Source organism: Spea bombifrons, chromosome 12 (genome assembly GCF_027358695.1).
Source record: "Spea bombifrons isolate aSpeBom1 chromosome 12, aSpeBom1.2.pri, whole genome shotgun sequence".
NCBI classification, from domain to species: domain Eukaryota; kingdom Metazoa; phylum Chordata; class Amphibia; order Anura; family Pelobatidae; genus Spea; species Spea bombifrons.
The window spans coordinates 33,037,112-33,108,905 of NC_071098.1; the positions used below are offsets into that span (position 1 = coordinate 33,037,112).

The 71,794-nt window shown below is 47.6% G+C and overlaps 3 protein-coding genes across 4 annotated transcripts; 1 reads left to right on the forward strand and 2 right to left on the reverse strand.

The window, feature by feature from the left end:
* Positions 1-6,476: 6,476 nt before the first annotated feature.
* On the reverse strand, positions 6,477-32,671 carry ARHGEF10L (Rho guanine nucleotide exchange factor 10 like). 2 transcript variants are annotated; one of them, XM_053451898.1, is made up of 25 exons: positions 32,625-32,671; positions 30,105-30,190; positions 29,880-29,963; positions 29,525-29,685; positions 27,207-27,323; positions 26,469-26,577; positions 25,805-25,917; positions 25,648-25,725; positions 25,354-25,533; positions 23,761-23,877; positions 23,516-23,608; positions 23,262-23,435; positions 22,965-23,110; positions 22,610-22,785; positions 22,388-22,503; positions 22,117-22,250; positions 20,430-20,530; positions 18,646-18,767; positions 16,729-16,815; positions 16,417-16,625; positions 16,091-16,245; positions 15,719-15,861; positions 12,728-12,896; positions 8,010-8,132; positions 6,477-7,713 (listed from the first exon to the last, which is right to left on the reverse strand). In XM_053451898.1, exons 6-25 carry the CDS (start codon positions 26,575-26,577, stop codon positions 7,178-7,180), a joined length of 3,081 nt encoding a protein of 1,026 aa, XP_053307873.1. In that variant the 5' UTR covers positions 27,207-27,323; positions 29,525-29,685; positions 29,880-29,963; positions 30,105-30,190; positions 32,625-32,671; the 3' UTR covers positions 6,477-7,177. The 2 variants fall into 2 exon arrangements, with proteins under 2 accessions (XP_053307873.1, XP_053307874.1); XM_053451899.1 differs by lacking the exons at positions 27,207-27,323; positions 32,625-32,671 and having other exon boundaries at positions 30,105-30,261.
* A 9,248-nt stretch (positions 32,672-41,919) lies between these two features.
* RCC2 (regulator of chromosome condensation 2) lies at positions 41,920-47,129 on the forward strand. The gene is made up of 13 exons (XM_053452015.1): positions 41,920-42,246; positions 42,735-42,964; positions 43,875-43,968; positions 44,070-44,213; positions 44,639-44,770; positions 44,851-44,939; positions 45,013-45,127; positions 45,306-45,472; positions 45,794-45,974; positions 46,047-46,152; positions 46,293-46,365; positions 46,630-46,707; positions 46,791-47,129. Exons 2-13 carry the CDS (start codon positions 42,737-42,739, stop codon positions 46,893-46,895), a joined length of 1,512 nt encoding a protein of 503 aa, XP_053307990.1. The 5' UTR covers positions 41,920-42,246; positions 42,735-42,736; the 3' UTR covers positions 46,896-47,129.
* A 1,937-nt stretch (positions 47,130-49,066) lies between these two features.
* Positions 49,067-59,350, reverse strand: LOC128470025 (protein-arginine deiminase type-1-like). Its single transcript, XM_053451855.1, has 16 exons — positions 59,153-59,350; positions 55,972-56,152; positions 55,754-55,826; positions 55,563-55,624; positions 55,236-55,353; positions 54,853-54,978; positions 54,300-54,463; positions 54,122-54,213; positions 53,438-53,549; positions 53,199-53,306; positions 52,621-52,775; positions 51,488-51,629; positions 51,190-51,298; positions 51,014-51,078; positions 50,694-50,819; positions 49,067-49,750 (listed from the first exon to the last, which is right to left on the reverse strand). The coding sequence occupies exons 1-16, from the start codon at positions 59,233-59,235 to the stop codon at positions 49,517-49,519; spliced, it is 1,950 nt and encodes a 649-aa protein (XP_053307830.1). The 5' UTR covers positions 59,236-59,350; the 3' UTR covers positions 49,067-49,516.
* Positions 59,351-71,794: the final 12,444 nt, after the last annotated feature.

The following is a 71,794-nucleotide window of genomic DNA, read 5'->3' on the forward strand; positions in this document are numbered from 1 at the left end:
TGAGATTAGCAGCGCGTCGGAGCGGGGTCTGCCGCGTCGGCACTTTCTGTACGCCGCTACCGATAAACGATTATTAATTACGCTCCGGGCCGCGAGCGAGTGAGAGCAGCGCATCCCGCCGAAGGTTCAGGCAAAGCGGGCGCTGCGTTTAGGAGATCTGCCCCAGCTACCCACAGCAGGGACTTGTAGTCACATTTACCGTCGGACACGGGGCGAGACTCCGCTCCTCGTTAGAAGACGCAGGCGACCCCCTCTAATAATCCTATTTTATTCCTTTTTACTCTCATCGGATATTATTTTTTTTTAACTCTTTAGCTGCCGGCCGTAAAGCATTATCTCCCCCTTGTGCAGCATTATCCTGGCGTGCGCCGTGCTGCATTGTGGGTATTCCGCGCATCCCATCATTATAAGGGGTGATGGACCTCGTGCCTCGTCCTCCCCGCTCTCTGACGTCACATTGATCTTACCCCCCGATCGTTAGTCTGACGGGGACCCCAAGGAGATCTGTTTATAAGGACGCGCCCCCCCTGTGAGAATACAATGTAGCGAACGGCCGTCCTTCCCCACACCAGACAAGCGGTTACTTATATATAGTTACAGTTTATTTTTTTTATATATACTTTTATATGTTTTATATGTTTCTAAATTATTCAGATATTTTTATTAGTTTCAGCTTTTTGCTCGAGAAATGTTTTTTTATACATTCTGGAAAGTAGTCTTATCACCATAGCAACCAATAGAATGTTTTTGCTGATTGGAACAGTCCGCTGGTTGCTATGGGGATAGGATCGCGTTATCACGGGCCCGTATCCCTCCGCCCGTGGCACAGGGGCCCGTGTGTCGCGTCTCTGAGTCCTGTGCGCTGCGTGAGCTCAGAATTTACCGGACGAGGCTGGCGTAGAAACCACACGGGCTTTTTTTGTTGCTGGAAATTAATAGTGCGAATAATTGTGTAATTATGTGATATAAAAGCCAATGGTTTGTGAGAGCAGGTGTGCGAGGTCTGCGGAAGATCCTTTAATGCTCGGCCACACGCGGTCAGCGGATACAGAGCGGCCCTCCCCGAGCGATTCAAGAGCTTAAACCCAGCAATTACATGGTTAATAACTAATTACAATGAGGAATATTTTCTTTTAACTAAAAACCATCCTCCCTGCGACGGGCAGAGCTGGTGCAGTGCTGGGGATGTCGGTGTGGGGGGGGGTTTAATGCCAGAGGAAGGTGCGGCTGGTTATTCCACCTGTGCTAAAGTCAAGTAGCTGATGTTGGGCGTCACAACATAATTTGTCAAGGGTTAAAACTTTTACAGTATTCAGAGTTGAGACCAGGGTTAGTGGCCCTGAGAGTAGTATTTCTATGGCCCCTGTAACTAACACACACACACACACGTTCTAACACTAACTCACTCATACACCTACACATACACACACTATCCCTCTCCCTCACACCACGGCAGTAACATGCGCACACACACACGCTAACAGCATATAATCACACGTGCACACTATACCACTACACAGTAATACGCATGCCAACACCATATGCTCACACACACGCACACACGCACGCACATTCTTACACCATACAGCACCACACTTACTCTGTCACTATACAAATACACATACGCTCCAGCACACGCACCATCCACACATTCATACTTACACTCTCTCTCATCAACAGTGCTTTTTAAACATAAATTATTAGATTTTTTAAGGAAAAGGTGAATGTGATGCTGGGAACCGATGCTTGTTGAAATATACGTTTTATTTCTCTTTAGATACAGTTTCTATACATGTTACCATTTGTTACAAAAGCTTTGTCTGCTTACCGCAGAAATCACTGCATTTTATTATTTATGGGGTTATAAAGATCTATAGGTTCCTTTTGGGCCGGGTTCCGGGGGGGGGGCTCCAAATTCTGAAAGAAGTGACAACGTGTCGATAGAGCGCAGGGAAGGGATAGCGAGGGTTGGCGCCCTCTCCTGGATAAACTGTAAATGGTCGGGTGAAAAACTATGTGAAGACTGCAGCAAACAGGTGCAGATTTTCCATCTCCCGGCGCGATTAGGAACCCGCGCTGCAGGGGCGTACCTAGAGTATTTGGCACCCGGGGCGGATCCTGTAAGTGGCACCCCCCCCAAATGTAAAGACATCTACAAAATTATGTTGGCAAGAATATTTATTGCACCAATTTGTAAACTGTATGTCAACTGTAAACAACAAGAAATCTGAAAAAATAAATTAATAACTTGTAAGTAAAATAAATATGTTTAAATAACATTTACTGAACATATAATAGTGCTTTCTTTAATAACCCCCCCCCAAAAAAAAACAACAAACACAACAAGTTTCTAAGAAGCCCTAACAAATGAGTGACAAACATTACAAATTAAGTACTGGCTAAGCAGCTAAAGACACTATAAACTAAAAAAAAATTCTGATATTATAATCAGGAGTCACCATAACATTGTTCTCTTTTTATTTAAGCATTTGCATATATAGTGGTGTTGCCATGTCGACTCATGATTATATATACCATATGAACCAGACACTGACTGTGGTATAGCATGACACCTATCACTATATACTGAGCCAGGCAGTGACGGTGGTACAGCATAATGCCTATCACTCTATACTGAGACAGACATTGACGGTGGTGCAGCTTAAGTAATTTCATTATATATTGAGGCAAACATTACAGTGAAACAGCATAACCCCTATCACTATACACTGAGCCAGATACTACAGTGGAACAGCATAACACCTATCACTATAACTGAGCCAGATATTGATGGTGGTACAGCATAACCGCTATCTTTATATACTGAGCTAGACACTTATAGTAGTACAACATAACTATCATTATACACTGAGGCAGACATTGACAGTTGTGCAGCACAACTGCTATCATTATATACTGAGACACGCGCTGACAGTAGTACAACATAACTGTTTCCATTATATACTGAGGCACGCGCTGACGGTGGTACAACATAACTGTTAATATATACTGAGGCCCACATTGCCGGTGATACAGGATAACAACTATCACTTTATACTGAGCACACATTGACGGTGGGGCAGCGTAATCCATATCACTATACATTGAGCCTGACATTTACAATAATGCAGCATAACCCATATCACTATATACAAAGCCATCGATGTGGTGTAGGCCTACCACTTCAGTGTCTGGCTTAGTATATAGTGGTAGGGGTTATGCTGCATTATTGTAAATGTCTAGATCGATGTATAGTGATAGGGATTATGTTGTACTGCCCTCAACTGCAGATCAGGGGAAGACTGTGAGAGTCAGTACAGCCTTCCCTTTTTCTGACTGCACAGTGACATTGGGAGGTCCTCTCCCCGTAATCATCCCCAAAGTCCATTTGTCCCCTACGTCACTAAACCACAACTCCCTTTTAATTACTCCCTGTAGTTCAGGTATAGATCAAATAAACAACACATGGAAACAGCACGTGCAACTGAATAAGACATAAATATCCTGTATTTACAGGTATACATAAATAATGTATGGAAACATAGCATTGCAGGTATAAATCAACAGAACACACAAACCCAGCATTGCAGGTATAGATCAACTGGAAATCACTCAGCACTGAAGGTATAGATCAAATAAACAACACATGGAAACAGCACCCCAGGTATTGATCAACTGAATAAGACATACAAATCCTGTATTTGCTGGTAAACATAAATAATGTATAGAAACATAGCATAGCAGATATAGACCAACACATTAACACACAAACCCAGCTTTTCAGGTATTGATCAATTGGAATTCACATAAAAACTCAGCATTAAAGTTATAGATAAAACACCCTAAATTACAGGCATTGATCACAGATTGCACACCCCAAAGCCAGCGTCCACATTGCCCACATAGAACCTGACCAGCACCCTGCGGTGGGGGTGCAAGGCCTCTGTCTCCCAGCTCTGCCACTGTACGGAACAGTATAGAGTGATGGGAGTTATGATGTACTTTAGAGCATAATTATAATGAAAAAGACATTGGAAATGGTACAGCATAACACCCATCACTCTCACACATTTACCAATCAACACTTACAATCCACAGATTCCACACATACCACACATACCAATCCACAGATTCCACACATACCAGTCCACAGATTCCACACATATACCAATCCACTCTCACTCAGTCTTAATGAATGATTTCCTACCTTCTTTTCTACTTCTTTTCTTCTTACAGCAGTCTTTTCTTTTTACAGCAGTCTTCCTCTTCGCTCCTCTTCTTCTGTCTTCTTCCGGGTCAGAGGGCACTGTGGGCGCGGCTTCAGTGCCGCCGGGGTTTGTTGTCAGATCCCGGCGGCACTGAAGCCGCGCCCACAGTGCCCTCTGCACAGCAGCAGTTGACGCGCGGATCGCAAGGGAGCAGTATCGGAGGTCTTTAACAGACCTCCGACTCCCTTGATTGATTTTAAGCCGGTTCAAGGGAACCGGCTTAAAATCACTCAAGGGAGCCGGAGGTCTGTTAAAGACCTCCGATACCGCTCTCTTGCGAGCCTGCTCCTCCAGCGGCGGACATTACTGTCCGTCTCTGGAGGGGTGCCGGGTGCCGGCAAGTTGGCACCCCCTGATGAGCGGCACCCGGTGCGGACCGCCCCCGCTAGGTACGCTACTGCCGCGCTGCCTCCTTTTATAGAAGGAGTTGGGTGGAGAGGGGGACGGAGGGAAGCGCCCGGCTTTGATCAATAAGCCAGTGCTGTAGAAAATTGTTAAACGCTCTACGGGCCGGAGGGACCCGCGGGTATCATTCATATCATTTTATTCCTTTTGATCGCTGCTCTGTACCCCAAACCGTTTTCTGTCGATTCCTAGTAACCTGGGCCCGGCTTGCGCATGGCGACCGGATGCATGTAGGACGCCATTCATTCCTGCGGACGTTGCTTGCAATGCTTGGCTCTGATTGGCTTAGTTGGGCACGCTGCAGCTCTGGAGTTGTTGAATGCAAATACCATCATCCTCAGGCTGCTGGGGGATAATGTGATTTTTGGTGCAAAGGGCATCTCGGACTTCCCGGTCTTGGATTTAAATCTTTTGTTGTTGCCGCAGGGAAAAAAGCTTTTATTAGCAAAAAACATCTCAAAATTGTTCTGGGAAAAAGTGTTGCATTTAGTACTGGAGACTGTTGGTACACGCGGTCTGTACATATTTACACGCACATATGTACAGCATGGAGGAACAGCTGCTGCGCGGTTGCACATCTGCAGCCAAGCTGCTAATTACGTTTCCCTGCGTTTCCAGCCTCGCTCGGTCCCGCGTTAACAGCGATGTCCTCTTTAGGATCGTAAAACCCCAATCAAGGGCCATCAGACAGCCCGGTCCTGGAGCAGGGGTGCTGCTCATCACCATGGGGACGCCCCCCGCACACAGCGCCATTAAGGAGACCGGCGCCGCTGCTACATTTATTATTCAATTCATTCCGTACCCAACGGAATCAGCCCAGTCTGGGGATCACAGAACTTTCTTGGATAAAGTACATTTTAAACAAAAAGTGAATTCCAAATGTGCCAATTATTTCGTAGCTTGACAGTCTAAAAAGATGGTTTATTTCAAAGAGACGCGTTTGTGACGTTGTGCTGGCGCGTGAGGTCACGTGATGTCAGATGGTCCGCGGTCTTACATTGGCTGAGAGATTCTGAAAAGTATTTAATGAATGGAAGAAAAACAAACGAGTGATTATACTGTATGTCTGATCCAACCGGCTTTTACCTTTCTGCACAATATTTATTATATTTTTTTTTTACTATTTTAGGGTGGATCGTCTGATTGGAGAGTGGAAGAGTCTGAAGACAGATCCCTCCTGAACGAGCTGAACTTGTTTGAGTTAACTGACGGTACGTCTAGATTAACACTCCTGCCCCCACGAGCTGCCAAACCACAGCTGTCCCCGGCGCGGGTTCCCAACGGCCCCTGCTCCGTTCTCCGCGTGGACAGCCACTTAGCAGATCTGCGTCTTAATGAATTAAACCCACGTGTTGGTTTATTGAAAACATGCTTTATCTTTTAATAGTTACGTTTTAATTTAGCTACGACCCCCAGGTGTCTTATTAAATAAATAAAGCATTTTAACATCGTGGTGATCTTCACATTATGCTTAATATCTCAGATTTAATTGAGATAAGACTTTAATAAACACAATGAAGAGTTTGCGAAATCCCTGAATATTAAACTCTAGAACATTTTATAACGCAGTCTGTTTAACGCTACCGTTATACCATTAACCATTACAACCCGCGCCCCAAATCCTGCTCCACCAAGACCGTAGAGCTAACAATCACTTGGGCCCCTGGAAGTCAGTAGGAAGCTCGTAGGGGAGACAACGCCAGGTCCCTTTTATCCCTCTTTATAGCCTTAATCCATCCCAAAAATACACCATTTTAAATCAAAGCCCAGAGTAACGGCGTCTGAGTTCAGATGGAACCACTCTTTCAAAAATATAGATTTTTTTTAATTGTGTTGAATAGACGTCAAAGCGTTCGCTAGAATTACTTTTAGTGTCCTGATCGATAAATCTCTCACCAGTCCTACTTAGTCCCCGACAGCAAGTAACATCATCAATAAACCTTAATGTGGTCAGTAGGTTAGAAGAGAGTCCAGCGACGTATTTATGTGAAATTGGCATAACGGGGCCACTTTTATTACATAATATACCAAATAGACCGTACCTACATACCTTTACATATCTGATGTGTTGGCCTGGGGCCCCTGTAAACTTATTTTGCAGCATTTAACGCTTCCCACTCCTGTACATTTATACAAAAACTTTGCAAATCAGCATTGCACCCATTTTAAATGTCCCTTTAAACTGTTCGAAAGCACTTTAAATTAATCCTATTGGGTTTTCTCTTAGGACTTGGATCTACCATGTTTCTCGTGGACCTTTAGAGCTTATGAGTTATTTAAAATATATATTTTTTTTTATTTCAGGGTTCCTATTGATCCTGGCCACGGAGATCAGGTTATTATCGGATCCTGTAATGCCACGCATGTCCAGGAAGCCTTACCGAGTAAATGCCCTATGTAAAGTTTCCTGAGTACCTAAGGAATCGTCCCGTAATACGTGGTCAATGTAACAGCGTTTAGTTCGTACCCGACGTCCCAGCATAGCTTAGTAAAAATAGCCAGCGCTATAGAATAAGAGGCAGCTGCCACATGAGTAACGTGCTGTCGGTGTCTCCTCCAGGCTGCGAGGTGTTAGACGAGGGATGGAAGAGCCGGTACCCTGGGCCTCCTGACACTACAACCACCGAGGTGATCTCCTTGCGGTGAACGTCCCTAATGTAAGGCCTGCTCCTGAACCACACATCAGGGTCGTCTGCCATTTCGTAGATTGAGCCGTCCTCCTCGCTGGTTTCGGGGGTGGCGGTGTCCATCCTGGAGCCCTCTTTGGCGGACAAGTGGTGGCCCGGCAGATGCGAGGTGCCGCGCAGGCGGTACTGAAGAAGGATTCCCTTGAGCCGAGATGGTGCGTGGTTATCTGTGGAGGCCTCTTGGGCCAGGCTCTCGCCGGTATCGTCTTTGGCGTCCACCTGTCCATCGCTTTCCTGCGTATCTCCTTCAGATCCCTGCTCGGTCCGCAGACATTCAGGGGCCATCGTAGTGGAAGCTACGGTGAGAAACTGCACCGGCCCACAGTGCCCATTCAGAGAAACCATTCCTTTTCCTAGCAGTAAAGTAAAAAAGCAAAATGTCAAAATAAAAAAATCATAAAAATACAACCTGTGTGTGTAATGATGACCTCATCGTAGTGCGTATGACCTAAGAGGGGTGGCTAGTCCTAAATATCGATACTGTGACATGGGGCAGCTTAACACCCTCCATACAATAAATGTTGTTGTTATGTGCATTACTCTGCTCTCTTTGGTACTCGCGGAGAGACAGGAATAACGTGGCCGTGGTCCATGTCGGTCTACAGTTCCTGAGGTCCATTTAAGGCGTACAAAATCAAGTAGGACCCACCTGTGATTTTGGGGATCCCCTCTAGTTTTGGCACGGGTAATGTAATCAGTATGCCGAGGTCCGTTCCCACCCAGAGCAAGCCCTGGCACACCAGCAGGGCCGTGACCTTCACATTCTTCTGGCCTGAAAAGACATGGACCGAGGAGAAGACATGAGACAAGAGCTTCGATGACATCACTCACACTTCACTTTTGCGTCATTACAGGATATTCCTGGTCAGACTATAAAGCATCCATACACCATCGGGGTAAAAGGTATTAATGGGGACATTACTCTACAGACAGTATTAATGACAGGGAGTAATAATGGGGACATTACAGACAATATTAATTACAGGGAGTATTAATGACAGGGAGTATTAATGGGGACATTACTCTACAGACAGTATCAAGGACAGACAGTATTAATGACGGAGTATTAATGTGGACATTACAGACAGTATTAATGACAGGGAGTATTAATGGGGACATTACAGACAGTATTAAAGACGGAGTATTAATGGGGACATTACAGACAATATTAATGACGGAGTATTAATGGGGACATTACAGACAGTATTAAGGACAGACAGTATTAAGGAGGACATAACAGACAGTATTAATGACGGAGTATTAATGGGGACATTACGGTACATACAGTATTAATGACGGAGTATTAATGGGGACGGTACATACAGTATTAATGACGGAGTATTAATGGGGACATTACAGACAGTATTAATGACGGAGTATTAATGGGGACATTACAGACAGTATTAATGACGGAGTATTAATGGGGACATTACGGTACATACAGTATTAATGACGGAGTATTAATGGGGACATTACAGACAGTATTAATGACGGAGTATTAATGGGGACATTACGGTACATACAGTATTAATGACGGAGTATTAATGGGGACATTACAGACAGTATTAATGACAGGGAGTATTAATGTATGAATGGGGACATTACTCTACAGACAGTATTAATGGGGACATGACAGACAATATTAATGACAGACAGTATTAATGGGGACATGACAGACAGTATTAATGGGGACATGACAGACAATATGAATGACGGAGTATTAATGGGGACATTACTGTACAGACAGTATTAATGACGGAGTATTAATGGGGACATCACAGACAATATTAATGACAGAGTATTAATGGGGGCATTACAGTACATACAGTATTAATGGGGACATTACAGGCAGTATTAATGACAAGGAGTATTCATGTGGACATTAGACAGTATTAATGACGGAGTATTAATGGGGACATTACAGACAATATTAATGACAGGGAGTATTAATGGGGACATTACAGACACTATTAATGACAGGGAGTATTAATGGGGGCATTACTCTACAGACAGTATTAATGACAGGGAGTATTGATGGGGACATTGCAGTACATACAGTATTAATGGGGACATTACAGGGAGTATTAATGACGGTATTAAAGACGGATTATTAAAGGGGACATTGCAGTACATACAGTATTAATGACGGAGCATTAATGGGGACATTACAGGGAGTATTAATGACAGTATTAAAGACGGATTATTAAAGGGGACATTGCAGTACATACAGTATTAATGACGGAGCATTAATGGGGACATTACAGACAGTATTAATGACAGGGAGTATTAATGGGGACATTACAGACAGTATTAAATACGGAGTATTAATGGGGACATTGCAGTACATGCCATATTAATGGGGACATTACAGACAGTATTAATGACAGGGAGTATTAACGGGGACATTAACGACAGTATTAAAGAGGGAGTATTAATGGGGACATTGCAGACATTATTAATTACAGGGAGTATTAATGGGGGCATTACTCTACAGTTAGTATTAATGACAGGGAGTATTAATGGGGACATTACTGTACAGACAGTATTAATGACGGAGTATTAATGGGGACATTACAGACAATATTAATGACAGGGAGTATTAATGGGGGCATTACAGTACATACAGTATTAATGGGGACATTACAGGCAGTATTTATGACAAGGAGTATTCATGTGGACATTAGACAGTATTAATGACAGGGAGTATTAATGGGGGAATTACTCTACAGACAGTATTAATGACAGGGAGTATTGATGGGGACATTGCAGTATATACAGTATTAATGGGGAAATTACAGGGAGTATTAATGACAGGGAGTATTAATGACAGTATTAAAGACGGATTATTAATGGGGACATTGCAGTACATACAGTATTAATGACGGAGTATTAATGGGGACATTACAGACAGTATTAATGACAGGGAGTATTAATGGGGACATTACAGACAGTATTAAAGACGGAGTATTAATGGGGACATTGCAGTACATGCCGTATTAATGGGGACATTACAGACAGCATTAATGACAGGGAGTATTAACGGGGACATTAACGACAGTATTAAAGACGGAGTATTAATGGGGACATTGCAGACAGTATTAATTACAGGGAGTATTAATGGGGGCATTACTCTACAGTTAGTATTAATGACAGGGAGTATTAATGGGGACATTACTGTACAGACAGTATTAATGACAGGAAGCATTGATGTATTAATTGGGACATTACAGACAATATTAATGACGGAGTATTAATGGGGACATTACTCTACAGACAGTATTAAAGACAGGGAGTATTAATGGGGACATTACAGTACAGACAGTATTAATGATAAGGAGTATTAATGGGGACATTACATACAGTATTAATGAGGGAGTATTAATGGGGACATTACAGACAATATTAATGACAGGGAGTATTAATGGGGACATTGCAGTACATACAGTATTAATGGGGACATTACAGACAGTATTAATGACAGGGAGTATTAATGGGGACATTACATACAGTATTAATGACGGAGTATTAATGGGGACATTGCAGTACATACAGTATTAATGACGGAGTATTAATGGGGACATTACAGTACATACAGTATTAATGACGGAGTATTAATGGGGACATTACAGTACATACAGTATTAATGACGGAGTATTAATGGGGACATTACAGACACTATTAATGACAGGGAGTATTAATGGGGGAATTACTCTACAGACAGTATTAATGACAGGGAGTATTGATGGGGACATTGCAGTACATACAGTATTAATGGGGAAATTACAGGGAGTATTAATGACAGGGAGTATTAATGACAGTATTAAAGACGGATTATTAATGGGGACATTGCAGTACATACAGTATTAATGACGGAGTATTAATGGGGACATTACAGACAATATTAATGACAGGGAGTATTAATGGGGACATTACAGACAGTATTAAAGACGGAGTATTAATGGGGACATTGCAGTACATGCCGTATTAATGGGGACATTACAGACAGCATTAATGACAGGGAGTATTAACGGGGACATTAACGACAGTATTAAAGACGGAGTATTAATGGGGACATTGCAGACAGTATTAATTACAGGGAGTATTAATGGGGGCATTACTCTACAGTTAGTATTAATGACAGGGAGTATTAATGGGGACATTACTGTACAGACAGTATTAATGACAGGAAGCATTGATGTATTAATGGGGACATTACAGACAATATTAATGACGGAGTATTAATGGGGACATTACAGTACAGACAGTATTAATGACAGGGAGTATTAATGGGGACATTACATACAGTATTAATAACGGAGTATTAATGGGGACATTACAGTACATACAGTATTAATGACGGAGTATTAATGGGGACATTACAGACAGTATTAAAGACGGAGTATTAATGGGGACATTACTCTACAGACTATTAAAGACAGGGAGTATTAATGGGGACATTACAGTACAGACAATATTAATGACAGGGAGTATTAATGGGGACATTGCAGTACATACAGTATTAATGGGGACATTACAGACAGTATTAATGACAGGGAGTATTAATGGGGACATTACATACAGTATTAATGACGGAGTATTAATGGGGACATTGCAGTACATACAGTATTAATGACGGAGTATTAATGGGGACATTACAGTACATACAGTATTAATGACGGAGTATTAATGGGGACATTACAGACACTATTAATGACAGGGAGTATTAATGGGGACATTACTCTACAGACAGTATTAATGACAGGGGGCATTGATGTATTAATGAGGACATTACAGTACATACAGTATTAATGACAGGGAGTATTAATGGGGACATTACTCTACAGACAGTATTAATGACAGGGAGCATTGATGTATTAATGAGGACATTGCAGTAAATACAGTATTAATGACTGAGAATTAATGAGGACATTACAGTACATATCGTATTAATGACAGGGAGTATTAATGGGGACATTACAGACAGTATTGAAGACAGGGGGTATTAATGGGGACATCACAGACAGTATTAAAGCCTGGGAGTATTAATGGGGACATTAGACAGTATTAATGACAGACAGTATTAATGGGGACATTACTCTACAGACAGTATTAATGGGGACTTACTCTACAGCCAGCATTAATGACGAAGTATTAATGTAATAATGGGGCATTACAGTACATACAGTATTAATGACAGGGAGTATTAATGGGGCATTACAGTACATACAGTATTAATGGGGCATTACAGACAGTATTAATGACAGGGAGTATTAATTAAAGACTGGGAGTATTAACGTATTAATGGGGACGGAGTATTAATGTAACAATGGGGCATTACTGAGTATTAATGTAATAACGGGGCAGTACCTGGCAGCAGCAGGGTCCGGGTGGACACGTTGATCTCCTGCAGAAGCTCCAGGGTCTCCGTGTGGAAGAGACGGATGGAGGATCCGGTTGAGAAGGCCATCCACACCCCCCCGCCGGCCCTCACCATGTGGGTGACGCTGGAGGCCTCATCCTGCAGGGCCTCGAAGCTCTACAAACAGCGACATTAAGGGGGTAAGAAGCAGTGATATTACCCCAGGCCCCATTATTACCCCATTCTTAACATCACAGGTACAGAGACACAAACAGAATATAAAAGGAGGAGCCGCGCATACATAAAGCGGAAATCTACGAGAAGGACAGACGAGGACAGACGGACGGGGGGTTTCTCCGGCCAACATCGAGTCATTAAACATAAAGGAAATATGTGGATCCGAAGCAAAAATCGGCTAATTAAGACTTCAGCAAAACTAACAAAATACAGAGAGGTGACCCCTCCGGGCTGCGTGTGATTAAACAGCCATAAATTATATACATTGAAATTCTAAACTCATTAATTTGCTTCTCTGTCTCCCAAAGTCACCAACAGGTCACATCACACAAGAGCCGCCCGCTAACCAATTACAATGCAGCGCTTCAGCAGTCGTACTCGCTTTTCTTTTAATTTTCAGGGTTGCTTTTTTTTCTGATTTTTATGACCGTCGTTGAAATTGCATTTCTTTCCGTGGCCCCTCTGGCGATGGAAGGGCCGTTACTTCTGTTTATTAAGTAAAAATTCGTAGATGTCTCTGTGACTGCGGGCCATGCGCCAGATTTGTTTTTTAACCACGGGCCGGGAGAGAATGCTTTTCATTGCGCTGTAATCCTGACATCTTCACGCAGGGAAGAAATGAGTCCTAATGGTTTTTCCCCGAGACAATTTACCAACAATGTTCTAAAAGCAGCCAGTCCCGGGGTGCGGAATCAAGAACCGAAAAAAAGAAATCCAGACGAGGGCCTAATTAATTTACCCCCCGACTCCCCTACTCAAAGCCAATCAATACTTATAATTAAATCCTGGTTAGAAATGTTCCTGCAATAAGCCGTGACCATGTCATTACCAAGCAACTCAATGACCAAACTCAATGAAGCAGAATCCCATTTGTAGTCTGGGTTACTAAGCATGAAGCCACCGATAGGACGAATTCCCCAGGAGGGGAGCGGAAGGGAGGGGAAGAGATGGCTGCGGCGAGAGAGTATCTGGCTTTCACAGAGCTGAATTTCGATTAAATGCAACAAAATAGAAAAAATCATACAAAGGTGGCGGGCCAGCGCGCAGGTGCCGGGGTCAGTCCTCCAAGCAGCCAAGGTCTCTGCACCATCGCGATTGAGCACAGGTGGATCGAGACGGTTTCAACCATCATAAAAAAAAATCTACCTGCACTGCCGAGGGGCTTGGCTAGGGTTTACCACCATCCACCTGTACTGGGCCCATGCCTAGACTACCTGTGCTGCTGAAAGGTCCATCTATGATGTCATCACTCTACCTCATTGGAGAAACTATGTTCTGTCTCCATCATGCTTCTTTCTACCCTTCACTATCCCCTAGTCCAACACTCCTCCTCGCTTCTGCCTACCCCACTGGTGTCATCGCCCCTAATCCAATAAGTGGGTCCACCTGCCCCTCTACATCTGTGTCTTCTTTCACACAATGTATCTCCACCTCAACCAACGTCCATATTACCCCGCGCCTTCCCAACATCTGCCCCCACACTCTGCCCCATTCCACTCCAAAGACTAAACTAAATGAATATCATTCCAGAAAAGCCGTTTTTCTTCTTTTTAATGTCTATTCTGGGGCCCCAATCTTTATTCCCCGAGTGCAGACACGTCTTCCGCTCTCACATATCAATAATCTGTAATTATTTGGACAAAATTAACTCCGAAAATTGCCCCCATGGCTGCCAATGGCTGTTAAAACCCCTGAGTGGTTCCGATAGCTGCCGGACCGCGCCGAGCGCTGGCTGCCGGCCGCGTTTTTCCCACTTACTTAAGGCAGGGATAGCGTCCTGATTTGCATATCTATTTTACCCAACATGCACTGCTGTCATTGCACTCTTTAAGGATGCCAGTCCGGCGCGTGTCTGCGTGCGATAACCCAGGGCTGGCCATGCATTATTCATCAGCATCCGCCGGCAGCTGCCAGAGTTACGACTTGTAATAGATGCAAACTAAGTTTGTGTGTTAAAATATGCAAGTGCGGAAAGAAGAAAAGGAAAGAAAACAGAAGAAAATGAAATCCAGATACAGCGTGAGCAGCAGGAGCTCTACGCCTCCCGGCCCGGGGGGCAGAACACGGACACGCGGCGAAACTTACAGGGCAAGTAACTGCCACTCCGTAGGGTTACTGCTGCCGTAACCTAAAAGAGGGCTTTACGTTATAAAGCAGGCATTATATCTGCTAGCGATGACATCACACAACTGTGGCTGCCCCCATGCATTCTCGGGGTCTCAGGGTAAATGGGCAGATTCTCAGGGTCACTCAGTCTTGGGTAGGTTATATGCGCTGCGTTTATTATGGTGATGGCGGCAGCCAAATGGTTCTAATAACGTTGACTTAAAGGTATTCTGGTGACTTCATCCAGAGGTAAAAGGTATTCAGGATGAAGTCACCGGAATACCTTTAAGTCAATGTTATTAGAACCATAAGAAACGCAGCGCATGTAATCTACCCAGAGCCTACAAACACACAGAACGCCCTGGGGTGAATCACAAAAGGTTTTATAGAACGTCTCGCTAACAACAAAACCACCGTTAACAGGAATCTCTCACATAGAACATTAGAGCGCCGTCCCCAGGTCACTATAAACACTACTTTGGGGGGGGGTATGCCAGTGGATGAGAGGAGACGTCCAATAAACTGCCAGCTTGCCAAGCCAACTATGATGGACGTTGTAGATGGTCTTCTCCCCACCTGGCCGGAGCTCTCTATGGGAGAAGTTGGGTGTTTGGAGGGTGTACAGGGAGGGAGGAGAGGAGCAGCTGGGTCCATACCTGGGTTTTTAGGGTCCTGGGGTCCAACACAGTCACTCGGTTCTGGCAGCTCACCCATATGCAGTCATCAAGGACCAGCATGGCATGTATTGGGCCTCTGCCCACCTTCACAGGGCACGGGTTCCCCGGGTCCCAGAGACCACCTAGAGCATGAGATCAGCTTCATAGATCACATTTTCTATCCGCAGAAACCCCAAGCACCCTGAACACACCCCAAATTATCCCTGATACACCCTACAACATCTCCGAAACTGAACTCTACCAAACCCACTCACCCCAATATCCCAATGTGACCGTCAACCCTGCCAAGAGTTGTGCCTCATGAGAGATGCCGGGGAGACAGTCAGCCCACGCAAGCTAGCCGGCACGTACCTTGTTTTTTGGGGTACAGGACCACGGTGCCATCATGCAGCCCCGCACACAGAAAGTCTGGGCTATTCCTAAGGCAGAGGACGGGGTGGAGACCCGGACTCTTCACGGCCATTAAACACGGAGTACCTGTGTCCACATTGCCGTACACCATAATACTGCCGGGAAGAGAAGGAAATGATGACGTCACACGATTTACCAAATACATCACTTTAGTTCTGCAAACCCCTTTGGGCTCTGACATCATGGCGGCATTTGCACCGATTATCTCAGAACAAGAAGAGATGGAGTTTGTTTCCACTTAGAAACTCATTCTTCATCCCCCTTACCTGCCATCCTGCAGCCCCACGCAGACCGCCGGACACACCGTGGCAGAAATATATTCCTCCTCTTTCTCGGCGCTCTCTGATTGGCTGTGCACATTTTCCACGCACAGGACACGGGACGGCAGCGGGAACGCCTTCATCATGCGTGGAGACGTATGGTTCAGGGAGAAGATCTGGATCTGCCCTACTCCATCCACCTGGCCGCCTCCTAACTGCGCATGGAGAGAGAGCAAAGTCAGACTGATGTATAACAGAGGAGGCCGCAGGGGGCGCCACGCAGATAATGGGACAAATGAATGAGATCGTCAAACTTACCCATAAATACCCCTGAGGCAGCCAGGTGCTGACCGACGAGAAGCCCAGGAGCGAGGTCTGTACCGGGGTGTGAACCGCTCCTCCCAGCTGCGACAACACAGGGGAGAGAAAACAATCAAAGAGACGGAACGCGGACAATCAAAGAGACGGAACGCGGACAATCAAAGAGACGGAACGCGGACAATCAAAGAGACGGAACGCGGGATCAATGTCGGGAAACGACGCTCTACGAAAGGAACAAACAGCATGTTCCGGGGTGGTTGCCCCATTGCGCCGCACCTCCTGGGGGGATCCACTTCTACATAATCCGACACCCGGCAGGGGTATTGGGGGGGTGAAGGGTCCGCCGCCTGTACCACCTCACCCTAATCCGAACATTTTATACATTAATTAACGCTTTGATTGCCGGGAAGGGGTGGCTCCAGTTAACAGGCTGGCCGCTGCCACGGTTCAGCGGGCCGAACCCATGCCAGGTCGGCTTCTCCTGCCACGCCAGCTGGATCGCTCGCCCGGCCCGCTGGCAGGAGGCGCGGAGTCCAAGCCAGCGCTCGACAGGACACGAGAAAACGCTATTTGTTCTAATTAAAGTAAAGCGCGGCGCGCCGTGTGAAGGAAGCCATTCCCTCGGAAAGCCGGCCAAGATGCCCAGGAATATGGCTCCTCCAAGTGACCCGTCACATGCCAGCTGCTGCCAGCCGGAGACCGGCAGCTAAACAGGAGAGAGAGAGCCGTCATCAGCCACCCTGAGAGCGAGAGATCACCCCCAAGGAACCTAACCTACCACCTCACTATGCAATTATTAACCCTTCGTTTCTAATCACGCCTCTAAAGCTGAAGAATCTTCTGGGAAGGGGCCACATCTGTCCCATCCACAAAAAAACTATACGAAGACAATGGAAAAGAGACATTAACCACAGCCAAGGCCGAGGAGCTTCCAGTAATTTCCTTCCACGGATCTGGATTGATGCAATTTACATTATCTGAGACCACAACTGTCAACCAATTATAATTTGCATTCATTTGATCCCTTTTAGAAAGATGAAAAGAAGGTTTAACCTTGTAAAGGAGGTGAAGCTCACAGCTCAAGGTCACGTTTCATCAACAAATGAAGAGGTCCACCAGCCAGGAGAAACAGCAGCGCGGTGCCGGCGGCGAGCCGACAACCAACAGACTAATAGAGGGATCTGCAAAGGTTTCTCCCGCTAACGCTCCGCTGGTCGTCGTCATCGCTGAGAATTTGATGCTCACTGAGAAGCGTGTGAAGCTCGTTGCGGGGATTCATACAAAGTTTCCTCGTGACGTATTTTGTTACATTATTATTAAATTATTAAGTTACAGAAGACAATTTATCCAACAGATGTGTCATATCGTGCAATGCGGCACGTATCGGCGCTCACTCGGTAGACAGCGTACGGTCATGATCTTCAAACAGAACCAAACAACGGAACGGAGAGAAAAGCGGGTAGAATCATAGCAGAGAGGCGGTTTGGAGTGCGGTGGGAACGTAATATATACACCCGGGGGCAACAGGGCGGTCGAGAGAATTGTAAAAGGTCCCAATATTGGCAGGTTGGGTAGAAGGTCTGTAGCGTGTTGGCTGCTGTAGGGGCCAAACTCTCCTACGTCGTGGTAGCCGTGACGGCGTATAATACATCACGTAATGTAGGGGGCAGGAAGAGTTTCCATGCTTTCGCTAAGTAAGTTTTGAATGCTATCAAAACACTTCATGTCGTATAATAAGTCCCAATTCTAAGGTCACTCACCCTCCCCCCAACAATAAATGTCCTCCAGAAAAGCTCACCAGTGGACAACCAAGTCCCTCAGCAGCGGAAACCGATCCCCACGCAGCCCATGACTCTGGATTCCTTCCCTTATCCCGTACTCTGTGTCCCGGGAGGAGGAGTGATGGTGTCTCACCTGCAAGTCCGAAGCTTTGGTGGAGAAGGCTGGCAGGCGGCAGACCAAGGTAGGCGACCAAAAAGCAGCCTTGGCTTTCTTCTCCTCCTCTGGACACAACCATCCCGGCTGGTTCTCTTCTCCTTTTAAACGGAAAGAAGGGGAGTCGTTATCCTGGCAGCAAACATCAAATTCTACCGGAGGCAGCCAAAGCGCCCCCCCCACCACACAAAAGGGCTTCAGGATATAATCCGGAATATTACCCCTCCATCCCACGCAGGAACCAGGCGTCACATTAATACACAAACCTGAAGCGATTAGGCTATAGCCCTAAGCACGTGAGAAAGGGACCTCTATGGATTCACATGGACCGGTAGCCCCGGCACTGAATATTCCTGCATACGGCGCCTGCCGCGGCTTAACCTATCAGAACACAGAAGCAGCCCGTCCGGGAGACGTAGAAACAGCTATTTATAGACAACAAAATGGGGACAAAACCCAGAGATTTCCCAAACCGCGGCCAGAACACGACTGGGGGTCTCAGCCGCTTCCACCTTCTCTCCGGGGGCTTCACCAGGACAGAACCCCACGGGAGAGACCCGACATGAACACCACGGACAGACAGGCCACTGGGGGGTATTACCGGCTCATCCCGAGGGCAGAAGTAAGCAAACTTCCGCCACTAAAAGGGTTAAACGTTCTTCACCCGGAGTCGGTTATAAAGTCAAACCAGTGACGGGGAAAACATGAACGCGAACGCTCAGAAACGCTTGGTTTCTACGCACAGCGAGGAATAAAGTGAGAAAAGTTCGTTTCAAAGTCTTTCTTTAGTATAAATCCCCGAGCCGGCATGGGCTCTTAATCCAGAGCTATTACCGGGCGAAAAAACGCAGTTTCAGTGTATTCAAGAAACACTCAAACGGCCTGAAAAAACCCAAAGTGTTCCACTCCGGGGGAAGAGAAAATGCGAATGCAAGAAAATCCGCTCTCAGAGGTGCTTTTTAGTTTTTTCTTACATTTAGCCTGGATTTAAAAAACCTCCCAGAGCAAAACCATCAATAAATGAAAATACTAAAGCCGCAAGAAAAAGGGGAACGCGAGATTAACCCCTTCAGAAACCCCAGACCCTGAAAGGCTTTGCCCGCTTAGTGCAGTTTCTAACGCAGCGAGTTGGCAATCGAGCATAAAAAGCGATTTCTTCCCATTAGAGGCGAACGGTCTTTCTAACGCAGTCACGCTCCCCTCCGGAGCAGAAAGACCCGGAGAGACGGATAACGGGGCGGAGCGCAATCAGCCGCCATTAAACCCGCTTCCCAGATGATTTTAAACAGATTTCCTCCCATTAAACGTCTCAGCGGCGCCCGGAGAAAGCGGAAGAAAGAGAACGGAGAGAGAGAATGGAGGCTGAAGCTTTAAACAGCCCAGAAGAGGCAGGAGAAGCCTTTACTCTCCAGCCCACCGCCTATTCCCGCTACGCTCACTCGAACGCTCACTCACACGCTCACTCACACGCTCGCTGCTAAAATGCGATTTTCTAGAGTCTCTGTCTATCCGCGTTCGTCATGCGCGGCTTTCAGAAGGAGCCGGGCCGCCCACTGGAGATTATGAAGGAAAAATAGAGGCGGAATAATAATGATAATTCAGCTCACGGTAAGAACGGCCAATTAAAGCTGCGATCCCACTCGGTAAATTGTCCCGGAGCCGGCGCCACGGATTAGGGCCGGGAGGCAGGTGAGCCGTAACTCTGCAGACGGCGATTAATCTCAGTACCCGCGGCTCATAATACCCGCCGCACCCCCACTTACTCAGCGCGATCTTGGCTAAGTGCATTCGGTTCACCCAGGTGATTTTACTCAGCGGGTTCGGAGTGATGAAAAGCGCCATGAAGCTCAGGGGCCGGCCGGACCTGGAATGGAAGCAAGTGGAGAAATCAGGGGTTAAAGAAAAGCTGGACACAGTAATATAAACGCCCCCCAGCACTGTATACAGTAATATAACCCCCCCCAGCGCTATATGCAGTAATATAACCCCCCTAAAAACAGCAGAATATTGTTAATCTGATACGAGGAATAAAAAATAGTAACGATGAGGCCGACCAAATCATGAAAGCCTATATATTTAAGAAAATAGCAGATTAAGAGTCGCTGGAAATATTCCCGTTACAGGGGGGGGCACTCATTCTCGCTCCCCGGCTGAAAGGTGGGCTGCTTTCTAGGCAAAGCAGGTAACGTGGTTTGAGGAGAGACTCAGGAGCTTCATTTTAAGGATATGAATAGAGTTCCGAGTCATAGAACAGTCAATAACGCGGGATGAGAATATATAACGCACGATGAGAATATATAACGCGGGGTGAGAATATATAACGCGGGATGAGAATATATAACGCACGATGAGAATATATAACGCGGGATGAGAATATATAACGCGGGATGAGAATATATAACGCAGGATGAGAATATATAACGCGGGGTGAGAATATATAACGCGGGATGAGAATATATAACGCGGGATGAGAATATATAACGCGGGATGAGAATATATAACGCGGGGTGAGAATATATAACGCGGGATGAGAATATATAACGCAGGATGAGAATATATAACGCGGGATGAGAATATATAACGCGGGATGAGAATATATAACGCGGGATGAGAATATATAACGCGGGATGAGAATATATAACACGGGGTGAGAATATATAACGCGGGGTGAGAATATATAACGCGGGATGAGAATATATAACGCGGGATGAGAATATATAACGCGGGATGAGAATATATAACGCGGGATGAGAATATATAACGCGGGATGAGAATATATAACGCAGGATGAGAATATATAACGCGGGATGAGAATATATAACGCGGGATGAGAATATATAACGCGGGATGAGAATACAGACGGCCCTCTGCCATCCCCAAACCGCACACTTCCAGGAGTAATTAAAGTAACGATAGGTAAATATCGCAGGCGTCGCACGCAGACGCCTCTCTCCGCTCCTCACCATATGGCAGCTTCTTTACAGATATTTGTAATAAAGGATTTCACACTAAGATTTAACCCGAACAATCCTAAAATGTACATTAAACACTAGAAAACAATGAATTTTAAAGACCATTTTCACCTAAATCACCCCATTTTGCCTCCTGCGCTCGCTGTAACGGCTCTGCCTGTTTCTGGAAACATCTGGCGATCGGCGCCACCAGGTGGCAGAACAGAAATTACCCAACGAACAATCCCAGCCGCCCCGCTTTACCCTCTCAGGGCCACCGAATCACGGGGGGCATTACTGGATCTTCAGCGCCCGTCAACACCGGGGCTCAAAGTGCTGAGTTTGGGTTTTTGACCCCAAAACCACCTTATATATTTTTTTAAATCAAGGACACTATACATATATATATATATATATATATATATATATAACGTCATATTTTTTGTTAATGGAAAAAGGTTGATGGAAATTAATGGAAGAGTCCACCCCAAAAACTTACTTGTCCAATTTCCTGGGCAGATGAAGCTGAAGCCGAAGGTGGCATTTGTTGGCCGACTGGATTTCTTCTTCTTTTAGCCGGATGAGCTTCTGCAGGCCGAGGTACCAGTCCTGCGCCACCGTCATGTTCAGATTCTGGGTTCAGTGAAAAGTACAGGTTCATGTGACCCCAAAAGCCAAAGAGCTTCAGACTTAAGATGCCCCCCATCCCAGTGTAAAGATCTCTCTGTATCCCAGCGATTCGGGGGGACGGCAGGACGGGCGTCATTCACCTGGTAGGTCCCGTGCAGGGTGCTGATCAGTTGTGTGATCTGCTCCACAATCTCCAGATCTTTCTTCACCTCCTGCAGTTCTTGGTAGAGACGCGGTGACCCCAGAGACACTTTACCTGCGGAGATAAAAGTCTGATTCAGACGACGGGACCCAGAGGCAGAGGAGCTCACGGACAGAGACGGAAGGACAGGGCAAGGAGGACCTCTCAGCAGAAGACATACTCTGGCCAGATGGTGATTGCCTCTTGCTGGGCACTTGAAGTCCTGGGGTGGCCTCCTTCTCCAAGACGTTATCTTCTTGTCCAAACTCCGCCACCAGCAGCTGCAACAATGGAGCGTTCCACTTCATAACGTAGCGAGGGCCAAGAGGTACCAGATTCCCAATATCCGGCTGCCCCCTAAGAAAGAAGATGCTGGGAGGTCAGAGGGGCGTCGAGAACGCAAAGGGAAGCTGCCTTAATGTTTAGTTCAAAGCATGTTAGGTCAAAAGAATTTGTCACCAAACGAGACACGGTTGTCCTGCTGGTGGCGCGTGACCATCATGGTCTCTCGTTCCTTAAGCCTTGCAAGGTCTTACTTGAAGTTGATGTTGGCGCAGACCAACACATCGTTCAGAAGAAACAGTCTGCGTTCCTTGGACTTTAGGAGCTGCCCCCGTTCCCCATACACCATCTCGGTGAACGTCTCGCACAAAAGAAGCTGGCACTGTCCGGAGCTCAAACTCTGCAAGTTTACGGCAAGAGAGAGAGAGATGAAGACCCGTAAGTGAATGAAGCTTCAAAGACATCAAGGGAGACAACGAGAGCCGCGCTGTGCTGCCTCTGCAGACCGGCAGAAGGCGGCTGCGGGGTGTCCGGGCACAGCAAGGACTCACCTTGTAGAGGGAGCTGCGGTCACTGATGCTCTTGCAGAGCTGCTGTATTTCGGCCATTTGGTCGGCCAGCCGTTTCTGCTCATTCAGCTTCTCCGCCAGAGTCTCCAACTCCGTGAGGGCCAACTGGAGCGACAGCCGGTCAGGGTGTCCACGCGGAGTGTTCTTCAGCATGTCCTGCAGGGCCGGAGAGGAGTGAATCTCTAGCGAGTTAAGGAGGTAAAGTGGAGAAGGAGGTAAGATGGCACGGACGTTACCTGCAGCAGGAGAATAAACTGAGGGAAACGCTGGATGGGTTTCACCATCAGCCCATAGAGAGTGACCCTGTCCGGACTGGCCGCCTGCTTCTTCTGCAAGAGAAAGAAACAGCAGGGTAGTCATGGGCAAGAAGACATGAGAGCTACACTTGTGGGGCAGCGGGGGCAATTCAATGGGAGGGAGGTGGGAAAGGCTTCTTTGGGAGTTGAATGGGGAGCTGCAGAGAAGCCCCCGATCCGCTCACCTTCAGGAAGTCCAGGAAAGCGGGTTTTGTAAGACAAGCCTTCTTGATGAGCGTCATGGCGTTGGTGAAGTTATTGACGTACTCGCTGTACACATCCAGCACCATAGATTTGGAGAACTGGAAGAGGAATGGGGGAGAGACGTTTGTGTTACGCCGGGGTGGGCTTCCTACCATGTTACTTTTTGTGCACAAGTTAAACAAAATGTGTCCCAAAATAACAATAACGTCCGTTTCTGTCCGAAGAAAGAAAGAGCACGAGATACATTGTATCCACACAACACATAGCACCACAATATAATGGGAGAAGAAAGAAAGAAAGAACACGAGATACATTGTATCCACACAACACATAGCACCACAATATACTGGGAGAAAAAAGAAAGAAAGAACACGAGATACATTGTATCCACACAACACATAACACCACAATATAATGAGAGAAGAAAGAAAGAAAGAACACGAGATACATTGTATCCACACAACACATAACACCACAATATACTGGGAGAAGAAAGAAAGAGCACGAGATACATTGTATCCACACAACACATAACACCACAATATACTGGGAGAAGAAAGAAAGAAAGAGCACGAGATACATTGTATCCACACAACACATAACACCACAATATACTGGGAGAAGAAAGAAAGAAAGAACACGAGATACATTGTATCCACACAACACATAGCACCACAATATACTGGGAGAAAAAAGAAAGAGCACGAGATACATTGTATCCACACAACACATAGCACCACAATATAATGGGAGAAAAAAGAAAGAGCACGAGATACATTGTATCCACACAACACATAACACCACAATATAATGGGAGAAGAAAGAAAGAGCACGAGATACATTGTATCCACACAACACATAGCACCACAATATACTGGGAGAAGAAAGAAAGAGCACGAGATACATTGTATCCACACAACACATAACACCACAATATAATGGGAGAAGGGCCGAGCGGCTCCCGCATCCCACACGAGATACAAAACCACAGGTTTTACAGAAAAAAGGGCTTTTCCTAGCCTGGATAATATAGATTCCAGATACTTCCTTTTAAAGAAAAATAAATCACAGAGAAATAATCACAGAAAGGGTCGGTTCGCGCTTCCTCTTTTCTTTTTCCGGACTCGCATCCAGATGTGGCTTTTTCCTACTATTTTCGGCAGAATGTGCCAGTTTTCCGGTTCTAGGTCTGCGGTTCTATGTTTAGTGATATGTTTAGTGACAAAACTGGAAGGCTGCTCTGTGCATTGACAAGCATCTCCCCTCTACATTCACAGCACGTCCTCTTGTTTTGTCTCGGTACGTATTTAAGGACTTGGATTATTTCCAGGGTTTATGTCTGTCCTGCCACCAGCGCTCCAACCCGGGGCTCATCCCCAGCAGCTGACGTCTCACTCGGTTTAGGGACGACCTGGCAAGGGCTGCAGGCGCAGCTATCGGTGCGTTTCCTGCATCCCAGTCCGAGATTCCTGTTCAGACCTAATTGCCTGGGGGGGGCGGGAGTGGCGCTGAGTGATACCCCAAATCAGGGCATGAGTGATTACCCATGATCCCCACGATCACCCCCCACTCACCGATGCTACGAACAGGTCCCCGACCTTCTCCGATGAGTCCCACTCGGCCACGCGGGAGGCCAGCGCGATCTGGAACACGGAGTGACAGTGCAGGATCTCCTTCACTCTGGAGAAGACAAGCTGGCACTTGCGGGCGCTGAGGAGCTTGGGCTCCATCTCTAGGAGTGGGGTCCGGTAATCCTAGTCGGAGCGAGAGGACAGTGTAAGTGAGGCCACGGAGTGTGCTCTGCTCAGTTAGGTGAGCTCACAGGGTATACCCCGCGCAGGCAGGTAAGCAGACGGGACCCGACTCACCTGCAGGACGCGGCGCAGAGACTCCACGTAGCTCTTCTCGCTCTGCACTATGGAGGCCAGAATGTGCCGCCGCAGGATCTGCACGAGACACAGAGGTTTGTGGTCTGCGCGGTGGGCCGGGGATCGGTGCGACGACTTCCAAGACCCCCGCGCTTACCTGCTGGGCGCTAAGTCCCTCCGGCATCGGGCCGAGCTCGGACGCAGGGGGCTTCAGGTCCAAGTCCAATCCACTGATCTCCAGGAATCCCATCTCCTCCTCCTCCGAGTCCCCTGAAAAGAAAAGACACGAAGCCCTGAAGGACGGACGTGGCCCCTGCGGGAGCGGAGGGGAGAAGTGTCACGCAGCAGCGCATGCCCGGGCCGGGTGTCTGATTACCCGAGGAGACGCTCTCCTCTGTCACGCTCTCCTGCTGCCCTTTCTGGTTCTTGGTGCCACGTCTCCTGAACCAGTTCTTGGCCCCCGTCGGCCCGGGCCCCCTCCCTGCTCGCAAGTCCATGGAAAGCAGAGATTTGCCCAGGAAGCTGTGCCGGGGTCCGCGTGGTCGCGTGTGCACGGCTCGCCCCGGGCTTGGGTTTCACTTGGAGGCTTTGGTGTCAGTGACTGGGTAGGGGGGAGAGTCACGGGGAGGGAAGTGTGAGCTGTGGTTGCCAGTCTGGAGGAGGAGGAGGAGGGAAGAGGATTTTGGCCCTTGGAGGATCTGCTGACAGCGCGGCTCTGCTTTGTGACTCAAATGTCACTTCCCTCTCTGCGCTCACAGCGACAAGCGCTCGGCCACACGCGCCAAGGCCCCCGTCTACTAAACACAGCTGCCGTCTCTTACCCGCGGTCTCCTTCCGCTGCAGGAATGTTACTTTGCGCATGACTGCGATGCGCGTTTTCTCCAGCCCGTCTTTGGTGCCGCTCCGAGCCGCCTTCATCAGCTGCGTCATCTACAGGGGCAAAAAAGCAGAGAGCCTGAACCCCAACACCCCGACCGGGGGACATCAGCATATCGGGGGGGGCATCAGCATATCGGGGTATTACACGTTCATAACGGGCAGAACAAACAATACGATGAAATATAAAGTGTCTAAAGCCAGGAGAGACGGGAGAGACTGTCTAATGAGAGAGTGAGAGAGAGAGAGTGTGAGAGTGTGAGAGAGTGTACACGCTCTACACGGGGAGAGACACGCTCTACACGAATACACAACCACTCAACACAGACGCACACGCATGTGCCCTGAACACTTTACGGCGAGGCAAAGCCTCGTTTCATTATGTGCGACACGCTTACAACACGTTCTATTCACATGTATCTGGGTGATGCTGCCCGGCAGTGAGACCCGTGACTCCCGCGCTACACGGGGGGGTTCATTACTGTGTTATTTGGACACCGATGAGTCCCACGTTTATTGTTTAAGGAAGAGGCACCGGGCGTCATCCTCCAGGGCTGGGAAATCCTGGGTTTGCGGCCCCAGAGGGCCGGTTTGTTTAAAGCAGAAGAGACAAAACAGATAAGATTTTAAAAGCATGCAAATTGGGACCCCGTCGCTTCAATAGGGTCCCGAGGAACATGTACCTTCCAGCGGGGGCTCTGTGTCGGCTGGTGGGCATCTCCTCCCCCGACTCTCAGAGCCAGGAGGTCTCTTTTAGTCCTGCTGTACCTCTCCTTTAACCTATTCAGATCTGGAGAAAGCTGAGCGTCGGCCGGCCAGCATGCAACAAACGCAGCAGAGACGGGTCCGCAGGGAGCAGAGAGACAGAGGACACAGAGAGGCGACAGTGACACACACACCGGGGAGCGAGAGCGCAGCCAGAGAGCAGCGTGCGGTCAGGGCTATAGGCGGCACAGCGCTGAGCGATATCCCGTGACCCATAGGGGAAGGTGGTCAATGCAAGCCCCCCGTACACACACAGGGACTCACCGTCATCACAGAGATCCCCTCCAGTCCTACTTATCGTATGTAAATATGAAACGCGGCCAAGAGAGTCACGGGGATGCGGATACATATTTATACAGACTTTCTATTCTATGTATTTTATGATATATACACAGACAAAACCCGGCTGGATGCGAGGGTGGGGTACGCGGGATGAGCCGACTGCAGCGTCATATACCCCAATTTAGACGGGTGACCTCTCATTGTGACTGCGGGGCGGAGGACGGGGGAAGCAGCTGCCTGGCAGAGACCCACTCGGGGCAAATGTCACGTCTCCCGAATTCCACAGCAGATGACTGCCCTCTAGTGGCGCCACTCGCACCCTACATTATATATATATACGCTGTATACATCTATATATATACTGTGTGTGTGCGTGTATATATATATACATATATATATATATATACTGTATTTACATATACACACTGTATACATATATATATATTCTGTGTGTGTGCGTGTATATATATATATATATACTGTATTTACATATACACACTGTATACATGTATATATATTCTGTGTGTGTGTGCGTGTATATATATATATATATACTGTATTTACATATACACACTGTATACATATATATATATTCTGTGTGTGTGTGCGTGTATATATATATACTGTATTTATATATACACACTGTATACATATATATATATTCTGTGTGTGTGCGTGTATATATATATATATATATATACTGTATTTACATATACACACTGTATACATATATACATATTCTGTGTGTGTGTGCGTGTATATATATATATACTGTATTTATATATACACACTGTATACATATATATATGCTGTGTGTGCGTGTATATATATATATATATACTGTATTTACATATACACACTGTATACATATACATGCTCTGTGTGTGCGTGTATATATATATATATATACTGTATTTACATATACACACTGTATACATATATATATATTCTGTGTGTGTGTGCGTGTATATATATATATACTGTATTTATATATACACACTGTATACATATATATATGCTGTGTGTGCGTGTATATATATATATACTGTATTTACATATACACACTGTATACATATATATATGCTGTGTGTGCGTGTATATATATATATATACTGTATTTACATATACACACTGTATACATATACATGCTCTGTGTGTGCGTGTATATATATATAGCAATGAGACAGGAGAGGGTCAGAGAGGTTTGGGGGCTCCAAAGCTGATGATCAGAAGGAACAATATTCGGAATCATTAGTCTATCGCCGTCTCGGGCAGGTATTTAAAGCTGCGCGTGGCAGATATACGGCTCTTTAACATAAAACAAGACCAAGGTGAGAGTAACGTTTGAGTTCCTAAAGCTGTTGGAAAAAAGGGCCGATTAGACGAGTGGACGGCCCCTATCTGCCGGCAGGTTCTAGGGGTCTTGCTCTCGGAACGGCCATCTCTCTAACAGACCGGAGTCTCCTCGCTCTGCTATATGTGAACTATATGGCTATTGTCAGGGAGACGGCAACATACTTACTGCGTGTCCCGGTGTGGGTTGACCAGAACAGCTTTGGGTCCCAAACCCCCGATGCCCCTCTCTCCTCTCCTGAAGCCCCTCTCCTCCCCTGATGCCCCTCTCTCCTCCCCTGAAGCCCCACTCTCCTCCCCTGATGCCCCACTCTCCTCCCCTGATGCCCCACTCTCCTCCCCTGATGCCCCACTCTCCTCCCCTGATGCCCCACTCTCCTCCCCTGATGCCCCACTCTGCTCTCCGGAAGCCCTTCTCCTCCCCCCGATGCCCCTCTCTCCTCTCCTGAAGCCCCTCTCTCCTCCCCTGATGCCCCTCTCTCCTCCCCTGAAGCCCCTCTTTGCTAGTAGGTCAGAGTGTTTGCTGGAATGGGGGTATCGCAGGGTTCTCCAGCCCTGGAATGACTGAAGTGGATCTTTTATACATGACGTTAAATCTCACCTTGGGCTGGAAGGCCACGAAGGGTTTGGCCGGTTTGGGCTTCTCTTCCTCCGAGTCCTCGCTGTAGCTCTCAAACTCACTGGAGCTCCAGCCGGTGTCTTCAAACTCTCCTCCGCATCCCTCGGGGTGAACGTTCTCGTAGATCAGGTGGTGTCCCGGCCCTGCGGAGCCAGACGCCGGGAACCTTTACGGCACGTTGGTGCTCATCCGCGGCCCCAAAGAGCCAGGGGCCAGCAGGAAGATGCGAGGAGCCAGGGCTGCCCGGCTCTCGCCGTCCGTCTGTCCTCACGAAGCAGTGTCACTGCTTTACCGTTCCCCCTTCCACACGTGTAACATACATGTAACATGAACTCACCGCCCTGGTTCTCATGCTCGCATGGTACATCGTCATAAATTGCCCCTTCCTCTGCGCTGCGGGAGAGCCGCCCCGACGAGAAACCTGAAAAGGGAGCAGCGGAAATTAACTCCAAAAATAACGACCCTCGTTTTATATAAAGAGAGGCATTTGGGGCCCTCCTGGCCGGACCTCGCCTGAGATCGTCTTAAACCTTTAGTGCCGGGGTAACTAACATCCCCTCACCTTCTCTGATCAGATCCTGCCCCAGACTGCGGCCCTCCACTCCAGGCTTTCCCGTAGGGTCCCCATTACCAAGCGTCCGGGGGGTCCTAAGGAGGAAACGCAACGGAAATGAGACAATCTCCAGACGTCCAGCGGAGCAGACGGCAGTTAAAGGGTTACCACGCCTGAGCGTTTAGGCAGAGCTACAAAAAACAACAACAGCCCCTCTGCCCCGGGGCAACAAGAGCTGCTAACACCGAGAGCTGCAGACCGAAGGGCTGAACTGGAGCAGCGGCCCGGGGGGGGCTTGTATACGGTCCTTGGGGGGGGATACGGTCCTGGGGGGGTACGGTCCTGGGGGGGTACGGTCCTGGGGGGGGTACGATCCTGCCTCTACTGCCCCAAGCTGCCTTTACTTTAACAAATTTCCCCCTAAAGCGACGAATCGTTGCCCCCCAGGACAGGACTGAAATCAGGGGGCCGCCTCTCATTCGGGTCCCAACAGTACAAAGAGCCATAGATACATTGACAATCACTTTAATTGTCTCCTCTCCGAGACCAGGTCACTGCAGTCCACTTTTGGTTAACCAACAACTGCGAACGTCACCCGAAGTCACTCTTAATCCGGGAAGCTTCCGTGGCTGCGTAGAGCGACTCTGCAGACAACCTTTCAGACATTCCCATCAATATCAGCCACGTGACACCGGCCAAAGCCGTGATTCATACAAATAATAGCTGCTGGGAGGCGAAACCCGAGCACGAGCCCGCCGAGCCTGTCTGCCGGGAGATCGGGCGTCTCATTAGCAATTCGATTGCAAAAACTCGGCTAAAATGAACCCTCTGAATAGCGGGAGTGCTGGTGACGGTGCGCAGCACGCAGAGGGTTAATGGATCTCACAGACGGGCGACCGTCACAGCGTTACCTCCAGGTAGTCTCTGTCGCTCTCGCTCGCCATCCCTGCCGTCTGGCATGAAATCTGCAGCAGCAGGAAGTGGCTGAGAATGGAGACCGGCAGCTTCCCTCCCTCCCCAATCCTCCCCTCCCCGTCTGAGCCCTGCAGGATCTCCCAGACACGACACAGGAGGGCCAGTCCTGGCCCCTCTATCCCAAACCAAAGCCGCTGCCGCCAACACCGACCAACCGGTGACGTTCATTAGCAACCCTTAAACCATTACATAAATCGTTACATACCAAATCCTTCAATACCTGCCAAGTGTCCCGTTTTAGACCCAAACCCGCGTGTCTCTCGGTTTCGCCCCAGTGCCCCATTATCCGGATTACAGAATCCCAGCCGACGGCGTATAAACCGCGTGAAACGCGCCGGCGCTGCGGGTGCCGCTCGCCCAGCTGCCAGACCTTGCGCTTCACACAATTAACTCCCCGTCGCGGCTATCAGAGGCTCAGCCGGGGCACGTAAGGCAGACACGTTTCCTAAACACTCGCCCCGGCCCCGCTCCAGAATTCCTCCACGACTAAAACAAACAGCGAGGAATTTTTGGGGTAGGAGCAGCCGTCCCCGGGGGCCCTGGACGCGTCGGATGTTATGTCCTGCTCTGAATGAGGGATTTTGTAATAAAGGGTAATCTGCAGATATTAGTGATTTCCAGCTCCGAATGACTGACACTGTACAGATCTGTACATTACATACGTGTTACCATACTTTACATACATGTTACATACGTTGCATACGTGTAAACATGCGCTGACTCGAGGATTAGTAGACCCGGTCCGGCCGGTCTCTCCCCGCGAGATCCGAGAGAACATTGTGTAAAAATCCAGAATGTTAGAATGTTTGGGGGAATTTCTTAACCCCGCGAGCACGACACGCAAGCGTAAGCTCCGAGAACCCGATAACGCTCCCCTAACACGCTGGGCGAAGAGGGGCCAAGAACCCCGGAGTCTGCGTTTGGAGCCACTTACCGGGGAGGGTCCGTCACGGGCGCAGGTTCTGTAACGGAGAGAGAGAGTTCTGGTTAGTGAGGCTCGGGACACGCGGTATAAATCGGCACACGCCGATCTCTTTATTGTCAGGGGGAGAGTTTCCGGGGGCTCCGCGGGTCGCCTCCGCCGGTTATCCGCTCAGCGAGTATGAGTGCGGCTTTCATGATGCCTTCTTGATTAGAAATCCCCTGTTTAAGTTCTTTTAGATTTTCTCTGGGCCGACAGGTGAGGAATGCAACTCCCATCACACCTGGAGGCTCGCTGTCTATTATTAGAGCCGCGCCGCACGTTTTAATTAGAGACTCTAATGACACATTCTGAAAATGACAGATGCTGCGGGTCACACCCGGCCTGCGCTCACTAACCTGCGCGATCTGCGCTCACTAACCTGCGCGGTCTGCGCTCACTAACCTGCGCGGTCTGCGCTCACTAACCTGCGCGGTCTGCGCTCACTAACCTGCGCGGTCTGCGCTAACTAACCTGCGCGGTATGCGCTCACTAACCTGCGCGGTCTGCGCTCTCTAACCCGTCGGTGACGCTCACTAACCCGCCGGTGACACTCACTAACCCGCCGGTGACCCGGGCTGTGGAGGAATTACCGGTACTCGGCGGCAGGTCGTCGGGCACTTCCTTCCGTGATGGCGGAGGCGAATCGAGCGCGGTGCTGGAGGACGAGGAGATCAGTCTGACCTTTAACCTCTGGCTGGGCGCAGAACCCTCTGCTTCTCCATCGCTGTCAAAATCAAAAGCCTCCCCCCCGTCCTCCTCTTCCTCCGTCTGTCGGAAGCAGTCAGTGGGCTCAGGGGTTACATCATCTGAGGGTATGACATCATCATTACATGTTACCTGGATGATCACTTCTCCCTGCTTCTATCACATTAAACATGTACTCCGTGTCTCCTGTCTCCTCCCACACGCCGGATACTCCAGAGCTGGCGTGTCCGATTCACACGGAATAAAACATGTTGGGGGTAACACTAGGGAACCACCAGTCTCAGGGGCAAATAATACAAGAGGGTTCTCACAATGAAAGGCAGGCTTCTCACACATGGTATAAGGTTAAGCAGCCAGCACCGAGCAAATCACACACACACAGCACCGAGCACATCACACGCACACAGCACTGAACACATCACACGCACACAGCACCGAGCACATCACACGCACACAGCACCGAGCACATCACACGCACACACAGCACCGAGCACATCATACACGCAAAGCACTGAGCACATCACACACGCACAGCACCGAGCACATCACACACACAGCACTGAGCACATCACACACGCACAGGGGGGCACACTCACCGCCGGGGTACTGACACAGGGGGCACACTCACTGAAAGGTACTTACACAGAGGGGCACACTCACTGAAAGGTACTGACACAGAGGGGCACACTCACCGCCGGGTACTGACACGGGGGGGGGGCACACTCGCCGCCGGGGTACTGACACAGGGGACACACTCACCGGGGTACCGACACAGCACACTCATTGCGGGGGACACTCAGGGTGCTGGGGGGGAGCGTGGGGATGTTATTGGGGGGACATTAGAGAGCTTTGCTGTTACCGTACCTACTGGCTGGAAGTGAAACCGGGAGCTCCCTGCAGCCTCCATCTTTCCAGAGCTTCAGCCTGAAACACATCGACAGGAGCTAAGCAACTCTCTCCCTACCTGAGGCGCTGCCTGCCCCTGCCTACCCCCCCCCGGCTTCCTGCCCCTGGCTTCCTGCCCCTGCCTGTGGCTAGGTGTGACCAGCCTGGAGTCAGGAGCCTGTTTCCTGCAACAAAGTAATAAAGCAGTCCGCAGATCCCGGAGCCGAGGTGTTTATTTTCCCCGCATCGTCATCCAGCAGACACCCCGCCTAATAATAACCCGCCGGGGGCCACCACGGGGCCACAAAACCAGTTACCCGGGTGTAACTTTCACCGGGAACCGGGAGACCGTCCAACAGAGAACATACCCCGAATCAGCGCATTCCGCCCAATAACCACCAAAATCTCCAAATTAGTTTGTGGGGCAATTCTCCTGCACGGAATACCCCCGACACACCTGTACACAGATTCAGCGTCCCGTCGTCACGGTAATATATACGAGCCGGGGTATATTTTCCTGCTTCGCCCGGTTCGTCATTCTGTAAAATGTCCTGAAACAACAGAATTACCCGTCACGTCTGTATCTGCCTCAGTGTGTTATTTCGTCACGTGTGGACATTCCAGTTATCCCAGTACATGCCATTATGTTAGCGTGTGACTAACCAGTATCATAAACTAACAGGCTTTATTGACGGAACATGTCGGCCGAGCCTCTGCCCTGTTATCATTATCCGGCCCCAAAAACCCCTGCATACCGGTGAAGGGGCCCCTGCTTCCAAACACAATGATACAAGGGCCCCAAACCTTCCACGTGCCTCCTAACGTATTATTAATACATACCCCAGAGCCGCTCCGCTCCATGGGGCCCTACAACCAATACAATCTTCCAGCACCTGCAACCTCATGGGCAGGGCAGGCTGCAGCTTCTGCTCTGATTGGCTGCTGCCTGTCATGTGACCTCTAAGCTGAGAATTGTGGGAGATTTTCCATCTCTTGTAGGACTTATAGAAGATATCTTTATGTAAAGTATTGGTCAGTCTGCTTTAGTCTCAGCATAGGGTCATACAGCTACGTGTCTGCTTTAGTCTCAGCGTTTGGTCATACAGCCACGTGTCTGCTTTAGTCTCAGCGTAGGGTCATACAGCCACGTGTCTGCTTTAGTCTCAGCATAGGGTCATACAGCTACGTGTCTGCTTTAGTCTCAGTGTTGGGTCATACAGCCACGTGTCTGCTTTAGTCTCAGTGTTGGGTCATAAAGCCACGTGTCTGCTTTAGTCTCAGCGTAGGGTCATACAGCCACGTGTCTGCTTTAGTCTCAGCGTAGGGTCATACAGCCACGTGTCTGCTTTAGTCTCAGTGTAGGGTCATACAGCTATGTGTCTGCTTTAGTCTCAGCGTTGGGTCATACAGCCACGTGTCTGCTTTAGTCTCAGCGTAGGGTCATACAGCCACGTGTCTGCTTTAGTCTCAGCGTAGGGTCATACAGCCACGTGTCTGCTTTAGTCTCAGTGTAGGGTCATACAGCTATGTGTCTGCTTTAGTCTCAGCGTTGGGTCATACAGCCATGTGTCTGCTTTAGTCTCAGCATGCGTCCCCAACACACCTAACAATAACGGCTGGTTTTTCTGCAGGGAGGGCCTGTTAACTAGTTAAATGCTGGACTGACCCGAGGTCATGTTCTCCTGGCACGTGTTACAGGTTTACACGTATGTCGAGACGTGTGCTGAGACGTGTGCAGGGCTTTGGGGTACATGGTGAGTTTAGGATGGGATCGCTCGGGTCTTCTTCAGATGCCATTAACCCTTTATAAGAAGAAACTTCATGGCACACTCTTTTTGGCATTAAAAGTGTTAATTTTTTTCTTTCTGACATCACTGTGACCTCGGAAGGGTAATTTACGTGTTCTACACAGGCATGCAAAACGCCTGCTGATCGGGAAAGTCACCTACCTGCAGCGGAAGAGGTGGCGGGCGCTGCGTTTAAACACAAAAGACTGTTTGTTTAGCGCTCTTATCTAACGCAGAACATTAGGACAGCTGCTGCAAGGGGGGGGGGCGACAGGTAGTCACATCAATCAGCATTTCCCACGGCCGGACCTCCTCCGCTCAGCCAGCCTTCCAGTGCCAGAAAGAGCAACTCCATCACAGCACAGAAACCCAGACCCTGCCGGCAGATCGGCCCCCATCGGCCCCCCGTCTAGTCGCCCCCGTTTCCCCTGCTGTAAAGACTCAAACCTTAATCAGTTGTTGGTCTAGTCTTAGATTCAGGAGCCGTATGTCTATCCCATACATGTTTACTATGCTCACTATATTACCCTCTACCACTTCTGTCGGGAGGCTACTCCAATTATCTACTACCCTCTTAGTAAAGTAAAACTTCATCATGTTGTGTAATGCTCCACAGTAAAGCATATGAATACGTAATAATAATATACGTAGTAACTATTGTAACTAATATATATGTAGTAATTATTATAACTAATATATATGTAATAACTATTGTAACTAATATAAGTATAGTAACTATTGTAAGTAATATATATGTAATAACTATTGTAACTAATATAAGTATAGTAACTATTGTAAGTAATATATATGTAATAACTATTGTAACTAATATAAGTATAGTAACTATTGTAAGTAATATATATGTAATAACTATTGTAACTGATATACATTTAATAACTATTGTAACTAATATACATGTAATAACTATTGTAACTGGTATACATGTAATAACTATTGTAACTAATATAAGTGTAGTAACTATTGTAACTAATATAAGTATAGTAACTATTGTAACTAATATAAGTATAGTAACTATTGTAACTGGTATACATGTAATAACTATTGTAACTAATATAAGAATAGTAACTATTGTAACTGGTATACATGTAATAACTATTGTAACTAATATATATCTGTAATAACTATTGTAACTAATATATATCTGTAATAACTATTGTAACTAATATAAGTATAGTAACTATTGTAACTAATATACATGTAATAACTATTGTAACTAATATATATCTGTAATAACTATTGTAACTAATATAAATATAGTAACTATTGTAACTAATATACATGTAATAACTATTGTAACTAATATATATGTAGTAACTATTGTAACTAATATATATGTAGTAACTATTGTAACTATTTATGTAATAACTATTGTAACTGGTATACATGTAATAACTATTGTAACTAATATAAATATAGTAACTATTGTAACTAATATAAATATAGTAACTATTGTAACTAATATACATGTAATAACTATTGTAACTAATATACATGTAATAACTATTGTAACTAATATACATGTAGTAACTATTGTAACTGATATACATGTAATAACTATTGTAACTGATATACATGTAATAACTATTGTAACTAATATAAATATAGTAACTATTGTAACTAATATACATGTAATAACTATTGTAACTAATATAAATATAGTAACTATTGTAACTAATATATATGTAATAACTATTGTAACTATTATAACTAATATAAATGTAGTAACTATTGTAACTAATATATATGTAATAACTATTGTAACTATTATAACTAATATAAATGTAGTAACTATTGTAACTAATATACATGTAGTAACTATTGTAAGTAATCTATATGTAATAACTATTGTAACTAACATGCATGTAGTAATTATTGTAACTAATATACATGTAGTAACTATTGTAAGTAATCTATATGTAATAACTATTGTAACTAACATGCATGTAGTAATTATTGTAACTAATATACATGTAGTAACTATTGTAAGTAATCTATATGAATACAAAGTACTTTCTGGTCTGCAGAGCTCACAATCCAAGTAATAATCCGGAGAGACCCGGTGGAATAAGACTCACCTCCCGGAGGAAGAATCGCCTCGCGGGGCTCCCAGTAAAGTCATGTAACCCGAGCGTTTGTGACTCGGGAGGCTATTTTAGACGGGTTTCTGGATGGGACAATTTATCCGGCGAATTAACCCCACACGTGCCGGCCTCCGTAAAACTATCGGGGTGAAAAAACTTTGCTGTAATCTGGAGACGGGCTGAAAATGTCTCCTGCAGCATTTAAGAGGTTAACGCAGTGACATTACAATTTCCACCCCCCTGTTAAGGCTCTGTTTGTAACTTAATGCCCCCCAGGGAATGCCCCTTGGTGCCAGGAGAGGAGGGGACTCTGTATCCGGCTTTAAAGGGAAGTTCCCCGGTGCCCCCATCACCTGGCAGACCCCATACAGCGGCACTGAAACGGTTAAAGCACCCCCGTAGCATTGTAACAGAGAAGGGGTTATTTATTTTTCACCCTTTTAGGCGATGGGAATGTGTGTTTACTTTGAGGATGTGGGGAGCATGTAACCTGACACGGTAAGGTGTGTGGGTCCCGTGTGCCGGAGGGATGCTGCGTGTAAAGGCACCGCCAGGATAAATACAGCCGCCTCGAGGTCCTCTTCCCAGAGACTTCTGTGTCCTGCGAGCCCCCCACACGTGGATGTGAGCAGGGAATCCCTGCAGGTGTCGAGGGGGGGTCACAGCCCTTTGTGCAGGGTTTGGGCTGAGGCGGCCTTGTTTTGGGACTCTGGTTACTACGGTTACAAAGCCCTCTTCTTTTGTCACCCATTGCAGGGTGGGGTGGTTAGTGAGTAAGGGGGTGGAACAAGCTGGGGGTAGGGAGGAAGCAGCAGCCTGGGGGCCGACACTGAGGGTCACTCACCCACTTTACACGAAGGTCTTTGTTGTCGAGACACAGAGTGGGGGCATCTTACAGGGTCTCCGGCGCGAGCAGCCTGTAAATCCCGGGCCCCCGGAGCGAGCAGCCTGTAAATCCCGGGCCCCCGGAGCGAGCAGCCTGTAAATCCCGGGCCCCCGGAGCGAGCAGCGCCTCCGTTCCCCGGCTCCAGCAGCCTCCTCCGCTCCCAGACTGATCAATAGAAGCCGTCAGCGTCCCCCGAGCACACAGCATCCCGGGCAGCCAATCACAGAGCCCAGCTTCCCACCCCACGGGGGCACACGGAGCTAAGAGCTGTCAGTATCCAGCCAAGGACCACAGTGGTCACAGGCAAACCCCTCCCCCAAAACCCCCTCGACCCCCAGACTATACCAGAGCCAGCATGGGGTTAACAACGCTGCTCAGTCTCTGCCGGCACTGCAACAGTTAACATGCATTTCATTCAGTCAAACGCATCTGCAAACATGCATCCTGTGAGCAGCTGACAGAGAGACTGCTGTGGCTTCCCGACGATCTCACCGAATAACGAAAGATATTATTCACCGAATACACAAATCCTGACGTTCTAGAATGCGCTTTCCCAATGGGTACCAACCACCCACCGTCACGTCGCGCCTGCGCAGCCCCCCGGGGTAAAAGTCACTGGCAACAGTATTCCATGGTTGCTATGGCGATTGCTCCACTTTCCAAACTTGGCAACAAAGTTGCTCTTCATAGAGAGTGTTTCTTTCCCTTTTGTGTCTCGCCCCTCTCTCCCACTGAGCCCGTCCTGTTCCTCCCCTTCACTTGTTCCGGGCTGAATGATTGCCCCCTCTTTGAAGCCACGGGGGGCAGAATGTGAACAGAACATAACTGTCCATCTAAACACACAGAACTGCCCCTCCGGCCAGCAGCCTCACTCACCGCGTGCCACCGACGGCTCCAGGGAACGGTCAGCGATGTGGTCCGGAACGGTCAGCTCCGCAGGGAAGGTCAGCGCTGTGGTCCGGTGGTCAGCGCTGTGGTCCGGTGGTCAGTTTTGCAGGGAATGGTCAGCGCCGCGGTCCGGTGGTCAGCTCCGCAGGGAACGGTCAGCGCCGTGGTCCGGTAGTCAGCTCCGCAGGGAATGGTCAGAGCCGTGGTCCGGTGGTCAGCGTTGTGGTCCGGTGGTCAGCAGAGGCTCCTGTCTGTCCCGGGTGTTTCTAGAAACGCGCCATGAAGCAGAGTGTTAAGTAACCCGGGGAGCCCATAACATACATGACACACACATCGAACCTGTTTAACTCCTCATGTATGCGAACAAGTACAGGCAGCAGCCCACGGCCCCGCCGCCGCCTCACACCTGACGCATTAACCCTTTCCTGAACTTATTTCGGAGACGGTCGCCGGGGCTCGGCCTTCATCCAGGCAGAAGACGACATCACAAGAAAAGATCAAAACGCCAGAAAACACCAAAAAACGCGGGTCCAGAAATCCGTGCTCCGGGACTTTTTTAATGATCAGGCACCGGGGGTCGGACAGATTATTGCGGGTATTATGGGGTCTGCGGGGGGGGGTGAGCGAACCCCATTCCATGTGATGTTTCTGCCCGGGGGGGGCACGCGGTCGAACACGCCTGACCGAGGAGGCAGAATGTTACACGCCTGAAATAAACACGGGTTTGGTCACATTGAATCACAATCGTGGCACCGCGCCCTGTCACATACGCCCCACATCCCCCACCTGTACAGGATGCCCGGGGGCTTTCACCAAGTGAGGGGGGCAGGAATACCCGCATCGCCCCCACCCCCCAGGGGCAAACGCTGGCAGTTACCAGTCATTGGCCCCTAACAAGGTAATGAGCCCAGCTCTGCCCACCATGATCCTGAGACGTGTTATTTATACTCGTGAAACACTAAAATGTAACGTGTCCTCACCTCACTGCAGTCACGGCTTAACCCTTTCTTTGTCTGACTCCGGCACACACAGGGTTAACCACGGAGTCGAAGCTCCGAAGCTCCAGCTTCACTCTGTGGAATTTGCTGCGGGGAAGGAAAGGTAAACGATTAACATCCCCTACAAATAAACACAGGTGTCTCAGTCCCACGGAAAGCACGGAGGGGGCCACGGCCAACAAAAAGCACGAAGGGGTCGACGTCTTGCGGAAAACATGGAGGGGGCGACGTCCCACGGATCACATATGTGGCATCCCCACACACTTTAAAATTAAAAAAATATTTAATAAATGAAATAAGTTTAAATAAATAACATTTTCTAAACAGATAACAAAACCCCAAAAACACAAATCCGAACGGACCACTCAGTCTATTGTGCAGGTAAACGGAGTCTCATCCTCCTCCTCCGAGCCTCAATAGCTGCAAACTGATCAAAGCTTTAATCATATTCACTATATACTGAGTCAGACACTGACCATGGTACAACATAACTCCCATCACTATACACTGAGCCAGATACTGATGGTGGTACAACATAACTCCTATCACTATACACTGAGACAGACACTGACGGTGGTACAGCAAAACTCCCATCTCTATACACTGAGCCAGGCATTGACGGTGGTATAACATAACTCCCATCACTATACACTGAGCCAGATACTGACGGTGGTACAGCATAACTCCCATCACTATACACTGAGCCAGATACTGATGGTGGTACAACATAACACCCATCACTATACACTGAGCCAGATACTGACCATGGTACAACATAACTCCCATCAATATACACTGAGCCAGATACTGACGGTGGTACAGCATAACTCCTATCACTATACATTGAGCCAGTCACTGACGGTGGTACAGCATAACTCCCATCACTATACATTGAGCCAAACACTGATGGTGGTACAGTACATATAATGCCCCCTTCCTCAGTAACACTATATAATGTACCCCCTCCCGCTCAGTAACACTATATAACGTACCTCTCCCCTCAGTAACACTATATAATGTACCCCTCCCCTCAGTAACACTATATAATGTACCCCTCCCCTCAGTAACACTATATAATGTACCCCTCCCCTCAGTAACACTATATAATGTACCCCTCCCCTCAGTAACACTATATAATGTACCCCCTCCCCTCAGTAACACTATATAATGCCCCCTCCCCTCAGTAACACTATATAATGTACCCCTCCCCTCAGTAACACTATATAATGTACCCCTCCCCTCAGTAACATTATATCATGTACCCCTCCCCTCAGTAACACTATATAATGACCCCCTCCCCTCCGTAACACTATATAATGTACCCCTTCCCCTCAGTAACACTATATAATGTACCCCTTCCCCTCAGTAACACTATATAATGCCCCCCCTCAGTAACACTATATAATGTACCCCTCCCCTCAGTATCATTATATCATGTACCCCTCCCCTCAGTGACACTATATAATGTCCCCCTCCCCTCAGTGACACTATATAATGCCCCCCTCCCCTCAGTAACACTATATAATGTACCCCCTCCCCTCAGTAACACTATATCATGTACCTGTCCCCGCCCAGCAGGGTGAGTCCTCCCTCCAGCAGGCGGCGCTCCCCCCCTGCCCCGGGCCCTCCCCGCTCCTGCCCCTCCATGTGTTTGTGTTTGTATTGAGTGCCGGCTCCTGTGTGTCTGTCTGTACGTCTGAACGGAGATCTGGGAGGGCAGGACGGACCGACAGGGCCCGGAACCCTTTCAGTGCCAGGAGGGTGCCCACAGTGACCGTGGGGGGTCCAGCTGCACAGAAAGGGCTTTAAAGAGCCGGCGGGCCGGAGGGGGAGTGAAGGGAAGTGAGGCGGATCCACGTGCTGCCGGAGACACTCAGCCTATTGTTCCCGACCAGCCTGACAAAGGGCCGGAATCTACCCTCCGCTGGGGCATCGGGGCAAATCACTCCATCAGCCAGAAGGTACCGGACTGGGAGCATTTATCATTCGGGAGGGGGGCAGAAGCCGGGGACAAAGAGCCTGGGGGAAGGGGGTCGCTGCCTGCTCTCTTGTGGTACTTGGTAGACGGGTCTGGGCTGCTGCAGATCGCTTTTTGCCCCTACCATGGGCAGCCTGGTGAGAAGTCCTGTCCGGGGAGTTTCGCGGAGGGGACGGGGTATCGCGGGGCAGATATAGGGGCTCAGCGCGTCTCCGGCGGGGGCCAGATATTGGGGGCTATCAGGAAGATGGTTATCTGGGGTAGGTGAAGCTTTAATGGGGGCAGCGGAGGGGTATATTGGGGTATTTCCTTTGTCAGGGCACAGGGGCTTTCCCCGGGGGTTCCCGACTCTGGTGTGGCCCGGGCCCTCTCTCACCCCACTCCCTCTCTCACCCCACTCCCTCTCTCACCCCACTCCCTCTCTCACCCCACTCCGTGGCCCCCTGGCTTACGCCGCTCTCTCCCCCGCAGAGATGCCGAGGAAGAAGGTGACGGACGGGGCCCCGCGGCCTGCTGCCCGCAGGAAAGCCTCGGCCCGGAAGCGGGACCGGCACGAGTACAGCAGCGACGAGGACGAGCTGGACGGCAGCCCGGGTTCCGACGGTGCCCCCAACAGCAAGAGGGGCCCCGGGAAGGCGGGAGCCAGGAGCCCCGGGCCCGGAGTCATCGTCACCGAACCGGAGATCAGCAAAGAGAGGATTGTGAGCGGCTTCCGGATCTCCTATACAATTCCCATTAATGAATACACTATATAGATATATATCCCAATACTATATATACATCCCCCCATGACCCTATTTATCCCAATACTATTTACACCCCTTAATCTATATATATCGGTGTATATATCCCAATACTATATATACACCCCTATTACTAAGTATATATATATGTGTGTGTGTGTGTACAACCCTCATTAACCTATAGATATATATATATCTATGTGTTACACATACCCATTACCCTATATATCCCAATACTATATATATATATATATATACCCCCATTATCCTATATATCCCAATACTATATATATATACACCCCCATTACCCTATATATCCCGATACTATATATATATTTTAATGTTCATTACTCTATATATCTTCTTACCATATATGCATACACACACACCATTACCCTATATGTATCCCAGTACTATATATACACCCCTCACTACCCTAATATATCCCAGTACTATATATACACCTCCTTATTACCCTAGATATCCCAATACAGTACATACGCCTCCATTAACTATATATATATATATCTCACACCAATGTGTGTGTATATATATATATATACATACATACATACATACATACACACACCATTACCCTATATATATTCCAATGCTGTAGATGGATAACCCCCCCCCATTACACTTTCTCTACTATATATCTCTATCCAAATCCTTTACTCTCTATACCCATTGTACAGCGCTAGGGAATATGATGGTGTTATATAAAAGAACAAATAATATTTAATATGTAAATGGATTATTTGCAATATATGCACCAATAACACATTATTCCTGATAACACTATATATAATTATATATAACCGGCTAAGAGTAGACTTGTTTACTGACTGATTTCGTCTCGTATTAGAAACTTGAAGGCTCCAAAGCGAAGGGCCAACTTCTGATTTTTGGAGCCACTAACTGGGACTTGATTGGACGTAAAGAAGTTCCCAAACAACAAGGTACGTTACGCGGGGCGGCCGGCTCTGCGCATCGTATAGGGGTACGGAGCTCCTCGGGATTAACCGTTAATGTACCGCGTGCCATTTCTTCTCTCCTACAGCCGCCTACCGGAACCTGGGACAGAACCTTTGGGGTCCCCACAGATATGGCTGCCTGTCTGGGATACAGGTCCGAACGGTGGCTTCCGGACCATGCGCTGCTCACAGTCTCCTCATTACCACCGAGGGCGGGCTCTGGAGCTGGGGTACGTGAGCCCAAAAGGCTGCTAGGGGCAAATAGCGGCTGCTGATGAGTGCTTTGTGGCTGGCGCTCGGCCTGCGTACTTCAGTGGTCCCTGTGGGCAAACAGGTCGGGACCACTGAGTCCCCGAGGGTTGCCCGCTAAAAGGCGTCAGTAACGTGATGGCAGGAGGAGTCTGTAGACAAGCAACGAGATATTATTCCAGAAACCATCGTGGACCACGTTTCTGATCAGGATGTGTGCGCCATTTTAATCTATCGGTCCACCTTCCTGCGGCGTTAAACTGGTTTCATGGAAGGAACAGGCGATTGGGAGTCTTCTCGCAGGGCTCGGTGTCTCTGTGATGATGGTAATCAGCCCATCGTGGCACCGGTCCCTCATTGTGTCCGAGCAGAAACGTTCAGTGGTTGCATTCTGTCTGTTTTTTAGGCCGTAACGAGAAGGGACAGCTTGGACACGGTGACATCAAGCGTGTGGACGCCCCAAAACCCATCGAGAGTCTGAAAGGAGAGGTGTTTGTGAGCGCGGCCTGCGGCCGTAACCACACGCTGGCACTTACAGGTAAAGCGGGGGTCTCTCTGCGGTTCCTCCGGCCGCACGCGGCCCCTCGGTCTCTGCTTAGCAGTCCCTTTCTGTTTCAGAGACCGGATCGGTCTACGCCTTCGGAGAAAACAAAATGGGTCAGCTTGGGCTTGGGAACAAAACAGACGCCATGCCGAGCCCCGCGCAGGTAATCGCCGCCCAGCCCTTGGCTCTATCTCGCTGTGGATTTCTTTCCCGTTAAACGTTTGGCTTCTCCGCAGATCCTGTATAACGGGCAGCCCATCACCAAGGTCGCCTGCGGAGCCGAGTTCAGCATGATCGTGGATTGCAAGGGGAACGTGTATTCCTTCGGGTGCCCGGAGTACGGACAGCTGGGTACGAGCCGCACCGATTGGTTATGGGATATCGTAAGCGTTAGACTCGTGCTTAGCGGATGAGTCGGAGAAGATGCCCTGTGGAAAATGCACGGCAAGCCGCTTGGTGACATGGCAAGGGTGAGCGGACTTTCTGCTTCCGCTCTCTTTTCATGTCTTTCTCCCTCCACCCTGTACAGGTCACAACTCCGACGGCAAATATATCGCCAGAGCCCAGCGCATAGAGTACGACTGCGAGCTGATCGCCCGCCGAATCGCTATATTTATAGAAAAAACCAAGGATGGGCAAGTTCTGCCGGTTACCAACGTGGTCGTGCGGGATATCGCTTGTGGCATCAATCACACGGTAAGCAAACGGGGCGACTCGTCAGATGAAACTCCTTTCCACCGGGAGATGCGCTGCGGAAGCCCCCTGGGTGATGGCAGAAATGCGAGAGCCCGGACGTTATGTTACAGGAGATTCTTGCACAGCCTGGGGTAGTTAGTGTAGCTCCTGCCCCGTGGTGTGCTGCCCTCTAGCTGATGTAAAGGGAAGAACGGCTCGTTTCCTGACTCCCGGTGATTTAACCCTTCGGCGAGCGAGAGCCTGTCCGGCAGATGTTTGTCGCCGTCTCTGCGCCTGCGTCGCCTTGCGTTCTGCTCCGTGGTCAGCAGCTTGTTTTCTTAGCTGGTGCTGGACTCCCAGAAACGCGTCTTCTCCTGGGGATTCGGTGGATACGGCCGGCTGGGACATACAGAACAAAAGGACGAGATGGTGCCGCGGCTGGTCAAACTCTTCGACTACCCGGGCCGGGGTGCCTCCCAGATCTACGCCGGATCCACCTGCTCCTTTGCCGTCAGCGAGATGGGTGAGTGCCGCCGAGGATGTAACCTCGCGTGTTTGTGAAGGGACTCTTCGCTCACTCCGTGTTTGTCTGCAGGTGGCCTGTTTTTCTGGGGAGCGACAAATACCTCTCGTGATTCCACTATGTACCCCAAATCTGTGCAGGACCTGTGCGGCTGGAAAGTCAGAAGCTTGGCCTGTGGGTTAGTATTCAAGGCTCTCTAGTCCCTCTCCTGCTGTAGACGATGTCTTCCTCCCGCCCCTTCTCCGGCTGTCGGCTCCAGAGAGCGGCTCGCTGACTTACAAACCATTTATTATATTGTTTGTATTTTTTTCTGTTTAGAAAGAGCAGTATTATTGTGGCAGCGGATGAAAGCACAATCAGCTACGGACCCTCCCCAACATACGGAGAGCTGGTAAGGGAGGACTTTTATCCTGACATTGTACCTGGAGAACCGAGGCTGAGACGTTTGTGGTTTCTCCCTTCCGTGTATGCCTTATATGTGTATTAGAAAGCCAACGTGTATAGCGGCGCGATCTTGATTCTCGATGTGTTGGGGAAAGGCAGAATTGCCGCTTTTCACTAGTGGTTTATAGAAGCTCCAGAAAACATTCTCTTTGTACATTTTGACTCGAAACATTTGATATCGAAACTTAGAACCCAATTCCTCTTCCACCAGGGATACGGTGACAACAAAGCCAAGTCGTCCACCACTGCTCAGGAAGTGAAGACTCTGGACGGGATTTACTCGGAGCAGGTAAGGAGATCGGCACGGGCTTCGCTGGCCAGCATCACGTCGGCCGCTGGCATTTGACTAACCGCCGGGGTGTTGTCTTTTAGGTGGCCATGGGTTACTCTCATACTCTGGTGGTTGCCCGGGATGAAACGGAGCAAGACACAGAGAAGCTGAAAAAGCTCCCGGAGTACAATCCTCGTACCGTGTGATGCTGAACAACCCCCCCACCCCCACCCCACTTACCCTGAGAGGGGCAGCAATACTACAACCACTCCTCTCTCACCCCTACTGATCTTCTCAGTGCTACCTACCACTGCTCGGCAGGCATCTCCAGCACTGGAAGTATAAAGGCAGCTGTATCTGGCCAAGGGTACCAGGACTCTTCTCATTCTTACATTCCTTCTCCATGTTCTCTTTCCCACTTTTTTTTGCTAGAAGAAAAATTCAGATTTAAAATACTTTTTGGGGTTTCGTTTTTTATGGAGACGATCAAGGTGGGGAAAGAAAGCAAGTTTGATGAGACCAGTTGGAGGTGGTTCTGGATCATCCGGTACCTTCTATCCCCACGTGGTTATCTTGGCTGCCATGTGAACGATCCCCACGGGGAATGCTGTCGGTGGCTTCTCGCTGCGATGCTCCAGACCTTTCTCAGTTTGTACAGAACCGGTGCCTTGTCAATGAGTGTGAGGACTTCCGTTCCAGCAGAGCATCACTTCGGTGCCTTTCCTCCCATTCCAGTTAGTTTGTTAATAGCCGTTAAATGTTGTTTTTTGCTTTAGATTCAGGGGGCCTCGCTGTCTTTTCGTTGGCTGTCGGCTGAGTATGAGCTGGAGAGTCGCTACTCGGGCGTCCCGGTTTATGTCTTATTTTTTAGGTTGTGTTAGAAATGGGGAGGGGAACGCTAGAGAGATAACGTTACTGATCCTATCAGAACAAAAAATGTTTTGTTTTTTTTATAAAATGGACACCAGTCACTTAATCAACTGCTGGACTCCGACTCTCACAAAAGCCAAGTAACTTGGGCATCGTGGGAGCTGAAGTCCAACGCTTGCAATCGGTCAGCCCTGATGTAAGGGTGCTAAATGCCCCTCTGCTGTGTTTTTACCCCACGGCCGGGGCAATGAAATTCCACCACGACGATGTCTTCCCGCGGCGATCTAGAATCCGAGCACGAGGTTTACAGGGTTCATGGGTCACAGTTGTATCAGTTATGAGTTTTTATATTTCTCATCGTTTGAATAAAAGACGTCTTTGTGTAAAAGCTCTCGGCTCTCTGTGTTCCGGGGTATTATCCCGCGGCTGTCTGGAGAAGGGCGTTTCTTCTCGTCGTGCTGCGGGTTAAACGTTACGTCTTGGTTTTCCGCGGGTATGTTGTGGTGGGTTTTTGCTGGTATTGGGTTGAGAGCGTCGTGGTTGATGCTTGGGCGCTAAAGTCCGGGTGGTCTCTTAGGGGTTAGAAATCTATGAAACAATGTAAATCTGAAAAATGTAATGGGGAGGTATAATCGCGCCCCGGTCTCCATCATACTATAGGGAAGAGGCACGGGGGGCAGGAGGACCGCAGTTACAGATATAAGCTGAGGCCAACTTGTCTCATCAGATACAGAGGGATTGATTATCCACTCAGCCAGATTTCTGACCAATTCAGTGGCTAGTGTGTGGCTTGTAAACTATCGAGCCGAGAATGGGTTCCAACTCAACAAAATGATTGGGACTGGACCTAAAATTGGGCAAACGCTCAGTCGACTTTCCTTCGCAGCTGCTCGCTGGGCTGTGTCTCCCGAGCGAGTTTAGAGGATTGAGTACCGTCTCCTCTACATCGCGACTTTAGTGAATACCCTTAACTGCTCCTTCATTCTAAATTTGTATATACAGCTTGTTCGGCCAACCGGGTGCATCCGGCCCCCGAAACTGCAACTCTTAAGAGACTTGGGGCTAAAGTTAACTGAAACAAAATGTATCTTTCTATGGCAAATGTTACAAATGAACCAAATAAGTATCGGTATTTCATTATATATAAAAATGAACATATCTGGGGTAGCAGGATCTATGCGTGGATGAGCCTCGTGCGCCGAATGACTCGTTTCTCCAGCAGGAGGCGATGGAGACCTTCGGTATCTACATGCGCCGGCATCTCTTTGTAGAACGTTGTTCGGGGGTCTCTGGGACGTTGTGAAACTATTTTGTCTCGTTTTCCAGCTCTGCGAAACCACTGAAGGTCAGAAAAATTATTTTAACTACTGACGCTAAGAGGTTAATATGCTGTGCCAATCATTGTGTGTGTCAGTGGGGGGACGCCGCTTGTGTGGTTGGCGTGATGTAGTGCGCGCGATACATTAATGGCAGTCGTTTGTATGATTAACCCCAAACACGCTGAGTGTTTCGCTTCACAGCATTTACAGACGGTCAGTATACATTAACAATGTCAGAATACTGCAAACATTCTTATTGTGATCACAGATGTTCATATTCTTCAAGTTTCACAGCATCTAGAATTAGTTTTACACAATAAAATAAAGCGGCTCATCGACTTTGGTGCAAAGAAGTAAAGACTGGAGCAGCCAGCAGGGCCATTCCATTGGTTGCCGTAGTGACTGCACCGGCATTACATTTTATTTAATTGTAAGTGACTGTCCCTTCCGTTGGGAAAGCACTTGCCGAGCTTTGCCCCAGAATGGCTTTTTATGGTTTCCGCGGGGAGATTCTGCCCTCCGGCCGCGTTACGGGTTGTTGGCTGCCGGATCGCGTATGGAGATGGCTTTCTGCGGCATGCTGGCAAATAGTGCATTTCGGAGCCTTAGCCTTCCGTTAAAGGCCAAGCATCTGTGCGTTAGGGGCTACATTCCCACCACTTCGCAGGGAACTGCTTCCTCAGCACGTTGGTTCCACAGTGAACTTCTCCCAAGTTCAGGTGATAAGATTCATAGTCGTCGATGAAGACGCACTTCAACCCTAGAGGTTCCAGCAGAGAGCGGGCCCGCTCCTCCAAGCAACATTTCCCATCGATTACCGGTCCGAACGGCTTAGGGATTCCGAGGTAATTCCCCAGAACCAGCATGTTTACCTTGGAAAAGAAAGAAAGAACATGTCTGGAAGGTCTCTGATCTGGGTGCACAGAGGGCTTTTAACTAAAATTCATTCAGGCTTTATTGATAAAGACGAGACACATTGATGGCTGCGATAGAAGGGAACTGGACCGCGTCCAACCTCTAGTACCCAGTCTAGTGACTAGATAGTAGGGCAAAAAGGTGTTTTAATGCCCATGGAAAAAAACTTTGTGCCTGAAAGCAATCCCTGGATCCCTTCCATCTTCCTTTACCTTCTTGGAGTGGAACTCTAGTCAACTGGTCATCTACTTGCAGGGGAATATCAGATCTGTGAATCCACTGACATTGGGCACCGTTCTCTGCTATGCCATGTCTTAATATATGATGTCATAGGCTGGAACGCATTGCCAATGGAGCAGGGATCTCACCATCCACAGGGGATCCAGTGAGGGTACAATATCCTCTCGTTTGTGGTTGATAACCCCTGAAGAACCCTAAGCCATCTGCTTTGTTCTCAGTGGCACCAGCTTTAATATTCTAGCGAAGCGAAGAAACCCGTCCCTACTTTGCCTCATCAGTCACCAGAAATATGTAATAACAGCCGCAATTTCATAAAGAAAAGCCTAAACCTCTTGGCAAGAAAAATGAACTTCCTATTCCCCTCTTTCTGTCTTTTGAAAGGCTTGTGGCTTTCTCCTTCGCACATCTTGTGGTTCCTGGAGCAGGCTTTAAGTACCCCTGGTCTGGAGGAAGAGCCGGGGTATTTCTATGGACCCCCTGTGACTGTGGCACGTTTGTCTAGGTGCACCAGGAATATAAATCCAAACCTTATAACAACCTGCAATATGGCTGAAAAGAGACCTGGCGTGAAAACCGAGGGTGAAAAAAGCTGCGTGTTCTAGAAATGAGTAAAGTAGGAGGGACGCGCAGTCCTCGCTGGCCTTCGCGTTTTATTCTCACCATGTTCGGGAAGAAGGCGTCCGCCGTGCCCCACTCTTCTGTGTAAAGTATCGGGATGTCGATGATATCGGATTCTGTCAGCCCGAGTTCCTTCTTTAAAATCTTCCTGTTCAGGTCGATACTGTGCTGTATTATCGAGAGGAAATGCGAGAATTAGGTTATTGAACGTGATGACATCGCGTGGGGTTATTTGGGGTCACTGGACAGAACCTCAATGTACGTGTTTTAGTTAAAATGTATCTAAATAGGGAGTTTGTTAAGAGCGCTTTGTGCGATTCTCTCCTTATTGAAGATTTACCTTTCCGGAGCCTCTTACTGACCTGGGTGCTCTCGGACGCCATTTTCAAGCTGTCGTCGGACAGAATGTCGTCGATGGTGGGATACCCTGTATGTCTGTTAGTTTGTAACCCTGATAATGTGAAGGGAAACAAATATCATGGAGCCGTCCAGTGGGAGCAAACACACGCTTTTCTTTCATAGCAAGTGCCCAGGACGCCTCCATTGTTCTTACCCTCAAACATGACCGCGTCTCCATGCCCATCCTGCTGCTTCTCTCTGAAGAGCGCCAGACATGCGCGAGGACTGGCCAGCAGCAGCCGGAACCCCTGAAACAAGCGACAGAAATGAAGCCATCTTTACCAGCACTGGCTCCCAACCCCCTTCTCGTGTATTTTTATGGAATGTGCTTCTAGCGGCCGACGTCTGGAAGGCCAACGGATATAGAGGGGTTAATGCACCAGAGGAAAGGGGTTCAACTCGTGTCCAGCCATCTCACACCCACGATCACGCTCTACCTTCTGATCAGGTGCCGGAACGAAACTCATGAATTCGTCAATGTGACCCACGGTCAGCCAATAAGAATAAAGCTCCACAGGGGCCTGAACCATCTGCGCGGCCAGGAAATCTCGCACCACTTTATTCATTTTTATGTTCAAACTGCAAAGAATAGGAAGAACAGCCAGCTTAGTGAGTCCATCGCCCATGTCACACTCCCCAGAGTCCACTCCGTTAGACTTAGAGTGTCTGGTACCATCCACAGCAGGCTGGCTCGAACATTGTGTTAAAAAGCTCCCTATCAGAACAGCGTGCATGCGCAAACCGGGCTAGATAGGCAACAAAGCTTCTAGGTTTGCGGGCTTATGGGCCATTCTACACATTGTTTTAGGCGGCGGATTCCGGATCTCCCTGCACATCCTGATGTTTCCAAATGGAGTTTTGTTAGTGGGATGAAAGAGTGAAAATGGAGCCTTATTATCAAGTCAATAATGGTCTTCAACTTCTCACCTCTATCCCTTCTGACCTTTATAGGCTTCTACCAGCCATTCATGGTAGTATTTTAAACAGGCAGATGTGTAATTCTGAATAATCATATGTTATTAAGTGATATGGAAATATATAATTAGTTGGGTCGCGCCTCGTTATAGTTGGATCTGTGGAGTTGTTACGAGGTTCGTGGGGAGGATGCTGTCTATTAATAACGTGGTTTTCAAATAAAATTTTATACCTCCCAATAAATGTGATTTCTGATTATTACGCGTATATAAAACACTCCACGTGGCTCCCTATTTTATTTCTGAGGGGTGCATTTAGAAAATTATTTAGGGCATAAAGTTCCTCGTCTGGGTGCTAATTATCCGCCTCCTCCCAGATAAACGAGCAAACGGTCGCGATTTATAGATGCAATAAACAATAAGATAAGGACGTACTGTTATCAAGCAGGCGTTAAGGAGCAAGGACTGGGGCGAATGATTTAGGATTAGAGGGTTTTGGGCCCTGGGATTATGGAGCCTGATCCTGGATTAGGGGATTATGAAGGGTGACAGTACATGTTATGTTAGCGGTGATTGTGTTTCTACTTATTAATCAATGTAATACTTAGAGATATATATATATATATACTGAGACATCTCCGTGTGCGAAGGCTTACTCCGGCAGGCCGCTCCCGATCAGGATCCTTCCCAGCGGGTACTCCTTTCTGTTCACGGTCACCGGTGGACTCACTTCAAGGTTCCCAAAGGAATCCAAGCTGTTTATCTCACCGCTGTTCTCCGGTTCCTTGGTCACATATCCAAAATCAGGACCCTGACGAAAGTAAGAAATTCAAATTACGGCCCAAAAACCTGCCGGGATGCATCGCTCGTTCTCCTTCAGCTCAGTGTAACAAAGACGTGGAACTCCAGTTATCGAGGGCCAACGAGACACCCCACGGCCAACCGGGGTGCAACGATTTCAGGATGAGATGGAAGGTGATTTGGGGGCAAAGTTTGAAGACCTGATCAGATTTTTATAAAGACCCCAGCTGACCCCTGATATGCCGTTTTCTTTTTTTAAAGACTTAAAACCTCATTGGCCGGTCCAACCTCCCATCAAGATGTTTTAACCTCAGTAACATAACTTTTCCTGGGTAACTGGTTTTATGGGTTTGCAGAGAATGCGGGAATATATATATATTTTATGGAGGGTCCGTGTTTCCGCTCAGATGCTTCCTCTTGCTGAGTAACGTACCAGGAGGTCTTTGAAAGGAAAATCTTGGAGTTCTCGATTCCTCGGTGAGTCAAAAACCACAGGGAATCGCTTGTGTGGAGCCTCCGTGTACCCCAACTCCATCTCATCCTGTAGGGCAGAGGACACCAGTGAGCGTCACAAACTTCATCAACTTTAATAAAACAAATCCTTTGCCGCCAGACTGCATTAAAAGCTATAGAAATGGAAAATTTAGCTTAGAACTTTTCAGCCGTCTTCACCTGGATCCAGCGATCCCCTCGGTTTTTCAGCTCAGGGATGATGTTCAGATCACATCTCGCTTTTCTGGTTAATTCTTTAATCTGCTTCACAAAGTTCTGGTTATCAAAAGTACTGCAGAAGAGAGACAAGTGTGAGATGCATTCAGTGGCGTAGACAGCGGACGCAAGGTGCGTCACCTCAACTGTGTCACCTGTGCTCAAGCAGAACATTATTCCATAACCTCCACTGTCAAAGGACGCCGATGGAAAATCCTAAATCATTAGATAACACGGTGCGTCAAGTTGCGCCATCTTTTAAACCTGGTGACCCCAAGAACCTTCATGTTTACCTCCAGGGCATTGGGGATCTGTGGTTTTACCCTGAGAATGTTCCCTTCTACCCTAGAGATCCTGAGGTATCACTGATTTCTTACCAAGAAAGCAGATCTCTAAGGTCCTGAAAGATTGTTATATTTTTTTCAAATAAAAGGACAACTTCGACTCGAGAGAGAGCCAAAGAGTGTACATTTATAGCCCCGAGAGACTCTGGGGATCTACCCATTCACCAGTTGACCCTACGTCAGTCCCTAGATGTGGGTTTGAGTATCAGGATGTCTCTGAAACAACCTCTGTGCTGCGAGGGACACCATTGTGTCTGAAATCTTCAGGATTGTAGCAATAAAGAGGCAGTGGGAAAACAATTACCTGCACACATAAACCTCCAGGGGCTTTAGGGTGTTGGGCGTCATTATCCACGGGGCTATTCTGAAAGCCAACTTCTCCGTAAAGATTTCCATCTATATGGAGTAACAGACCAGAATGAGATCCCTTTTCATCGAAACTCACTCTGCCCCTCTGAAATCTCCATCTGGCCACCACTTACCCCAGATACTGTCTCCTGTAAGGATAGATTGACAGAGACAAGGCCAGAAAACGTGGCGTCTGGGAACTGCAGACCCTCCACGTAGAAAAGTATTTCGTCCCTATGGCGTCGTTCCACCTTGTATGAGAGTTTCCCTCCTCCTAAGACATGTATGTACGTGGACTCTAAAAGAGACACAGATTATTGTAGTTTAAAGCTGCCCCAGACCCCTTAATAATCAGCATTACACCCCAGATGTGATTTGTAGCCCTGACCCCGTTAGCTGTGCCCACACACCTCAGATGGTGCAGATACCAAGAAGAAGACAGGTAACTGTATCGCACGGAGTCCTGCGTTAAGTGCAATGCTACATTGTTACATCTACCCTGTATTACTTTACACGAGCCCATAAACAGCCCCAAATAAGAGCTATGCCATCCTTTGATGTCTTTGGCCGGTCTGTGGACAAGCTGTTGTGGGGGGGGGGAGAGACCATTAAACCTGTAGAGGATTCTTGTGGGGTAAGAGCTGCACCCTGCACAGGTCTGCCGGTCTGCCTCCTACAAACACTTACTCCCTTTGCAAAACACCCTTAATTTATTCGAGTCAGGTCTCTCAATGTGGAGGTTGATTTGATGACCGTCGAAGAATTCCTCTGGACCTTCTGCCACCAGGACCATCTGCGACATGTCCTTGATATCTGAGCGATAAAGCAGGTTAGATCGGATCACCGCGGTCTATTGGGTTTCACATTTTTATCAACGTTCGCTGCTTTTCCAGTAACTTTAAGGTTTCTGCGATCGTTTAAAAGCGATGACCTTTTAACCATTTCACCCCATTAAAATGTCCTGTATATGAACTAGAACACACCACGCTGCTGCTTGTTCTGCGCTCCCCCGGGACGTAAGCCATAGAACTATTCTCATGCAGGGACGCCTACGTTTCCGATTTCCGTACCTGCGGCATTAGGCAGACCCGCGTCCTCGCTGTCAGTGTAACCCGAGCCTTCTTTGTCGCGGTCACAATTCACCAGTAGAATGGCTCCCTTTCCGTTAGGACCCCAAGTCCACGATCCCTGAAACATCAAAGTTTACCAGGGGGTAAAACAAAGCTGCTGCCCAGCGATGGCGCGAATATCTAAGTTTGGTTGGATCCGGCCTTCGGCACGCGTCGGCGGAGACCGCAGAGTTTGTTTGCACAGCTCTCTATAAACACGACGAGGGTGACAAATAAAGCTCTAAACATTCACGTTCCTACGATGTAGAAGACGCGTTCCGGGTATACCTTGTCCTTCTCCCCCACCGTCACGGCCCCGGTGCGATGCACGTCTGCGTTCAGAGACACATCTACAGATCCAAAGAAAGAGACCACAGATTAGGGTTCCGTGTCCCGCAATCCAGAACCGTCCCGAGTCTCGGTTTTGGGAGTGATGGCTGCACCACGGGCTGCATTACGTGTCAGGGATCGCTACTCACCAACGCAGGTCAAATACGCCAAGGAGCTGCCCAGCAAAGACTTTCCTTTTTGACCATAATACGTGACTTTTACCTAGAAATATGTTATAATTACAATTACTTGAGCCGTTAATGAAACGTAAATCCTAATCGCTGTACTTTAAAATAATCTGCTGTGCCATTGGTGGACATTAAAGAGCATGCGCCATTAACGGCCCTTCGCCTGAGTGCACGCTCACCTTGCTGTCATTCATCTCTTTGCTGGGGCGAGTACAGGACAGCATGACTTTCACCCCTTTGTTTAAGGGCCAGTTGCCTCCCGATTGTGGAACCTCCACCTTGTCCGGATTGTAGACGATGGTAACGTCTATGGAACTGGTGCCGCAGACATTGAATGAGTCGGCCCCGGAAGGAACAGACCTGAAACACACGCCATATTTGATGCACGACAAGCACATGGCACGTTCTCTCGGCCAATGGAGATTTAGGACAATAAAACTTTATGTGTCCCATAAAACCATACACTTTGAACAGAGTAACTTTAACACCGCGAGGATCAGGGCGATGGCCAACGCATTTCTCTGCACCCGCTGGAATCCAAAGGGATAAATGCGGATCTTTCTCCTCTCATCATAAAGGCTGCCTGAACCAATCAATCACAACCAGCAACCACAGAGCGAGAGATGACTCAATAGGGAGGAAGAATAATGATGAGGCCGATCCTGAGGACAGGAAGATAAAGTGACTGCTCACTCTTATACGTCTCGTATTTTAATCTCTGCGTGGTGTCCATACATTACCAAAATCAGAACCCCGTGAAAGAAGTATTGCCTTGTAGTGATAGGGATGATGTTTCGAACTTGTAAACGTGACTTACGTGTCAGTAGCAGGTATCTAGGTTTGACCCCCAGCTACTGGGTATAGAGAACCGGTTGGACGAGCCGTGTTCAGGCTCAGGCGTGTTCTCGCCCTATCTCTATGACCTAGAGAATAGAGAGGAGGTTTGCCCCGGACTGCTAATTAAAAATCCTCCCCGTAGGTTAAAATAAATCCTAATCAGTTTAATCCGTATCGGCGACGAGATCCGGGTTCTCAGGCCATGTTTTAGCCTTTGGGTTGTCTCTTCTCTGGAGTCTCCGGAACCTTCTGTCTCCAATACCTCTTCTCCGACACCCGGATCGCCTGCCTCTGGCTGCTGAATTTGTATCTGTTTATAAGAGTTCCGTTCACTGGATAAAATGAACTCATGAAGGACCGGAGACCGCAGTAACCCAAGTAATGGCGCTTCCTGCGAGCTCCGGAGACCAGATCCAAAAACCAAACCGTAGGAGATCATTCATTATACTAATCTGCTAATTATACATTCGGCGGCAACATCTTATGAAACATCGTTACCTCTATTATCATATAAATTAGAACCTCGCCGCAGCCTTAGAAGTGAGGACAACGCACTCTGCGCTCTCATGGTCCCCGGCAATTAGCGGCACCCTGATGACGCCGTCGCCCGGCGCAGGTGGTGCCCAGAATCGCGGGTTTTGCAAATGACTCAAAGTATCGGATTGACTCCTGGATACTGGGAGTGCGAGTCCTCCAGGGGCGGCTTTCAGGTTTAGGGCATCCGGGGATCTATCTTCATCCCAAATTATGGAATAAACGAAGGAACCTGACCCGTGTGACAATGTGTAACATATTAATAGCGTGAGGTACACGGGCTCGGACCTCTCTTTCCCTACTAAGCACAAGAAGCCATTGAGATGGCGGCCACACCTCTGATTTATTTTCATTAGACTCTATTTAAATTACAGAGAAGGTGGTAGATAAGTGGAGCAGCCTCCCAGCAGACGTGGTAGAGGGTAATACAGTCAGGGTATTAAACATGCATGAGATAGACATACGGCTCCTGAATCTAAGACACGACCAACGACTGATTAAGGTTTGTGTCTCTACAGAATTAACTATTTAAATAAAGCCACCAGTTTAAGACCTCCGGGACCAGGGGTGGACCCATGACTCTTGGCAGGTATGAATCAGCAAGACTGATAAGGCTGATTGTGTCATCTTAAAAATATTTACTTAGCGAATACAAAGAGCAGGATTTACTTCATCGAGTTTCTGACATTCTTGTTATCGTCAGAGTTTGTAAACTAACGCGGCTCCCAAACGGGGGGAAATTTCCTCCAATTCAATGTGGGTCCGCCACTCGAAAAATGATTATATTTTATGTAAATAGCACCAACGATTCCCTACGTTCAAACAGTCTGACAAAACAAGAACCAAGAGGGCTTGGCTTGGGAGCTTACAATCTAGTGGGGAAAATAAAACATTGTTAGTTATAACATCCTAAAAATATTATTAATATAACGGGTTAAACACGCATAGCAGGGTTATTTTACTAAATATGTTATTTTACATTTTTTTCAGCCATAAACGAGCTTTTTCCTGTTGGTTCGGGGCCTGGTTACCCTGTCTGCCCACAGATAATGGCACATGCCATGAATACATGATGCATGCAATGGAATAGTGGTACACGGAACGAATACATGGTACGCGGAATAATTACATGGTACGCGGAATGAATACACGGTACGCGGAATGAATACATGGTATAAGTAATGAATACATGGTACGTGGAATGAATACATGGTACGCGGAATGAATACATGGTACGCGGAATGAATACATGGTATAAGTAATGAATACATGGTACGCGACATGAATACATGGTACGCGGAATGAATACATGGTATAAGTAATGAATACATGGTACGCGACATGAATACATGGTACGCGACATGAATACATGGTACGCGGAATGAATACATGGTACGCGGAATGAATACATGGTACGCGGAATGAATACATGGTACGCGACATGAATACATGGTACGTGGAATGAATACATGGTACGTGGAATGAATACACGGTACGCGGAATGAATACATGGTACGTGGAATGAATACATGGTACGCGGAATGAATACATGGTACGCGGAATGAATACATGGTACGCGGAATGAATACATGGTACGCGGAATGAATACATGGTACGTGGAATGAATACATGGTACGCGGAATGAATTCATGGTACGCGGAATGAATACATGGTACGCGGAATGAATACATGGTACGCGGAATGAATACATGGTACGTGGAATTAATACATGGTACGCGGAATGAATACATGGTACGCAGAATGAATACATGGTCTGCATAATGAATTTGGGGTATAAGTAATTACATTAATTTGTGGTATGTGTAATGAAATCGAGGTAAATTAGAGAAATCATTACACATATGAAAAAAATAATACATATGATGAATTTGTGGTACATGCACTATGTGTAATGAAATCCGGGTACAGGAATGAAATCATTACACATATCATGAAATTGTGGTATACCGCATAGCATCCTGAACTTACCTGTAGATGTCCAGATCCGTGTCATTTCCCACCACGCAGACCCCATAGGTGGGACGCCGGCTGGAAAGCACAACCTGAGACATGGCTGAGTGTTAAGCGTCTTCTGCCTTCTTCTGAAATGAACTCGCAAACAAACAGGCAACGTCCAGTCTTCCTTATCAGTAATCAGCTGTCAGCCGTCAGCAGCCCCCGACGCCGTGTCACATATACTAACAGCAGAAATATTCTGCCTTAAGATGTATGAAAGAAGCCCCTCCCGAAGGGGTGGAGCTAAACCTTAAAAATGTAAAAAACTCACCTGGCAGGTGAGAGTTAACGTGGACCCGTCATCACAAGAACGCCGCTTTCCATTAATCCACGCAGTTTACACACATATGTGTTTTTTAACTGCTCAGCTCTTTCTTGTCTTTCGGATTTTTTTGTTGGGGGGATTTTTTTTCTTTTAAATATAGATTTTTAGAACGTTTTTCTATTGTTTAATGAATGCTTCTTTAGCTGTCATGTTATCTGAAATTAAAAAGGGATCTGATTAATAGCCGCATTCCTGACATTACAGGCAGTAAAAAGCCCTGGGGTGAAATTAGAAAAAAAGCAAAACCAAATGTAAAAATAAATTCAGAATTTAAAAACAAATCAGCACGTTTTTTCTCAATAATAAACGTGTCTATTAAGTAAAAATGTATTAGTTTCCTTGTTGCGTTTTGCTGTATGTAAAATGTTTTTTTTTGCTGGTGTTTGTGCTTTACTTGCCCAATTGGATACTGGTGCCAGCTTGGTGGCATCCCTGGCCAAACTGACCATGTGGGGTAGTTTTCTGGTTCATATAGAGCCGTTTCAGATATCTGGTGTTTCCCCGTCATAATAAAGTGACGCTGGTTTAAGAATTTATTGGTGAAAAAATAATTCCGAATCCCGCTTTTCAATCTAAGCCGAAAGCTGGTGACACAGACAAGGGTGACCCCCGTCACCTCTCTTATTGTGTCATCTTATATTCCCGTTACACCAGAGACCCCAGGGAGACCCTCCAAACTGACGGGCTCATGGGCACAGGTCAAGCCTCCTGTTTGGACCCAATCGCCCTGCCGCAGCCGGGTAATTTGTCAGCCGGCGGGAAGACGTTAATTATTTCTGACTGCTTATTATACATATTCTTAATTTCCAGCAGTTTTCATACCAGACACATGCCTTCCATTAATTGCCGTTAGTCAGGCACGATCAATACCGGAAACACGTTGATCGCAACATATTATGTTAATAAAGGCCTTTCATGAAAATGTTAATGTAGGGTTTGTCACCATTCATCCACTAAATCAATTTTCCTTATTGCTCCCTGATGTCGGAAGTCAAGGAGCAGGTGACCAGGAAAGGTGTCACGATAGAGACTGGGAGCTGGAAGCTGAGACAATGGCCTCCACAGACATAATTATTTAGTTACATAGAATGTTGCGTGTCAGGTACATGTAATAGCCAATTCCGGCCAACCTTCACACGTTACCTTCACACATGTCAAAGGTGTTGAAATGCAAAGCAAATCAAGATACAATAATCATCTTGCAACAGTATCAACGAGAACGTGATGTATTATTGCACAATTATACCTTCTGCAAGCAGAAAGAATGAAAAAGAGAGAGGGCATGAGAGGTGAAGGGGAGGGAGAGGGCATGAGAGGGGAGGGAGAGGGCATGAGAGGGGAAGGGGAGAGAGAGGGCATGAGAGGGGAAGGGGAGAGAGAGGGCATGAGAGGGGAAGGGGAGGGAGAGGGCATGAGAGGGGGAAGGGGAGAGAGGGCATGAGAGGGGAAGAGGACAGAGAGGGCATGAGAGGGGAAGGGGAGAGAGGGCATCAGAGGGGAAGGGAGGGAGAGGGGAAGGAGGGAAGGGGAGGGAGAGGGCTGGGGTACTCCAGCTAGAAATAATTATTTAATCATGTCAAATCTGACTTCACATGTGTAATTTACACTGGGAACACCTAACTGCCAAGTGATAGAAAAGCCGGCACCGGTAGGCTGCTCTGGATTTGTGTGATCAAACCCTCAAAGGAAAGGATGATAAATCTCAATACTAGTGTGGGGGGGGCACCTCGAACACAAGCTTCATACAGTCCTCAGCAATCTGAATAACACGTTAAATCACCCCCAGCCCTGACATATCTAGCCGATCTGCCCCTGGGGCTGCAGCCGCTCACCTGCACCTGCTGCCGCTGGGGCTATGGGATCCAGCGGATACGAAGTAAACATGTCTTATCGCTCTGATCCGTGTCCAACGCTCTACTCTGCGCTGACCCTGAGCCCCTCACAGGGCGTCTCTTTAAACGTCCTCCCTCAATCAGCTTGTTGTCTTTGTGATGAGAATGTTTGCCGTGTTTTGCCCCCAACCCCTGCTCCCTGGGGTTCATCCATTGGCGGTCTGGGTGCTGATACCTCGGGGTCTACGGCTGGCATCTCCACGCTGACCAGCGACTTCCTACGGTCACGCCATGGTCTTTGTGTCTCGGTTCTGTTTAATGACCCCATGGGCTGGCGTCACGTGCCCCTCGTAGTACGACCTGGTCACGCTTTGCTCTTCCTAACCCTGAGGGGCTTTAGGAGAATTAATTCCACAATCAGACCCCACAAAGAAACTATCTGGGCAACGTACGGCATCTTCTCCGGCACATAGAGGGAGCCTATTACTTAACCGCTAAAAATTGGTCTCATTTGACTCCATCATTAACTGAGAAGGAATGACAGCATTGTACAGCGCTACAGAGTTTGTCGCCACCATATCCACGAACAGTTATTAACGCAGAGAGGTCAGGGAGATATTTTATTTAGAAAACTTTTCGGATTTCACCCAGGATGTAGGTGCGCTCCAAAATAACTGCCCCCCGAACCTCTCTACCAAGATACCCCACTCTCCCCACCCAAAATCTAAACCCCTTATTACTCTGCATACGTATCCTGCAAAGTGTATACAGTGAATGGCGGCAGTTACCTCTCTAATGACAGGGGTCTCGGACCCCCATTACACAAACCCCGTCACACCCGCTGGAGGCACATGAGAGCGCTCTATTTAGAACATAGTGACGATGTAATGATCAGGTGGCTTCTCTGCTGTGTCACGGCGTTTCATAAACATCTAATCAAAGAAATATCTTAAAGATGAGGCTGTGACGGCGAATTCCAGAACTTTGTGTCAAAAGAGAGCAGCCTGTCCCTTCGGCCCATCGCAGGACAGCTGAATAATGTCACCTACATTCATGCGCGTCACACAGTGATTTACACGTATTCATTCAGTATTGTCCTCGGCCGGCAGATGAGCCATCGCCCTCCGGTAAGCCTCTCCAAGGAATTCGCAGCTGTTACTAAGAATTTCATTTTCACTTCTACATTTTAATAACATTTTAACCGAATGTTCTATTTTTCTTTTTACCGCCAATGGTACAATAAATGTATCCCGTATAAATTGTTGAACATAATAATTACACGTGTCTCTGGCTAACGTCTCCAGCACACGTCTCCGGCACACATCTCCGGCACATAGCCACAGCACCAACTCTGGCACACGTCCCCAGCACAGGTCCAGCGCACATGTCAGCAGCATACATCTCCGGTACACGACCCTGGCAGAAATCCCTGGCACGTGTCCCCAGTACAGGTCCCCAGCAGAGGTCCACGGTATACGTCAGCGGCACACGTCTCCGGCACACGTCCCTGGCACACGTCTGCGGCACACGTCTGCGGCACACATCTCCAGCTTTGACCCAACAGAAGCCTTTTTTGGTTTTCTTCATTTAAAGTCAAAGCTGCCAAAAGTGTACTCTAACTGGCACCTGAAGCCACCTCCCTGCAGGGCTGGATTGTGTGATGATTACTGATGGACCTGCGATGCATCAGGTATGGGGGCAGGATGTCAAAATCCAGAAACAGCAGAGTGAAGTGGGGTGACCTGTTACTGAGCCACGCAGACCAGGAACGGGGTCACGGCGCTGGATTCCAGGGCAAGGGGGCAAATGCTACACCTCTCCGACACAAATGGAGAACTTGGTGGCTAATAAGGGCCCTTCAGTCCATAAAGTCTGGCCCCAGCCAAGCTTTAAAACCTCAGACCTGGGCTGTCCAACTCCAGCCCTCAAGTGCCAATTTCCCGATTATAGGGTTTTTCAGAGGACGCGTAACACTTGATTGTAGCCCAGGCATACAGGGTGCCACGTGGGCTCTGGTGGGGATCGGGTTATCGTGCTGTTTCCCCTCCATCAGATGGTTAGTATGATTTCACTGTTTGTAGTTAGATGACCCATGTCCGGTGGGAGATGGTCGGATTGGTGTCCAATTAGTCACGAACACTAATGATCAAGAAAATCACCAATAATTCCATAAAATGGGAGCCCAGAATCCTCCTCCACTAATTTCAGCTCCGCGGACCCTACTGAAGCCCCTGATCCCACCTAGCGATGGCAGGTGTATGGAGACAGAGGCACGGCGCGGGCTGGGAGCATTGGCATTGTATGGAGACGGAGACACGGCGTGGGCTGCATGTCAGCGTTAGAGGCAAGTTCTAGACTAGAAATGGTGATATAACTCATAAAATAGCCAGCAATCTGGTGTTTGGGTTTCTCGGTCACAGGGAGACGTTTCACAAAGGATTAATTCATGACGTATAATAACAAATCTCTTAGTAGAGGAAAGGCCGATATCTCGGGAGGCGTCTGTCACGTTGTCACCCTGCCACGCTGTCACTCTGACTGTCACTCTCCCAGTATGCGATCCGAGTGATCTCAGTCACTTTATCTCCTCGCTATCGGATCGGCGACTCATGCCTTTTGTTGTTGGGCTTCACCCAGATGACTCCCACCTGGTATTCGGTACCCGGTACCCGGTACGGCACACCCCGAGTATCAGGAGCTCTTTCTGATTACACCTGCAGCTACTGAGGACGTAGCCCTCAATTACCCCTTCCTGCATTTAATTCATTAACCACAATCTCTCGCCCCATGTGGGGCATTCTTTGGTGGAGCTGTGACCCCCTGTGCTGCCCTGCTGTAAAGATGTTGGACCCTCGCCGGAGGCTTTTAATATATTTTGTATGTTTTAAGAGCCCAAATGGTTCTACTAACAGTCCACTGAATATACACAAAGTTCCCCTGAAATAGAAGGTTCTTAGGATGGCCGGAAACTGAATTACCCCCTGTCACGTTCTGCCCAGGCTGCGGAGCTGCATATCTGTTTTGCTTCAGTTTTCTGTTTTGCTTTAATCCATTCCTGGATTTCCGTATGCTCGGTTCTGATCTTCCATTCCTGGCTTCTAGTTCTGCTCTTTGCTCCAGCTCTGTTTCCTTTATAAGGTGCGTCCCACCCATGTGTTCTGTTTGCCAGTCTGCAGTCCAAGGTATGTCTCAGTGCTATGTGTTTGGAGTCCATGTTTGGTTTGTTTTGTACCGCTGTCAGCAGGGATTAGCGTTAGGCCCCACCGTCATTGGAGTGCTTTGGCGTAGTGGTGGGCTAAGCATACTATGGCCATAAGATGTGACGGAATCTCCAATAGTTATCAAGTAGTCCTAGGCTAGTTTCTGTATTTATGTGTGTCAGTCTGTCCGGTATCCCCGGCAGCGGGGTGTCCTGTCCGGTATCCCCGGCAGCGGGGTGTTCTGTCCGGTATCCCCGGCAGCGGGGTGTCCTGTCCGGTATCCCCGGCAGCGGGGTGTCCTGTCCGGTATCCCCGGCAGCAGGGTGTCCTGTCCGGTATCCCCGGCAGCGGGGTGTCCTGTCCGGTATCCCCGGCAGCGGGGTGTCCTGTCTTGTTCCCTGTTGTGCCCTGTAGTATGTATATCTTGTCTAGTTATGTTTGTTCCTTGCCTTGTTTTTTGTTGTGCCCTGTATTTGTCTTGTCTGGTTCTGTTTCATGCTTGGTCTCTCTGCTCCTTGCTATGTCCCCCTTGTGCTCCCTGTCCCTTGCTTGTTATGTTTCTGCTATATCCTTTGCTTAGCTTCCATACTCCCAGCCTGCAGCATCCTGCACGTGATGCTAGTGATATGTTTCATGCCTGCTCCAGGGTGCCTGCAGGATATCACTGTTTCCTTTTGGATTACATCCGCTGCTATGTCAGGGCGCTGGTATGTGGCTGCACAACCCTAGGTGCTCATCACCTGGGTGAGGGTGGTCGCCCTGCAACCAGGCCCTGTCCAACTCCGCTACTGCACCGTAACTCCTGCACGCAATCTGCGCGCTGGGTCCTTTCAGTCATCCGTATGGACCCGGTTTCGTGACACCCCCAGGGGTAAACAAGGTCATAATAGTCACACTAATAGATTGTCAGCTCACGGGATCTTGGTCTTCGCCTCGGTCCGTCCCGTAATGCCTTATAATATAATAGGTTCAGGTCCCGACCGACCAGAATAACGAGAACATTCATTAGGAGGTGATTAAGAGAGGACGGGCGGTTATAGTGCCTCTCTCCCCAGAACAATGGTCCCGGTGCATTAATGCACTCAATAGCGAGAGCTTTAATCTAGCGGCAATTTAACCACGCGTGGGACAGGCTGCCTTAAACAGCCTCCCCAAGAGTTTATGAAGTTTGCATGAATGTGGCCCCAAATAGAGCTTAAAACCACAAATAAAGGGCTATAAACGCCGCTAGTTTATTTACTGCGCGTATCACCGAGGCTGTTTATGTTTGATGCAGGAAGGAAGCGTTTATATGATGTAATAATTACACGGAGGAGCATTCTTGGCGCTTCGTTAACGTTTACGTTTAATAAAGCCCTAGGTGCGGCTTCCACAACCAGATCCTCGAGCCGAGAGCACTGAGACCGACGTGCTAATAAAGCATGGATTTTCCAAGAAATTATTTATAGGATCAGCTTTGATCTTCCATAAAAAGAAATATATATAAAATAGCCGCTGCCCTCTACTAGCGAGGCGGGGGATGGGCTGGTTTTATATCATTAGATCATTTTTTCTCCTTATTTCTTGTTTTTCCGATTCCCCGAAAGTCTCATCACTTATATCATCGTTAATCACTTATTAAAGCCGCCAGTGGCTTGTGCTTTATGTTTGTCAATCTCTGTCATTATTTTATATATATTTTGGTTTAAACATATTCTATGTCATGAGACATGTGACTTATTGTTATTGGTTAAGGATTTATATAGCGCCATCATATTCGGCGGCGCTGTACAATAGGTTGTAACAAATCTAGTATCCCTTGCAGATGGATTCCTAACACATTTATTTTATTGTTTTAATTTGTAAGTGACATTACATTTATGTTCATGCGAGTTGGCTACCAATGCACCTGAGCAGGACAGGTGGGTTACTGATAATCCCGCGCAGGTATAGGTTACGCCGGGCGGACAGTGAGACAGGTCATAATCATCCAGGGATGTGAGCGAGATGTGAGACACCTGCGTATAATCCGCTGAAATTGCTTTAATATAAGGGCACACTGATAGCCGCCTATTCTAGATGAACCTGTTTGTGAACTTTTTATTAAAGTTTTAATAACTTTGTGAATTTAAATACTGTCCAGAGGTAATTCAGATTATAAGTAAAGTATTATGTGCTAAGCGAGAGATTAACCCCGATGTAGGGACGGAATCATCGTCCTGCGGTGTGTGTCGAGCCGAGAACTGCTGACCGGGTCTATCTATTCAGGGGTGTTTGAGACAATGAAACGCTCTGGTCAATGAGACAATGTAACTAATGCCAATGAGACAATGTATCGCTCTGGTCAATGAGACAATGTATCGCTCTGGTCAATGAGACAATGTAACTCTATTGCCAATGAGACAATCTATCGTTCTGGTCAATCAGACAATGTAACTCTATTGCCAATGAGACAGTGTATCGCTCTGGTCAATGAGACAATGTAACTCTGGTCAATGAGACAATGTATCACTACGGTCAATGAGACAATGTATCGCTCTGGTCAATGAGACAATGTAACTCTATGGTCAATGAGACAATGTAACTTTCCCTCGCTGTGCCTTACTGTATCTGTCCAGCAGGCGGCGACAGAGAGCTTCCCAGACTCTGCATAGATCATTGGCTGGGTTATGGATATACAGGGGGCCAGAACTAAGGCAGGGGTATTAATGACTCATTCTGATTTATCAGTGGTGGCTGATTAATTTTATATTTAATATAACATTTGAATACTTCATTCTTTGCACCTGGTGAAGCCTTAGAGCATGACTATCGTCAACCGTATCTGTTATATTCTCATAATTTATTGTGTCAAAGGGGCCTAAACCCAACATTCTGAAATAATGTGATTTATTGGCCACAGTTAACAAAATAGGACCTCGGTGCAGCCACTTGGTTCTGTAGAAGAGTTTCTTGAACACTCTTGGTGATGTATTAACTGGCAAAGCACAAACTGGGAGGTGATGACATCATCAGACACCATGTTACCCCAGCATTGGTTCCTTGGATGTGCTGCAGAGACATCTGTCTGGGGTTGATCTATGTGGGGGGGGGGCATGCACAGACTTGCCCCCATACCCTGTGAGGCTCAGAGCCCAAACATTTTCTGGGTGACTGGGAGCACAGATATTTAGTTAGTCTGATAACTGCCATGTTTACTGCGTGTCCCAGCAAGTGAATACGGCTATTGTGAACTCGGGAAAACGGATAAATAGAAAGAGACGCGCACAGAGAGGGGTATTTATATATACTGGTATATACACCCCTTTGATGTTCTGCATGCCTTCAGGAGAGTCTGGTTCAAAATAGGTTGAGCCCAATGTCTTCTGGCAATTACAGTGCGCCATAGATCCTAACATTATAATTACATGGACCTTAATTACCTAAACTGTGAGTTCACCGAGAATTGTAGTTCTAAAACAGCGCGGGAGCCCCGGTCTCTTCTGCTCCTTAATGGTGAATTCCTGCTTTGTAAAGTATTTTGGTCCTAGGAATTTAAGGTGAACTAAAGCCCTATTTTCCTGTTAAATGCATATCGGACTTTGTTCTGCATGGGTTCCAGTGCATTGTACTGCGTGTCAATCGCTGCAGGTGTTACGTAGTAACTGGAGTTTGAAAATTGCACTTGTGTCATGTAAGAAAGTTACGTGAAGTCTCTAGTAGGTCCACTTTAAAAATAAGTTCTGTGTCAATCAATATTTAACATTCTGTTCAAATTTAATGTCCTCCAACATCAAAGCGAGATTCCCCTGCCTATATAAATACTTGCCCCTGTGTGACTTGGTGAAGGGCATTGTGGCTTCCCATCTGCCCCTTTGTACAGATGACTGAATCGCGCAGTGATATAGTGCCTCTGGTGTCCTTTACACGGAGTGAATGTATCTATGAAGAACCTCCCTGGAATGTTCTGCAAAACTTATACCATGAGCTCGCATTGTCTGACTGCTCTATGCAAGATTTAGTGCGGGCGCTTGGACTTTCCGGCTATCCTGGGATCTCCATGTTTAACCCTCCCTCCAGGTAGCCCGGGGCAGGAGGAAACCCTCATGGTATCAACAAGGTTATTGTCCCCCGACCTCTACATGTTCTCCATCTCCACGTGGCTCATTCACACCTTGTCGTGCAAACAATTCAAAGTAAAATTCTGAGCTTCCTAATGCCCTCGATGGGCCAAACAGCCCTTATCTGCCATTACATTGTGTCTTGTGTCTTCCTGGCTGACTGATAAGAGTCCTTTATTCCAGCAGAATTAGAAGCAGGAGGTTCCAACATTTTGGGGGAAAATGCACCCAATGTAACATGTGATATTGGCAGGAACCATGTAATTATAACAAATGGTGGCGGGTCTATGTATCCAGATACAATAGCAGAGTTCGCTGGTTAACATCATGACAAAATATTCAGCGGCAGGCACTGCTAAATTTAGCCTTCAAGCGATGACTCTAAAGCCCCATCATGGATACTGGGAGAGAAGGTTTCAGGGGCTCATGCAATAACGTGTTAGAATTACTCAGCTCCAACAGAATCTAAATCCCATCCAAATGACACCAGCATGAAATACCCCGTGGGTATCGCGTATCTCCCGAAAGGCGATGGTTTGTGGAATGCCAGCCATGCCTGGGCCAGAACAAATTCACATGATCTCCCCGCACTCAATATGCAATAACTTTCCTTAAAGAGGCGGTTGGGGTTTTGGTGAGCCTGCCGGTTATTTTTAGAGAACATTGTACTGGGAAGACGGAGCGTTGAGTGGTGGATTATAACGGACAAGATGGATGAAGTCGTTATTGGGAATGCTTCTCATCGAGAGGGCAGATTATCCCCTGATTGTTCGAGACCCATTAGTGAAAGCCTTCTGTGACAGATGCTCACCGGATCCACCTCGTGGGCCTTTCCAAACGCTCGATGACTGAAACATAAGTGATTCCTCATTAATGTGTCAGTCGTCAAATTAATATCCGAGCCGTGGACTCATCTGCACTTAGAGGTTCATTAACATCTCCAAGCCTTGATCTTTCCAGGGATGCTATGTACAGACATCCTGGGTATATGACACGGATAGTGTCCCAGACGTGACCCGACAGCTATCCGTCTGTCTCACCGGCAGCGGCTTTCTCCTTATCTCCAGTAATGTGGTTATGGTTGCAGGAATTTGGGATGCCAGCTGGCGACCGTTACCACCGCGTTCACTGCTATGGAGCTGCATGGCCAAACCGCAGTTTGCTAATGGGTATTTAATTTGATAAATCGTTAGAACATGCGATCTGGTCTCTCGCGCAGGGAAATCTCTTCTCGATCTTTTCCATAAGTGCACTTTGATAGAAACACTGTAGTTCTCCTCTGTGAGCGCCAGATTTCATGGATCTCCTCCATGGAGAACGGAGGTCTATTGGACATCAGTCAGTAGAAATGGATCCCCTCAAAGTCTGATCTTCAGGCCATGTTCTATGTATTTATAGATGATATATCAGCAAGTTTAATGTGCAATAACTTGGCATGTAACGTGTTCCGTGTTACGCTTTTTCACTCCGTGCACTTGGTAAGGTACCGGCTTCTCCAATCAGACCATTCCCTGGGTTTCCTGAACCCGTCGTGTGTTTTAAACCATGTTTTCCGGCTCCGGAACCTTCTGTTAAGTGTGGCGATAATCTTGGGGAAGGCCGGTCTATAAACACGGTGGTAAATTTGTGGTGTTAATAGGAGATGGCTTTCTCAGCCGAGTGAGGATTGCCACTGTCCCATCACCATGATGTCACCAAGATCCACATGGGGCAAATTATCTGTCGTTTTTTTTTTTTTAACCCTCTCCCGTCGGGGGACTCTGCTGCGTCCGCAGGAGAGTGACATTCAGACGCTATGCGCTGTTTCAGGGTTTTGAAAACAGAAACCCAATCCTTGTAATGCATCCTCGAAGTGAAGCCTTCCCGAACTTCTTGGCACCTTGTTATCCCACCGAAAGCTCTTTGGGGACAGGCTAAACCTAGGAACGAGCAATCTGCTCTTGGCCGCCCATGGCCTCCATACCACGACTGGCTGTGTTATGAAACAGTCTCTGATATTAACCCTTCGGCATGTGTGAAGCACGCTTCTCAGAGATTTACAAGAGAGGAATAAAGCGAGGGGCTATTATTACTTTACTGGGATCATTTTGTCCGGGTCGACGAGTCCAAAACGAAAAATTGTCGAGCCAGTTGTTGCGTTCGTCAGTCTGTCTGCAAAACCTGCAGGGGTCCTCTCCAGGGACACTCAAGTGCTATTTAATTAACACCATTACTAATGGCGGCACCTTATCCAGGGCATATTGGGGGGCAGATGATGGTATAGCCAGAAATTAGGGGAGCTGTCCAGCTTCGGGGCATACAGGTGCATATTAATGTGCCCCAAATGCTGGGTATCAGACATTGTATTCACAGAGCTGAATCTGAGAATCTAACTCGAAGTTAAAAATATTCACCCTCCACGTGGATCCCACTTAGAGGACCTGTGTCTTTTTCACCCTGATCATCCACATACTAAGACCTCTTTAAATATTTATTCATATATTGGCCTCTCCTTGTCTTCAGAGATTCATAGAAATCCACAAATTAAGCAAAATGTGTTAACACTCGCATGGATCCGAATGCGCGAGTCTAATATACATATTTGGGCTGGGGGAAGCCTTTTTCTCTCGCACAAGCTCATACTGGCACTTCCTTTGAGCTTCCAGAGCAGGAAGTCATCTGACCTGGAAGTTAAGAAAGTAGATATCCCCAAATGATGTCCAAGTAATTGATATTCTGACGGGAAAATTGATAATTTAGTAACTCGTTCCTCTAATGTCACTTCTAAGAGATGTAGAACGGGCGCCAGTCATTTAAACTCAAATAAAACACAATATTGGGTTTTCTTTATTTTTATAACGGTTTCTATGTGGAGAAAAATCCTGAATTTCTTCTTGTTTTCACATTGTAGAAATTCCCTTTTCACGGTTATATGGATGAACCTTTGTACAGCGCTGCGGAATGTGATGGCGCCATATAAAACAATAAATCATAATAACACGCGAAGCCCGATGAGTGTCGATAGGTTGGAGAACGCGGCTGGAAAGTATCCAGCAATGTAGCCAAGATTTCACTTGGTAATTAGGAAAGCGCGTGGTCTGCTGACATGATGGCTGGTCACACGTCCGCGGAGGGATTTAGGGACGTGACTTTGGGGGATCTGGCAGCCGCGTCTGGTCAGATCCCCAGGTGGAGGCGGT

Excerpts from the sequence above, each read along its gene's own strand:
- RCC2 (XM_053452015.1), top strand. The coding sequence starts at position 42,737 with ATGCCGAGGAAGAAGGTGACGGACGGGGCCCCGCGGCCTGCTGCCCGC. Across the intron at positions 44,214-44,638 it reads GGGCGGGCTCTGGAGCTGGG|GCCGTAACGAGAAGGGACAG; the intron begins GTACGTGAGCCC and ends TCTGTTTTTTAG. Across the intron at positions 45,975-46,046 it reads CTTTGCCGTCAGCGAGATGG|GTGGCCTGTTTTTCTGGGGA; the intron begins GTGAGTGCCGCC and ends GTTTGTCTGCAG.
- ARHGEF10L (XM_053451898.1), bottom strand. The coding sequence starts at position 26,577 with ATGACGCAGCTGATGAAGGCGGCTCGGAGCGGCACCAAAGACGGGCTG. Across the intron at positions 23,436-23,515 it reads AGTTTATTCTCCTGCTGCAG|GACATGCTGAAGAACACTCC; the intron begins GTAACGTCCGTG and ends CCGGCCCTGCAG. Across the intron at positions 7,714-8,009 it reads GGGGATCCCCAAAATCACAG|GAAAAGGAATGGTTTCTCTG; the intron begins GTGGGTCCTACT and ends CTTTACTGCTAG.
- LOC128470025 (XM_053451855.1), bottom strand. The coding sequence starts at position 59,235 with ATGTCTCAGGTTGTGCTTTCCAGCCGGCGTCCCACCTATGGGGTCTGC. Across the intron at positions 55,625-55,753 it reads GGCGTATTTGACCTGCGTTG|ATGTGTCTCTGAACGCAGAC; the intron begins GTGAGTAGCGAT and ends TTGGATCTGTAG. Across the intron at positions 54,214-54,299 it reads TACAGGAGACAGTATCTGGG|ATGGAAATCTTTACGGAGAA; the intron begins GTAAGTGGTGGC and ends TACTCCATATAG.